General features: G+C 35.8%; 7 protein-coding genes, 1 long non-coding RNA gene and 4 other non-coding genes across 14 annotated transcripts; 4 read left to right on the top strand and 8 right to left on the bottom strand.

Moving 5' to 3' along the window:
- Positions 1-4,308: 4,308 nt before the first annotated feature.
- On the bottom strand, positions 4,309-6,147 carry LOC147283849 (thylakoid lumenal protein (Mog1/PsbP/DUF1795-like photosystem II reaction center PsbP family protein)). Its single transcript, XM_086244579.1, has 5 exons — positions 5,654-6,147; positions 5,231-5,334; positions 4,933-5,044; positions 4,613-4,840; positions 4,309-4,506 (listed from the first exon to the last, which is right to left on the bottom strand). Exons 1-5 carry the CDS (start codon positions 5,976-5,978, stop codon positions 4,442-4,444), a joined length of 834 nt encoding a protein of 277 aa, XP_086100705.1. The 5' UTR covers positions 5,979-6,147; the 3' UTR covers positions 4,309-4,441.
- Positions 6,148-6,624: 477 nt separating this feature from the next.
- Positions 6,625-12,108, bottom strand: LOC147283848 (putative glycosyltransferase At5g25310). The gene is made up of 8 exons (XM_086244578.1): positions 11,555-12,108; positions 10,733-10,879; positions 10,521-10,585; positions 9,721-9,790; positions 8,064-8,282; positions 7,316-7,459; positions 7,061-7,196; positions 6,625-6,943 (listed from the first exon to the last, which is right to left on the bottom strand). Exons 1-8 carry the CDS (start codon positions 11,927-11,929, stop codon positions 6,714-6,716), a joined length of 1,386 nt encoding a protein of 461 aa, XP_086100704.1. The 5' UTR covers positions 11,930-12,108; the 3' UTR covers positions 6,625-6,713.
- Positions 12,109-19,723: 7,615 nt separating this feature from the next.
- LOC147283847 (uncharacterized) lies at positions 19,724-20,542 on the top strand. Its single transcript, XM_086245326.1, has 2 exons — positions 19,724-19,871; positions 19,994-20,542. Exons 1-2 carry the CDS (start codon positions 19,787-19,789, stop codon positions 20,158-20,160), a joined length of 252 nt encoding a protein of 83 aa, XP_086101452.1. The 5' UTR covers positions 19,724-19,786; the 3' UTR covers positions 20,161-20,542.
- A 3,738-nt stretch (positions 20,543-24,280) lies between these two features.
- On the bottom strand, positions 24,281-30,119 carry UBP27 (ubiquitin-specific protease 27). 3 transcript variants are annotated; one of them, XM_086243902.1, is made up of 10 exons: positions 29,978-30,119; positions 29,490-29,820; positions 29,260-29,386; positions 28,831-28,931; positions 28,518-28,748; positions 28,085-28,153; positions 27,802-27,930; positions 26,586-26,723; positions 25,363-25,425; positions 24,281-25,108 (listed from the first exon to the last, which is right to left on the bottom strand). In XM_086243902.1, exons 2-10 carry the CDS (start codon positions 29,772-29,774, stop codon positions 24,599-24,601), a joined length of 1,653 nt encoding a protein of 550 aa, XP_086100028.1. In that variant the 5' UTR covers positions 29,775-29,820; positions 29,978-30,119; the 3' UTR covers positions 24,281-24,598. The 3 variants fall into 3 exon arrangements, with proteins under 3 accessions (XP_086100028.1, XP_086100030.1, XP_086100029.1); XM_086243904.1 differs by lacking the exon at positions 28,831-28,931 and having other exon boundaries at positions 28,518-28,741; positions 29,978-30,117; XM_086243903.1 differs by lacking the exon at positions 29,978-30,119 and having other exon boundaries at positions 29,490-29,859.
- A 13,143-nt stretch (positions 30,120-43,262) lies between these two features.
- Positions 43,263-43,387, bottom strand: LOC147283845 (small nucleolar RNA SNORD14). Its single transcript, XR_015122561.1, has one exon. It is a non-coding gene; the product is annotated as a small nucleolar RNA SNORD14 (small nucleolar RNA).
- Positions 43,388-43,563: 176 nt separating this feature from the next.
- On the bottom strand, positions 43,564-43,687 carry LOC147283844 (small nucleolar RNA SNORD14). The gene has a single exon (XR_015122550.1). It is a non-coding gene; the product is annotated as a small nucleolar RNA SNORD14 (small nucleolar RNA).
- A 141-nt stretch (positions 43,688-43,828) lies between these two features.
- Positions 43,829-43,934, bottom strand: LOC147283843 (small nucleolar RNA snoR99). The gene has a single exon (XR_015122732.1). It is a non-coding gene; the product is annotated as a small nucleolar RNA snoR99 (small nucleolar RNA).
- Positions 43,935-44,204: 270 nt separating this feature from the next.
- On the bottom strand, positions 44,205-44,329 carry LOC147283842 (small nucleolar RNA SNORD14). Its single transcript, XR_015122764.1, has one exon. It is a non-coding gene; the product is annotated as a small nucleolar RNA SNORD14 (small nucleolar RNA).
- A 2,010-nt stretch (positions 44,330-46,339) lies between these two features.
- On the top strand, positions 46,340-48,732 carry LOC147283841 (uncharacterized). The gene is made up of 3 exons (XM_086245154.1): positions 46,340-46,564; positions 46,664-46,752; positions 48,364-48,732. Exons 1-3 carry the CDS (start codon positions 46,399-46,401, stop codon positions 48,493-48,495), a joined length of 387 nt encoding a protein of 128 aa, XP_086101280.1. The 5' UTR covers positions 46,340-46,398; the 3' UTR covers positions 48,496-48,732.
- A 209-nt stretch (positions 48,733-48,941) lies between these two features.
- LOC147283840 (uncharacterized) lies at positions 48,942-49,624 on the top strand. The gene is made up of 2 exons (XR_015122523.1): positions 48,942-49,247; positions 49,392-49,624. It is a non-coding gene; the product is annotated as an uncharacterized LOC147283840 (long non-coding RNA).
- An 8,735-nt stretch (positions 49,625-58,359) lies between these two features.
- On the bottom strand, positions 58,360-60,892 carry LOC147283839 (uncharacterized). Its single transcript, XM_086245602.1, has 3 exons — positions 60,421-60,892; positions 59,004-60,363; positions 58,360-58,708 (listed from the first exon to the last, which is right to left on the bottom strand). Exons 1-3 carry the CDS (start codon positions 60,890-60,892, stop codon positions 58,360-58,362), a joined length of 2,181 nt encoding a protein of 726 aa, XP_086101728.1.
- A 4,461-nt stretch (positions 60,893-65,353) lies between these two features.
- Positions 65,354-67,783, top strand: LOC147283838 (G-type lectin S-receptor-like serine/threonine-protein kinase LECRK3). The gene has a single exon (XM_086244278.1). The coding sequence runs from the start codon at positions 65,380-65,382 to the stop codon at positions 67,723-67,725; it is 2,346 nt and encodes a 781-aa protein (XP_086100404.1). The 5' UTR covers positions 65,354-65,379; the 3' UTR covers positions 67,726-67,783.
- Positions 67,784-70,358: the final 2,575 nt, after the last annotated feature.

Genomic DNA, 70,358 nt, shown 5'->3' with positions numbered 1-70,358 from the left:
AGTCTTAATCTATTTCATTCAACCCAAAACAGATAGCCTTGATCTATTCTATTCAACCCCAGAATATTAACAACCCGAAAACACAAAAACCCCAAAATATTCCATTCAACATTTATGGTCAATTGCTTTTTCCATTCATCCAAGAAAACAAAAAAACCAACCAAGACAATATCAAACAAAACCAGAGCTTCTTCACCCTTGCTTGACCTCGATCAACCTGTGTCTCCAGTAAACTTTGTTTCCTTAGCAACCCAAGTATCACTTGCCTTGACCTTGCACACATGGGAGGATTAACCCATCTGAAAAAATCACATCCTCCCTTGGGTTCTGCAAATAAAAATATAAATTACTTACCTAAAAAACCCATAGTAATCTACATGTGTAACGAAAATCAAACAAAAACAGAGCTTTTATACACCCTACTCTGGAACAACCATCGAACCTTCTGCCAGGGTTTGCATCAGTCCAAGCCGTGATCCTTGCAGCTGGAAAACCACAATAGCAGTACCTCCGACCCATTGGTTCCATCATCACACGCAGGTATGTTATTCAAAACCCAAAGCCTCTATTTTATCCTCAAATGAGCAGGATTTTGTGTTTTTATAGAGACTTAGGGTCAGATTTTAGGGGGAAATCCCAGAAAATTGGAGGGATTCAATATATGTTCTGTGGCGGGAAGACGAACGAGGCAGATGCTTGCAGTTGGATTTGTCTTAAAAGCATAGGGAGTGACAATTTTGTCCTTTAAAATAAGTCACGTGCAAGTAACGTGGTCTGTTTTTAACGGAGGTTATAACAGAGGTGACGGAAAATCTCATACTGATACAAACCCGAAATATATGTCCTAAACTAACACAAATCCAAACTGGTGTCCTAAACTAAGATTGACCCCAAAATACGTGTCATTTTTGAAAATTTTTCCCTTGATATTATCCCTCCAGGACTGGAACTTCTTGTTTCAGAGGGCAAATTCACCTTCTTTTATTGATTTTGTATCTTTTTCATCCAAAAGTTTGATTTAGAGGGAGAAAAAGAGACAAAAATTGGAAAAAAAAAAAAAAAATTTCTTTTCACAAAAACAAATAAAATTATCCTTGTATTGGTAGTTATATTTTAAATTTTTAAGTAATAGAGTCAATGTGTATGGTGGGTTAGGTCATGTTTAAAAAGTATTCCTTAGACATGAAGTTGCACCTCAAATCTTTGTTTGACAGTATCCACACTTTTAATTGGTTTTGCATGTTGGCTACAAATATATATATATATATATATATATATATATATAAGGACATGAAGTTGCACCTCAAATCTTTGCTTGACAGTATCCACACTTTTAATTGGTTTAGCATGTTGGCTACAAATATATATATATATATATATTTCATTTATTTCATTTATCCTTACGGTTTATTTATGTATTTTCTTCAAGACCGAGCCAGAGAACTTGCAGACACAATTGGAGGAGGTGCTTTGTCTCTTGCTGATTTGGATAATTTCCACCCAGAGGATGACATGATTCTTGCAAACACAACATCTATTGGAATGCATCCCAAAGTTGATGAGACACCCATTTCTAAGGTGTGCTGCTCTTCCCCTTCTGTTGCATTATAAATGGTCAGTTGGCATTATATTAAGATATGTGATCACAATTGAACATGTATATAATTGATATGATTGTTATTTTCAAAAAAATGTGGACAGGATAAGAGTGTGTTAAATTCTTATTAGTTCTCCCAACTTCTTATATAAAAGTGTTTCTTTTTTGAGAAAAAATGTTCATATATTGTTGTATAACGCAGTTAATAACTTTATGGAAACCTTTATGGATTTGAACTAAGGAAATCGGTTAGTTTGGTCTTGGGTTTCACCAGAATCAAGTTATTTATTTAGTTTTCCTCTTTGGCAGAAATTACTCCTAGAATCCATGCATTGATAGTCTTGCAATAGTTGAACCTGGGACGTCTACCAAACCAAGTTACACCATCTTCTATTGATGTTTCATGTTTGACAAAGTTCACCAAATGCTATTTTTAGTGATTCATCGTTTCATCAACTTGCAGTCACTTTAAAAGGAAAGAGAATAAAGTGGCTTTCTGTTTTTGCAGCAAGCTCTGAGATCATACTCGTTCTTTTTTGATGCCATTTACACTCCAAAAGTGACAAGATTCTTGAGGGAAGCAGAAGAATCTGGTGCCACAGTTGTTAGTGGGTTGGAGATGTTCATTGGACAGGCATATGAACAATTTGAGAGGTTCACTAGATTTCTTGGTAAGATTTACTCATACTTCTCATTCCATCAACATGGTATCTATTAGAATGTCTCTTAAAGGGTGTATTTGTTTTTTTTTTCTTTAACTGTTGATTGCAGCACTAAAGGAACTCTTTAGGAAAGTTATGGACAATAACTCTTGAGGTTTGTTTGGTTATTTATTTTTTTTTTATATTTGAATTTTTTTTTAGTGTAGATGATTATGTTTCACTTTCACCCATGTGTCCCAATTTGCACTATTCAATTGATGCTGCTTAAGAAATGTTTTATAGATGCTCTTGAGCAGGTTTGTGTATATCTTTCTTGACATTTCAGCACTTTTGTTTTGGGCGTTCAAAGTATTTAATTGCTTCCTTGTAGTGTTCATGACAAGCTTAAATGCTTAATGCAACGGGATTTCATCTCCATCATAATCAGAGCAGGAAATGCAAGGCATCATGTCAGTTCTTCTATGGAACATTCAGTCTAAGGGACAGTATAAAGGCCAGGACCATTGTTACTCTGCAATGATATATTTGTTGAGTTTTGGTTCTGGTTTTGAGTTTGATGTATGTGTACGCATGCATTGTATTTTTTTGGGTTTTTTTTTTATATTTAGTACCTAAACTTTGACCATTGTCTTAATGTGGTACCTAAACTTTTATTTATCCTAATTGAGTACCTAACTTTTATTTTGTGTCTAATAGGTACCAAAATGAATTTCTATTAAAATTGTCAACAAAAGTTAGGGGCAATATAGTCACTTCAAAAAATTTATATTTTAATTATAATTTTTTATTTTTTTAGTTTGTTGTGTTTTTTTTTAATAATTTTAAACATATAAAGAAAAGAATTAAAATATACTTTGACTATATTGCCCCTAACTTTTGTTGACAATTTTAACAGAAATTCATTTTGGTACCTATTAGACACAAAATAAAAGTTTAAGTACTCAATTGGGACAAATAAAAATTTAGGTACCATATTAAGACAATGATCAAAGTTTAGGTACTAAATATGAAATAAACCCTGTTTTTTTGTTATGAGATTATAGATGTACTCTCACAATTTAGTGGTTATGGCTGTTTTCTTTGATTTAATTGGGGTAGCTCTACTTTTTTTAAAAATTTTTCTTTTTATTCAATTTGGGTACTTGAACTTTGATCATTGTCTCAATTATGCACCTAAACTATTATCAGTCACAATTTTGTAACTCAAATTTTTGTTTTGTCCCAATTTTGAGTAAAAAGATAAGATGGTTGTGAGTCTTGTGACAACAATCATTTGCATCAGGAATTGCTAGATATGCTTTTCCAGCTATAAATATTAACCATTATTCCGTTGGCCTTCTGTGATAATAAACTAGTGAAAACTAAAGAGAAGTTTAATAGTACCTGAGATCATTTACTACAAGATTTTGGGTTATGCCTTGGCCTTGGATGATTAGAGGGCAATATCTATGTGCTTCAAGCATTGGGTCCAGTGATAATTCACATTATGTGCTTCTGTCAAATATTTATGCTGCTTCTGATAGATGGGAGAAAGCTGAAAGGAAAAGGATTGTCATGGTAAAAGAAGACATTCAAAACACATGGGATGAGTATCACGCCTCTTCTTGGTAAACCATTGCTCTGTTGTGGAGAATAATCCTCAACCAATAAACAAAATGATTCAAGTCTGAGCAGTGCATGCTATAGCATTAAACCTGCAAAACACTAGTCTGGCATAAGGCAAAGTCTCTTGCATGATGGTAGCTCCTGTCCCAGTTACTGCATGTCAAAGTACAGTTCGATGGGTTTAATTTTGGTGTAAGAAATATGCTTACGTCCAATGAAATTAGAGATCATTTGCCCAAACCACCTTTTAATAGTATGCAAAAGAATTGACTGGCAGCAGAATGTCAGGCACAACTGTTGTTTAATATAGACAAAAATGAACTAGTTAAGTCTTGGATGTTTAGGCATTGAGTAACACTGTAATTGCAGCCTTCTGTCAACTTTTGAACATGGAATAACTGCAAAGGATCTGCAAGGAGACTATGGAAAAATGCATTTTGCACATTCAACAACAAAGAACTCATTTATGGTATACAATTTTCATTGCTTCTCCCTTGTATATTACAGTATGAAAAACAAAATGAACAACTTTATATTTATGCTACCTCAGCTTAAAAAAAAAAAAAAAAAAAAAAATCTAGACAACACGAAAAGAGTGGGCTATTTTTTTCAAATCTTTGTAATGCCTCTTCCATTGAAGACCTACAAAATGCAAAGCAAGTATAATTACTTTGTCTGAAGTTATGGCTATAATTGAGTAATTTCTTTCATAATAAGAAGAATGTCAAAGTAGAGTAAGTATTTATACCACTTCCAGTTACATTAAACAAGTACAGGCGATTCCCAGCTGCAGTTGCTGTGATCAGAGCATGAGGTGGCTCCAACTCATACTGGTAATATGTTCTTCCAGAGTCTTTTACAACATTTATGCTCATAACCTTCCCTTCAACATTCTCGCCGATAGCTTCTGGTCCAAATGCATTGATTACTGTCTCTGGAGGTCCAATTTTTTCAATTGTGGCATCTCCATCAAGATCTGTGCATGAAAACCAGAGTTTAAATATCAATATCTACAGATTTACTTAACTAGTAAAACTGCATATGCATACAGATTATATCAAAACTCACTATCAGCAAATCTCAGAACAGGAGCAACAATGACAGACAGGCGTCCCTCTTTGGAGCTACCGAATCTCAAATCGATCTCTGTGCCACCTAGATCTGCTATTGATACCGGAACCTGTTGCAAGGTAAAATAGACAGGTATGTAAAATAAAGGCAGTTTCAGAGAGAAAGTAAAACATGAAACTTTGGGGTGAATATGCAAAACATGGAAAGCTCATATGTTAGAATGTATCATTTTGTTTAGCAACACAAATATCTTGAACAAATTTAAGCTCCAGACTTTGATGGATTAGATTATTACCTCTTCCCAATCTTGAGGAACTGAAAAGAGATAAGGGATGATAGGGCTCCAACCAACCCCATGCCCTCCAGACTTCTCATCTGGTCTGCGGTACGTCCTCCAACCTGTCTAAGCATATACTTCCCAATGAAGGAGACCATATACTAAAAACAAAAGCAGAGAAAAGAAAATGAAATTTGAAGGGATCCAGTTCCTTCATCCCAGTGAAATTTTAACTTTTAATTTATGCACTAATTAATAGAATTTTTGAAATATGAATATGGAATATATTACAACTATAGAATGTAAAAAGAGGGTTTTCCTTATATCTTTCTAGTTTTCTTTAATAGTTTTTTAGTCTGTGAATTCTGATTATAATAATTGACCTTTTTTCTCAAAAAATGTCTTAACTGTTCTTTGTTGCTATCAGAAGTTTATACCAACCTTGTTCATCTGGTTCAGACAGACCGGGAATCCTTCCTGCTAGAAGACCTTGTTTTACCACTGCCAAACCCTCACTTGGAACACCCAACACTGCAGAAGAAACCAAAGAAACTCCTGCAGACAGTAACACTGATCTTCTGTTCAAAATCCCAGAGAATTTCTCAGCTTCTCCATTAACCAAACCACCTTCTCTTGAACTTGAGTCAGCTTTTGTTCTACAAGTTCCATGTTCCAATGAAGACTGAACAAGCAAATTGTGGGAAGGGATTGCTTGCTGCTGGTAAGTCCAAGAAAAGCTGCAACTAGTAAATATGGCTGTTCTCATTTCCTCTACCACTTTAGAAGTAGAAGAGAAAAGAGATAAGAATTTAGACTTCCTGTAATATTTTAGCTGATTCAAGAACAACAAGTGTTTGTGAGTTTCTGATACCCTGTAGTAAACTTGTCAGGTTATGAGCGAATGTTGTAGAAGTTGAGGTGCTCAAGGCTTCTGCTTTTTGAGCATTTGTGGTGCACAGTCCTTGATTATTCCCTATGACCATGATTCTTAACTTGGCACGTGGCATCTCATATTATCACCTGTGATAAATCTCTTTGGTGCTTCCCTTGGTGGGCAACGGGAGGGTTTTTACTGTTCAATATTTTTCTTTACAAAGTAGGGCCCAGGGGTAAATGCTCTCGGGCACTTGTGTTCTTTCCGTTTCACACCCGTTTTTCACTTCCTGTTTTTTTTTTTTGGCCAAGAGTTTTTCACTTCCTGTTGAGTGAGTGTGACAGAGAGCACCCTAAAATAGTTGTATTTTCTTTTGTTACAACTTACAAGAAAATAGTTGCATTTTGGATTGAATAAGTTTGTGTTCATTTATTTAATTATACTAGAAAAAGCAGGGGAAAGAACACTCAAAAATAAATTCAGTCAAGAACTCGAGATCAAGCTAAAAATATATCACTCAACAATATACAACAAAAAATAAGCAATGAAAGAAAACATGAACATATGAACTTTAGAGATGCACAAAGAAATTATACAAGGAAGCTGTATAGATCAATCCATACATAATCAAGGCAGCGGCATTGGAGGTCTCCAATCAGAAAATTCGACTAAGTTTCTATTTACAATAGATCCATTGTGCAGCCAAAATGTTTCAGTTGACTGGTGAAACAACCTAACTTTCCTCTGAAGTTCCCAAAGAATTGCATGCATTGCAGAACACGATGCTGATTCTGAAGCATAGGCCCATAAACATCTTACTTGTCTACCACGGCTTATCATCCCCTCTATATCTTCATCTGCGGGAGAGGAAAAACGAACCAAAACCAAAAAAAAAAAAATGGACATAAGTTTCGCTAAGATTGCTGAAGTATACATTAACCAACGCAAGATGTGAAAGGAATGCTGTATTTCACCTGGTATTGACTCTAGGTACTGCAAAAGCTCAGTACCTATTTGACTGGATGGCCATTTAATTGATATCTGGCTGTAGTCAACAACATTCTGGAAAGGCAGTTCTGCTTGATCTGATAATATCACTGGGACACACTCCTATGGCAAAAACAAAGTATTATTTCTACACTAATATCTTATATGGGGGGGAGAGAGAGAGAGAGAGAGAGAGAGAGAGAGAGAGAGAGAGAGAGAGAGAGAGAGAGAGAGAGAGAGACCACAAAGAAAGCCTCATAAAATCGAAGAGTCCAAGATGATTCCCCACGGGGAGCAAGGCAGAACTTGGCATTGCGCAGGTGTTCAAAATAATCACTCTTTCCCAATTTGTCAGGGCCACTGAACTTCAACTCTGGACATTCCAACTGTTTATAATATCAATAAGGCATATTTTAAATCTCTCTCCTTAATAAAAGAGCTTAAAGGTATTCCTAATTCATCAATTGAAAGTAATCATGTCCAATGGGGCAAACACAATGCAAGTCTAGCCAATTCAAATACAGCTTAAAGCCAGTACCCAAAGTCAAATGTTATAACCAGAAATTTAAAATCCAAGCACCAACAGGACTTGTGTCTGTGCTGTATCACAATTCCAGCATAACCATTTCAAAATTTATATAGAAAATGTTGGTTTTTATTTTTTTTTTTTTTTTTATTTTGCTAAGGATATAGAAAATGTGTGTGCTTACAAGTTCCAACCATTTATGTGCACTAATCATGCTTATCAAGGAAATGCACCAAATAGACTCTCCTCTGCTTTGGTCCACTGGTCCACAAAGTTTCCAATAAGTGGGTACAAAGTATATTTTCCACAGAAAATATCCAAAGTGCAGATAGACTATAAATATCTAAAACTTCATGTTTAAAATGAACTCCACATTAAAGCTGGAAAGTAGATGAACATATATAAAATTCCACAAATGAGATATTCTCATTCAGTCAATCAAGATGCAACAGAAGACAATGTACCTTATCTGGAAATTTCTTTGAAAGCTCTATCAACTTAAGACGGCCAACCTTTCCTTGTGCACGGCCTAAATAGTTTGCTAGATACTTTCGCTTTGATAGTGGCAAAGGGCGGACAAGGGTGGCCCCATTTGTAGTCATCCCATCATCGATATTCCCAGGAATGATGATATCTTTCCACGTATTAAAGGCACTTGTATCTTTCTTATCAGTCCGATCACCCTGCACTAAAGTATGAATTAACTATCTTTTATGTCTTTTTCCCCTGATAACCAATCTTTTATGCCAAAACAAAATCTTTTATGTCGAACAAATTAGAATCAGCATACCAATGCCATACCAAACTGCTTGAACTGTGGATCCAACACAGACTAACCAAAAACTTTTAGGTCATACATAAAGAGCATATATGATTCAGAATATAAATTAAGGGGGAAAAGAATGCGGTCGCACAAGTCCAAGCTTTTTTTTTTTTTAAGAAGCTTTCTTTTCTATTTGCTATCTTCATTTAGGTACATTCTTCTAAAGTCGTATATGTGTGTAGAATATTCTCTTATCAGAGAGTCTAGATTGTCAATCTGAACCATCGATCATGTGGATTCCTGTTCAAAATATGGTTCAAATTCACAATTTGGCAACATCGCATGCCAAATATCTGGCAAGAAACGATTACCCTATATATACAAATACAATAGTAAAATTAAGTGTGTACAAGTGTTAGCACCCCCATCAATTATCTCTCAAGATTCCTATCGAAAAATTATATCTCGAGACACTTCTAAGTTGTCGTTTTAATTATACCATATTTTTCTATTTATTTTCGTTGGGAACATAAGTCATGTTCCTCAATTGTTTGAAATATGCTATTGTTTTCTATATTTTCCTTCTACTTAATCTTTTTAGGTTGGTTATATAGTTTTTGACATGTGTTAGTAATCTAAAAATAAACACTTCACCCGAAGAAAGAAGTACAAATTTTTCTCCATCCAGACAATTGTTTGAGATGGATATTATATTATTGTCCCTTGACTTGATGTGATTTAGAATAAGTTTTTTGAATTTTTAAAAATTGTAACAATAACTTATATCATTATAGTAAAATAATATCTATCTTCCAAAAAATATAATTTTATTATTTCAGAAGAGAAACTTCATTCTCACAAGACAGTATTTAAATAGACTAATATGTTGAACATGAAAGGCATGCATTTGACAATCCTGTATATATATATAGCGCAATGCTTGGGTACTCAACTTTGAGTACCACCTTGTACTCATCACCAATCACATGATCTCATGATGGGGTCCACAATGAGAGAGAAGATGGTGAACCCCATCATGGGCTCATGTGATTGGTGATGAGTACAAGGTTGGTACTCAAAGTTGAGTACCCAAGTATTTTCCATATGTATATATATATAAGAATATTTGAGACTAATTTCAATACAAACTTTAAATCTAACCCCCACAAGTTCACATAGATTTTTCATGCACAATATCACTCTGAACCTCTGACATGCACATGGGCATTTATTTTAAAGCCCAATTTGACTTGATAATAATGATTGAATCCTTATAAGGGAATATTTAGTCAATCAATAGAACTATTAAATTTGTAGTATAACTGAAGCATTAAAGGTACGTTGGAATAAGTACATACCTCAGGGGTAAGAATGATAGAACGATTTATGTATGTTGCCCAAGATCTAAATAAATGAGCTCCAGCACCGCTGCAGTTGAGTAAAGCAAGAAAGTGAGCATCAATGACAAGAACAACTTAACAAAAGTTAATAAAAAGCATAATTCCCTGAAAACACATGTATAATCTCTTTTTTTCGATTAGTGACTAATTTTGACAAGTCTATCACAGTGCTATGATAGACTTTAAACAATTGTTTCAACTTCAAATATTTTTACATTTACCATACTAATCGATGCAATTGAAAGTTCCTCATTTCCCTTGCAATAAAGAATCCACTCAAAAATAATATTTAATTTACAATCTGATATTCTAATATTTTATTTACAATCAGACATAATTGCATGGCAAATAGGATCTTGGCCAGTCATTTTTGTCAGGATGACAGAGACAAGCCAAACGAATAGGAAGACAACAAACCACTCAATTATTTCATTTTACTGACTGCTCCTGAGCTATGAATCCATATCAGATATTTCTTGTTACCCTCTTTATAAGTTGTGTATTCAACCATTTTGGATTTCTATCTTCAGGATGACAGAGCCAAGCCAAACGAATAGGAAGACAACAAACCACTCAATTATTTCATTTTACTGACTGCTCCTGAGCTATGAATCCATATCAGATATATCTAGTTACCCTCTTTATAAGTTGTGTATTCAACATTGTGTCCCAACCATTTTGGATTTCTATCTTCAGGCAAAAACCAAGAATAAAACAGAGACAAAACAAAACTAATGACCAAAACAAAACAAATATACCTCGGGAAAACAAATATATGGTCACGGCCGCCAGATCGCCTGAAATATGGCATTTGACTTAATACCTGTAAGCAAAAATTGCAAACGAGCACAACATAACAAGAATTTAGACTTAGCCCCATCAACAATAAAGCACATACATCACTGAAGGCAAACAAAGATACAGAAAAACCAAGACTTTAGGCTTCAAAATTCAATGAAAAAGAATTTACCTTCACATATGTCTGGTTAATCTCCTTATCGTTAAGGCCACCCATCATTCGAACGCATTTAACATATGTTGGCACAAAAAATAGGTCTGCTTCCTCTTTCTTCCTTGTCCGGAATCTCGATTGTAGCAGTAGCCTGTGTACTTTTACCTACATTTGATAATTAAGCAAATTCAAGGCCCACATATATAATTTCTAATAAGAATTTCAAGTTTTCTTTTTTCTTTTCCTCCATTTAACAAGTTTTCAGCAACAAAACAAAACCCATTATTCTACACAAATCTAACTGGTGTGGAAATTTAGAACAGCAGTCAGGAGTTCAAGAAAAGCACTAAGTAATAGCCTCCAAGTATTACATTTTGCATAAGCCTAGGCTTAGCTTAATTTCTACTTAAATAAGGTTTATGTTCCTACACTTTTCAGTGACAAAAATAGAGCATGAACTCAAATCTCTACAAATTTAGATAAAAAATAAAAGTTTCAGTTTCATGAATCAACCCTGAAATCCCAAATGCACTTAAATGTCACCAAAACCACTAACATGAGAAGTTAAAGCCATAGAAGTAAAATTGGTTTCAATTTCTGCATATTCTGCAAAACAAGGCAATCCAGAATTTACATCTGCTCTTATTTTCTTACACTTTCTCAAAAACCAAACAGAGTATTACTTCCACCCACAAAAAGTTAATAATAGTAATGTAACCAAACAAATTGACAGTGTAATTGGCATTGGACGATCACATATGTGGATAGAAATGTAGATTAAAAAAAAAAGTACGTAAATTGGCAAACAACAATTGCCTCCCAAGATTGAGAGGAAAATACCTGAGTGCCCCACTGACCTTTCAAACAAGCCATGGAGCCGATGGCACCATCCCTGCCGTACATCAAGGCCTTCAAGCCATCGATCTCGTGCTCATCGTACACGTAGATTTTGAGGTCGATATGGGGGCCGTACCCTCGGTGGGGCCACAAGAGATCTCCGTCGTCGGTGACGTGGACAGAGCTCCGTGAAGTGCGGACGAGATCGGCTGTGGAGAAGGGAGAGGCACAGGTGGGTAAGGAGTGGTCGACGAGCCGGGTGAGAAAGAAGGTGGTGGCTACCAAGAGGAGGGCTCCGATCTGGTGCGTGCGGGTGCATAGTGGCTGGTTGTTGTGCTGCGCACTGAATGGTCGGGCTTTGTTGTTTATGCTTCCCATTTGGGACTGTTTGTTTGAGGACCGAGAAAAAAAGGAGCTGCAGAAGCAAGAAGCAGTTCAGAATAAGATTTTCCGAGGTAAAATTCCTTTTTGATTTCCTCTGTCAATTATGTGAAACGATTCTTTAAAAATTTGATTTTTGCGCAGCTCCCCCCCTCTTCTCAACATACCCAATTTAGAGACAAATACATAATTTGTTGCAAGATGATCTTTTAATCCTATATAAAATGAACTTTATTAAAAATTTGTGTCGAAAATATAATGTCATGGATCCGTCCCTTACTTTTTTTTTTTTTTGGAGAAAACAATAACATTATATTAAAATAGCCAAAAAGGCATAGAAAATATAAAATTTTGACAAGAAGCCTTACAACAATAAAGTCAACAAGCTAAACGCTTACAGCGAAATAAGAACTCAATCTCGTAACGTTGGCATCGAGCATACACTACAACCACCAAACAGAGCCAATGAGACACCGCAAAAATTAGCGAACTAATCGCGTTTGGGTCCACAATCCAACCAACATCTCTAAATCGAGTCTTACAGTAGATTACGGTGGTGGATTGGGCAGTAGTAACCGGATCTGCTCCCTTACTTATATCTTCTTGTAATAGTTGATTGTACATGCATATTTTTAATGCTTATTTTGTAGTTAAGATGAATAACACAAAGTAAAATAAAAGGGAAAAAGTGTATTGTTTTTATTAGTTATTAATAAGGTCAAATGATACTTTTGGTCTATGTACTTTCACAAAATTTTCACTTTTAATTTTAGCGATTTTGGTCATGTATTTTCTATATGATAGCGATCGATGAAATCCAAGTAGTTAGCATTGTTTAAATTATTGGCGGGAAATCCAACGTGGAAGCAGGTGTTTTGCACATAGGTGGCATTTCCAACATTTTAGTCAACTTAAATACCTATCATTATCATATTCAATTTGACGTTGAAACTTTTAATTTTTCCAAACTAATTGCATTCAATGGTGGGTATGGGCTTACATAGGCATCCAATGGAGTAAAATGTCTGAAATGTCACTCACCTATAAAGACGTCGAATTTTCCATCATCAATTTAAATGAAGTTAACAATTTGAACTTAATTGCTATCATATTAGAAGAACATGATTGAAATTGCCAAAATTCAAAGAACAAGGCCAAAGTGAAAATTTTATAAAAGTACAGGGACCAAAATGAAAACAAGAAAAAAATTGTTTGTAAGGGCCTATTTGTTAGTGTTTTCAAAGGTCCGTTTTTATTTTTCCAAAATAAAAATGATAGAACTTGTGTTCAGCCCATTAAGTTGAAAAAAACATAATCCAATTTTTAGAAAACAAACTCAAAATGTAATAATAATATTGAGAATAGCTCTTTAACGTTTTCACTCTTTTCACATAACACATTTTCAACTTATTTCAAAAAAAGGAAAACACGCAAAACGCACTTTCCCCTTTTCTCTCGAGCTTCACCTTGCATTGTTTTCCTCTCCACAATATTACAGTTAGTTTTTTTTTTTTCTCCCTCTGCAGCAATAAGTTCCATTAAAATAATTTTGAATCTCCTATCCATTTTACTGTTAGAAATATGGCCTAAAAACCAATGGTAATTGGTTAACCAAAGGTGTTTGGTTGAAGTGACTTGAGAAATATTTCAATTAATGTGAATTACACATTAATAGGGCATAAACATTATTAACTACACTGGAACTCTAAGATCATCTTGTAAGTGAATGAATGCGTCCATGGAAATCTAAGGAAAGAAACATGATGAGTTTGAAGGCCATTAAGACTCATGTTATCGGATGCTTAGATTCCTAAATGTTCCTAGTCGAGGAAGAGAATGTTAATTGGGCATTAACATTCTAATAAATAGACACTAAAGCGAGTGTGTAGGTGCGTGCTTAGAGACACGTCCACTGAACTGACCGAACAGAAAATTCTACATGAAGTTTTACGACATGTCAAGTAGGAACTTTGAGGTTATGATAGATACTGAGTAGTCCTCATACCTGAGACGCTACCTATGTCTTGTATATGTGTTCAGTGTATTTTGATTGCACAAAATGAACCAACGCAATCAAGTACGGGTTGCATGTGTACGTTGGGTGCATTAACACACATATGGAGGCATGTAAGTGTGTGACATGAAATCTCTCACCTTTCGTAAAGAAAGAGATATCTTGGAAAGTCTCTGACCAAAGCATCAGAGTCACACACAAATGATTATATTTTGTAATGGGGTTTAACATGAGTTTCATACCCCATAATGTAATTTAGACATAGATGAGAGAATGATCGTACTGTATTATAATCATAACTAAATAGGTTCTGAGGCTAATTCTATTTGGTTTGAGGGCCATGAATTATTGTTAAGTGTCAATATGGTCTGTAGAGTCCAAAGAGCAATTAATTAGAAAGAGTTCTAGATTGATTGTGATCCTATTACCAAATCGAAGTAAAACCTAAAGGGTCACACACAAAAAAATTCATGAGAGACCATAAGGAAATAATGATACGTACTGAGAATCAATATGTTCGATTATTGATCGCAACTATCATGATAGTTGTTATTGCCTAAGACTGGGAGTTGACACTTCCCAGTGGGTCACCTATCCTAGTATTGCTTTAGTGTGAACTCACTTAACTGTGGAATACTAATGGGTACCATTAAACTCTAATGACTTGGTTATTAATTAATGAGGACAATTAGTGAGCTCATAAGTCAAGTGATTAATTTGGGGTACTGTGGTTACTTTACATAATCTTTTCTTAAGTAGGTTTAATTAACTAATTAATTTACTTAAAGAATAAAATTGGAAAGTCAAATCTTGTGCTTGTTAGCTAAAGGGTAAATCATTAATTATTAGGAGAATAATTAATGTTATCTTATTAATTAAGATAAATGATTATTTAGTTAATCATTAGTCCTAACCCAAACACTATGTTTATTGATTAAGGCATTAATCTCATGATTAAGTGTTCGGATGACATTATAGTAAAAAAACTTTTGACTTTTTTGTATCACATGGGGACAAGTCATGAAATAAAGAGAGCTTTGGGGAAATAGAGCAAATAATAAGAAGATGATGATTAGTGAAATTAAATGCTGGGTGAATGAGAACCATCCATTTAAGATGGATGAATCTAGTCCATCAAAGAAGGGCTTAAGATACCCTTCTATGTCGCACCCCTCTCACAAGATAAACCCCTGAGGGACGGTTGGTTTACAGAATTGATTTTTTGGGAAATCAATTCCTTTACATTTTCCGGGGGGAAGGGAATGTAAAATTCTCTATCCGGCCTGTGTTTGGTAATCCTGGGAAAGTAAACCAGAAATTACCTTTTTATTTTCATCCCATGTTTGGGTTGTGCATGAATTAGAAAATGAAAAATGTCAATTACCCTTATCTATTACTTATTTAAGGAATGACAATAGAGATAACATTTTAAAATAATAGCAGGGTTAGTTTTGTCAAAAAAAAAAAAACAATAAATGTTTTCACAATAAGGAGGAAAACAAAACCCAAGCTAGAGCAAGAGTTTCATTTTCCCCTCAATAAGGGCATCAGATTCCCTTGGGTCAAGAATTGATTTCCCTTTCCTGTACTTACTAAACGTGGAAATGAAATTGATTTCACATTCCCAAGCCTCCAAAACTTAAACCAAACGGGCCTTTAGAATTTCATGCATCTTGTTCTCTTCTCCATTCTCTCTCTACCTCCATGAAAGCTTGAGAGAAAAAGATGGGTTTTGAAGAACTCATCTCCATCACTATTCCTTTGATGCTATATCTAGAAAAGATGATGATCTAGTAGCCAAGATCACTATTGTCTCTTCATCTTTCATTCTCCAACACTTGGTGTGGACCAACTTTAGAAAGATCACACTTATGATATTTTGCCTCTAGCTTAGATGATAGTTTATGAGAAACAAAGAGAGTTGATTCTCTTGGTGGAGTCAAACCTTGAATATGGATATAGAATGAAGGCATCCCCATGAATGTGTGCAATCTTGCATGAGTTCTTTGTAAGATGATCTACAAGGGTAAAGCTCTCATCTTTGTTAGTGACTTGGCAAGACAGTCCCCACAGAAGTTTTCTCCAAACTATTATACATGTTGATGTTGGAAGAGGGCCTTCACGAGTAAGGCGAGGAAGCTAGGGTTGAGAAGAAGAAACTAAAAGCAGTACGTAAATGTGGGAAATAGTTAAGTTGTATTAGGATGTTGGATTTGGAACTGAATTCCAAAGGGTAAAATAAACCTGAACTGAAAATAAATAAGAGATGTTTAATATTGGTCTATCATACTTTCCATTTATACATTAAAACTTTTATGACTTTTAATTTCTTTTATTTAAATCCGATCAACCCACCATTTTTGTCGCCAACGGCCGCCCCATTTCGCCGACACCTCTTATCTCCTCTTTGCTAACATAGCACTCCCTGCACATTATTTTTCTCTCTTGATGGAAAGAGGAAGAGAAGGGATTGTCAGCGGCAGCGAGGGTGTGGTGGGAAATGGAGAAAAAGAGAAAAAAAAAAAAAAAAAAAAAAGAACAAAAAGAATTTCCAATAATGAGCAATTAAGGGGTACAAATGGAATTTTCCACAATGTTATTATACTTTCCAAATAGTGATAAACTACACGTACGTACACACTAGTTAAATTCAAGTCACTCGAGAGAACAAAAGGACTTTTAAGTCTATTCTCCACATCAAGACCTTGTTGATGAACAATTTGCCACATCAATCCAACTAACAAGTTTTCCACCACCATTTGTAATTTTGCTTCTGTTATTTTCAGCGGTGATATGTCTAGTATCTTAAGCTAGCTTTGATTGGCATAACCGGTCATGTTTGGTGGATGTTCATATATATTGAGGACAAGCAAGGCCCACCAGAAAGACCAAACACCAACCCTTCCCACGTGATTTTCGTACATAACATTGTTGATCTCTTTATCTGAAAACGATATTAGTCCCACCAATGTTGGGGTTTCTCCCTTCATTATTTAATGCATGGTTTCTTTCTTCCATGATTAATCAACTACATGTATATATTATTTGTATCTATAATTAGCTAATCATGAATACCAAGTCTTTTTTTTTTTTTTTTTTTTCTTATGGATATGAATACCAAGTTTTTACTTAAATCACATCAAGTAATAATGTTATCCACTACACCTTTAAGTGGATCCGAATCTGTTTGAGAGATAGTCTATATAGATTGTCCAAATAATTAACATTATTCGTATACCTTTAAGTCTCTTTTGGTTTACAAATTAGAGATTATTTGAGAATGACTATAAGATTCAATTCTCATATTTGATAAGTAAACTTTTGAAAATGTACACTTGTTACGTACATGATCGTATCTCGTAGGCTTATAAATACATATATATTTAAAAATATTATATCTTAAAAAGTATAAACTTGTTGTCCACTTATATTATAACACATATATTGGTAACATCGTGGTGTTACAGTCATACCAAAAGATTTTCTGCCATATAATAATTGAAGTGGGAATCTCAAACTCTTGACCCCTTAATTGGTATATATGCAATTCTCATGTTGCATTTATTATATTTTTTATGACTAAATTATTCCCATTGTAAATTACAAATACCAGTACAAGTATGATATACAATATGAGGGCATTATTGGAAAACTGAAGAAATTTAGCAAAAAACCAAACATTGAAATAAAATATAATGGTATTTTCTGATTACTATTTCGCGAAAAGGTTTATGAAAATTAATTTGTCTTCACTTCTTTGTGTTATGTCCCCGTCACTTTGATCAAAGCTGGTCTGTAGTGAAAAGGGTTATGGAAATTTGTCTTCAACATATAGTAATAATAATGAAGTCTTAAGAAATGTTGTTTCATTGTACAAATTTGCATTAACAAAGTCAAACCCCCAACAGTACTGAAAGCAAGAATTAATACAAGGGTTGCTCAAGAGATTTAATTAGAAACTATATATTTCTAAAGTTTCTGCTTTCTATAGGATTTACAGGAAATAAGAAGATATATATATATATATATATCACCGTTCGAGGAAGAGATAGATCACCAACATTGGAGAGCTCAATATGCATTTTAGGTAATGCAAAAGACCGAATTGCTGCTGTATTGGGTGCTCCCACGTCACCCAATATATACAATTTGTTCAAGTGTAAGGCTCAAAATCTCGCCATATGTGCGGGGGCATATTGGGCGTGTTGGGCGTGTTGAGAGTAATGTGGAGTAATGTCTCACATCGAAAAACTAGAACTTAGCATATATGTTTATAAGTCATGGACCTCTCCACTAATTGGTTTTGGGTTAGATGCTAGTACTAATTAGCTATTGGCATGGTTTGGTGCATGGTATTTCTCTTCACAATGTTAAATATGTTTCAAGTTTGAATCCGCTCCTCCAAATAAAATAAAAAAATACATCCGAATGGAGCTAGACGATCTTCTCTTATCTCAAGTGAAACGTCTTTCAACTAATTTTGTGACTATAGAAACAATATAGCGCCTCAATATATGCATCCCTAACACACTACAAACCCACACCACATAATGAATGTGTGTGCAGATGATGCAAGACACCGGGCGCCCTGCTTGCAAATTGCTCAAGTGTGCAAGGGAATGCATGCAGGCCGGCCATGGGTCATCAATTTTATGTTTCTCTGGTTATTAGCTAGACTGGGAATAGCTGCGAAATATGGCTACAAATCTTGTTTGATATAAGCTGTTCCCTGGTCTATATTTCTCAGAACATTAAGGCAGGCATCCAAACATAACAACAAATTCAAGCAATAGCTAGCTGCAGAAGATTACAAACATGCATTATCGATAACTCTCAACTGTTCACATGTACAACTACTATTTATGTCCATCCATTTGGGTACGTACGTAGATGCTTTATTGGAACCAAAAGAAAATTAAGAGAATTAAAGTCAATGAAAGTTTCATTCAATATATACCTTAGGAGAAAAACTTGTTTGTATACACCATTTTTCTTATGATAAATTTAATGGTCACATAATTAGCACACATGTGAGGAGATGTTGTGAGAGAGTGGATGTATATATACACCCGTTACATGCAAACTTTTTTGGTAAATCGTCATTAGTTCTTTTGATTTGTTAATTATTATACTATTGCTAATATTACTACTTCAAATGTAACAAACTAAAAAGAAAAATGACAATGAAATCAAAGAAAAGTTGCATCTCTCAGGGGTATATATGCAAAGTGATTGTAGAAGTTATCCAACTCAAAATTGGTCGTAATGGGCAGTGGCTTAGAATTCTTGACGTGGGTGACATATAAGTGTCACGTGCATAAATCATGAATTGTCTATTCTGAAGCAATATGTAAAAATTAGAGTATTTAATCCAAAATTAAATATTAATATGTAAGATTAAACACGCAGAACTTTACATCTTGTGATTGAAGCAAGGTTTAGAATTTCCTATGTGAGATTCTATACATACGATCAACCCTCCTTTCTAAGCCACATTAGCCGTTGCAGATGATCGACATAACTAAAATTCTTAAATTTCTGGTCATTAATTAATAGGAGCGTTTTGTCGAAGCAGAATGCTATCTTTTCAAAGGTAGACAGCAGGAGACATTGATGTTGACTCCATGAGACCTCATTGCTCACGTAGAATAATTACTACAAATTTACGTCGCAGTCCATTGCAGAACATGTCTGAGTATCTAGCTAGCAAAACACTGTACTCATCTGTCTATAAATACCCTCATCACATGAAGAGACTCTATATATGCACACAAGACCTAACAAGCTAGAGCTAGCTAGCTAGCCTGATTTGAATTACTTAAGGAGAGCTATAGTCTAAAATGGCTTCACTGTCATGCAAGCACCTTCTTCTTCTGGCTTTCATCTTGCTTTGTGTCATCTCCATCTCTATCACAGGCGCTCAAGGTAATTAATTTAATTTCTTCTTTGAAAATCAATCTATATCTATATATATTTATCAATCTCATCAACTTTGATGAATAGTACAAATTAACTTTTCTATTTTTGGGGTTTGTAATTTGTTGCAGGACGGAGTTTGGGAGTGGTTAGTAATAGAGGCCATGAGAAGAGCCATGATGATGTCTTGTTTAAACAGAAAGAAGACGATGATGCGGTGGTGCCAGATCCTGAGAGTTCGGATTTACTGGATATGGATTACACTCCAGCAACTAAAAAGCCTCCAATCCACAACTAGTCTTGTACTACTAGTCTGGCAATTTTGTTGAACCCCATGTAGCTAGCTAGTACTACTAGTCTTGTATTTTTAGTCCAAAAGAAAGGGAGTATATAATTAGTTTTGGTCTTCAATATCTATGCTCATTCCTATCTCATTAGTTATGAGATGTGGATATATAGGTTTCAATACAAAAAAAAAAAAAAAAAAAAAAAAAAAAAAAAAAGAGAGAGAGAGAGCTAGATCCTGGAAAAAATACATGCTTAAAGAAAATGTAAAGCCACAAATATCGTATATATGGTGTTGTGCTCTATATATACATTAGACCTTGCCTTTAATTTGTAAATAGGGTTGTGGAACTAAGGCTCATGAATGGAAACTGCTAACAGTAATATTAATATCAGCTTTACAATACGCTCTAGATAGATGATCCTGTTTATGTTCAGTTAATATATAGCTATGTACGGTTATTTATCTTATTTTTTTAGTATGTTTGGATTGAGAAATTAAACTCGGTATTTCATTGAAAGTTACAGTTTGATAAATGACAATTTATAATATTTTGATCTGGTATCATTAACAAGGAAATCTTAAAATATTATGTGAAATTTGAAATATCATAATTAAATTTCAACTTTAAATTACACATAAAGGAAATTACAGATTTGGTCCACTTATTTTATACTTAATTCAATTTTGGTTCATTATCTTTTTTAAGTTTTGTTTTGGTCCACTAATTATTCAACTTGTTCAATAAAGGTCCGGTCCGAAAATTTCAGTTTTGGGATTTATGATTTTAAATTCTTTGGGTTGTGTTTTTTTCAATTATAATTGAAGTATAAGTTATATTTCATCATTTTTAGTCATAGGAACCAATTTGGAGTAGGGGGGCTGTTCAGACCACCCTAATCCACTAAGTTGACCACCCCACTTAAATTTTTACCCCTTTTTGCCCATTTTGCCCCTACATTAAAAAAAAAAAAACCATCTCCAATTTTGGCCGGCCACCCTCCCCTCCGCCGACGCAACCCCACCCCCTCCCCACCGCCGGCGCGACCCCACCTCCCCCCTTCGCCGGTCGACCCCACCCCTCCCAGGCGAAGACCCACCCACCCAGGCGAAGACCCGATCAGCCCAGGCGAAGATCCGATCGGCCCAGGCGAAGACCCGACGGCCCCTTCGCCGGCGATCTTCCTTTTCCGGCAGAGTTGAGACGCCGGACCACTTGGGTTTTGTTCCCCAGGTCACGGCGAGTCCAACCCTGGTCTTCCCTTGCTCATCCGACCACTGTGCGCGGCTAATCGACGTCGTGACCCGATCGGCCCCTTCGCCGGCGATCTTCCTTTTCCGGCAGAGTTGAGACGCCGGACCACTTGGGTTTTGTTCCCCAGGTCACGGCGAGTCCAACCCTGGTCTTCCCTTGTTCATCCGACCACCGTGCGCGGCTAATCGACGTCGTGAAGCTCCGCGGTGGAGGGGAGGGTGGCCGGCCAAAATTGGAGATGGTTTATTTTTTTTTTAATGTAGGGGCAAAATGGGGTAAAAATTTAAGTGGGGTGGTCAACTTAGTGGATTAGGGTGGTCTGAACAGCCCCCCCCCCCCCCTCCCTTTGGAGTATTAGAATTAAAGAGAATTGAAGTTAGGTGAAGTTTGAAAAATCTGAAAATTTTCTGGAAAAAATTGGCTATTTTGGGTACCCTAATTTGGGGTTAATTATTTTGAGTTTTAGAACTCCAATTTGAGTGATCTTTATATGATTGTAAAGAAGAGATGCATAGATTCAAAATAAGTATATGTTTGTTGAATTTGGGTGAAATTTAAAAAGGTAAAATGTGGGCTAAATTTGAGAAAACAAATATGAACCTTTATTGATCGAACAAGTAGAACAATTAATAGACCAAAACAGAACTAAAGATCGTGGACCAAAATTGAATTAGCTATAAAATAAGTTGACGAAATCTGTAATTTCCTCTTACACATAAATAGGTATCATTCCTAAAATTATAAGATTATAAGATTTTAAGTAAAGAAAGACATTCACTACTATCATCACCACTGCCATCCAACTACCACTACCATTGTTGCCATGCACTACCATTGCCATTACCTCCACAACTCAATACCTCCGCCACCATTAATATTCTTCCTGTCACCACCACCATATATGTACCCTTGTCTCCACCGTTGTAATTGTCACTATTATTACCATCGACATCACCATCATACCATTGTCGTCATTACCACATTCTCTACTTCCATACGTCGTTGCTACTACCATCATCAACTGACCACGTGCACCCACTACCGCTTTTAATCTTATCATGCTTAATATGATAGCCAAATAATTAAGTTACTTTACGATCTATAACATTAAATTTAATGTTATAGAATTTTGCAATTTTGAAATTGCCTAACCCTTTCAAACTTCATCATCCAAACGTACTATGATAATATCTTCCTATTATATATGGGAATTTATGTGAATGGGTCAGTACCTAAAAACATTATTCTATATAATTATAATACTATCACGTAGTGTAACTAATCCACGTGTTATAATATGGGTGGAGGACGAGTCATAATATAGCATAATTAAAATGATACTTATATATAGATATATATTTTATCTCTTCCTCTTAAATAACATGTCAAAAATTAATAAACCAATATAAAACACAATGGCTTAATTATAGCAATAATCCGCAAACTTTACCCCAAGTCTTGAGTCTGCAAATTTTACCTTTAGATTTTATGGTTTACCAACTTTTTATGTTAGTCACTTTAGTCATGTCCGTCAATTTTATTCTAATTATTGTCAAATCCTATGCACATGACAATCACGTAATTCACTTTTTTTTTGGGGGGGGGGGGGGGGGGAACATCACTAATCAACCAAGCACATGCTTGTCACATGCACATATTTGACAAAAATTGACGGACATGACTGAAGTGAGTAACGTGAAAAGGTGGGTGGACCATAGAATCTAAAATAAAGTTCACGGACTCAAGTAATATTTGGGATAAACTTTGTGGATTGTTGCTATAATATATTTAGCCAAAACATAAAATTCAAGTTTTTAGAATCACATTTATCCTAATTTTTAACTTGCTATTATATATATATGACAATAACAAACATTGTTACTGTTTAACATTGTCAATGTTTTTGACAAAAAAAAAAAAATTAAAGAACACGCTAAGCTTTGTATATTCTTTTTCTTGTGAGCTAAATGCTACAATCTTAATAGATGAAAAGAAAATTATTTTATTTTAGTCACTACTATTAAATTGAAGATCTTTTTTTAAAAAAAAATTAATCAATTGTCGTTCATGAAATTTTAACTCAGAATTTAATCCAACAAATAGAGATTACGTGTCATCTACTTAGACCAAATGATCATTTGACAAGATTTTTACAAAATATGACTTTCCTTTTACTGTAGACGACTGCACTGTTCTCATTTCTCAAAGCACTCCACTAATCAAATATTCATAGAATGAAATTATTCTGAAAGCACAACTGGACCTTGTAGTATGGTGACACTTCTCTTTTGTTAAGATTGAGGTCTTAAATTCCACTTCTAAAATTCTCAAAAAAAAAAAAAAAAAAAAAAATCGACTTAATAAAGTAACAGAATCCAAATTTCAAAGGTGCATTGAGTCCTTAAAACAACTGCAGCATACTCCACAGGTGAGCAAATGTAAAACATCCTTTTAATCAATTTTATTGTTGAGATTCTTTTCTTTTTTTGGCTAAGAATTCCACAGGTGAGCTTTAAGGCGGAGGCTAATCCGATCACCCTCCATTGCTGAATTGACCATCATAACATATTTTGGACAAATTTTTCCTATTTTATCTTTTCTTGCAAAAAATTATGAAATCACCCAAACTCATTCAACAACCACCAAAATATACTAAAGAGTTTGGCAACTTACGACCGAATAATGACAATGTTCGGTAGAATACTGCCGAATGCCTTTTTCATTTCCATTCGGTGGTTACTTACCGAAAACTCCGTCAATGTTTGGCAGTTAGGTGTCGAATAACCGCAAACATTTCGACAGACAAGTGTCGAATAACCCGACAAATAAAATTAAAATTTTTTATTTTAAAAGTAAAATTGGAATTTAAAAATTGGGTGATCAACTTAGCAATTTAGAGTGGTCAAAAAAGCCTTGGCCAAGCTTTAATTAGGTACATTTCTAAGAAGTAACCCCTTCTGACAATTTCAAAATTGAGGTTGTGTATATATAGTCAAATAAACTAGCCTTCCTACTTGGACAGTTCTAGGCCTCTCAAGTTGCCGATGCCTCTTGGCATTACTGATTACCCTTACTATCTTAAAGGGATTTTTCTGAAGCTGCATTTGAAGCATCCACATTTGAGATTTCTGTAGTAAAAATGGACCTTTCAGACCACACACAATCACAGATTTTTGCGGGTGCATTCTTCAGCCTTCAATATTTTTCATAGAAAAGCAAGCTAGCTTCTGCAGCAAGAACATCTCCCTCTGAAACGCTACACACTTCTGAATCTGAAATAGAAAACCAGCAGGCAGCAGTAGCCTCGGATTGACCATCAGCTTCTTCCTCACCCAAATCAGCTCTCACACTTCTGTAAACAGTGTAATGCCCGCTTCCAGCTCTTCCAAAGTGCTCCACAACAGCAACAAGGCGGTACAAACAAGTTTGGGGAAAGCTGGATTCTCCCGGTAAATCTTGTGCCTTTGTAGTGAATTGAGATACATCTAAAGCTAATTCTTCTGGGTAGATGCTTCTCGTTGGTCCATAGACATGATTCAGCATTCTCGGATCATACTGCAAATTGAATTGATTGGAACAAGGGATTGGGTTTTTACTTTTTTGCTGAACTTTCCCTCTTTTCATGCCTTCTTCCCAACTCTTTGTTCCCATCCCACTGGTCATGAAACTTAAAAGGTCCAAAACCAATGGAAAAGAAATATGGCCCTACAATCATAAGTACAGCAGCCCACCACTATGACAAATATTTCAAGCATATGCCCAAGCAAGGAATATATGTGCATTCTCAGATAACATGTGTAAGAAAATTGAAAAAAGAGAGAAAGAAAAGGGCCATAGATTTTAAACTGCACAGAAATTGGCAAATGTATTTGAACTGCTATAACATGGGCTTGGTTACCCTCAAAATATGTTGAGAAACCCATGGATCAAATATAAGTAAAGCAAGAAATTCCAAATACCTGAAGTTTTACAAGTTCTCCAAATACATTGATTGAAACACGTTTTAGATGAATGCATAGAATCTGCAAGTACACAATCAGAGAATGGATATTCTTAAATATTGAAGTGCATAACTAAAGACTTCCAAAGAAAACAAAGATCTCAGGATACCCTCACTTAAAATACAGAAAGTGAGAAAGCAGCTAGAGCAAGTACCCAAATTATATCAGAAAATTACATAAAACTTATAGCTTTGGCTTTTTAAGACAGATTTGCAAACAGGGTTAGGTTAGTGGTGCATGTCATGTATAGGAAAGAAAAAAAACACAGCAACCAATTTAGTTAGGCTTGTCCTGGTCAAATTTTTAGCTTGCAGTTTATCTTCTCATTGGTTGCTTTACATAACCATCCACATCGGCTCAATTCCCAATTCAGGCTTAGTTTAACCAACACAATCAAATCCACCTGAGGCATTGTATCTTTTGAATAATTTTTTGAAGCTTGAATTGATATAAAAATAACTTATTTTCATCAGAAGTTTACACATACCGACCCATGACATCAAATAATTTGATAACTTCAAAGAAGCATATAATTTGATAACTGTATATGAAAATTCCAGTTTTTCTCCTTTGTGTTGGATTACCAAGTAAAATGAGGATTCCTTGGTTTTTTTGTTAATCTTTTTTTTTTTTTTTTTTTCTTTCTGTAGAAGTCAAGTGAAGACAATAAGCAAAAGAAATATAACAGAAAGTTGGATCCTGTGATCAAAGCTCAAGAACCAGAAAAGCCAAGTCAACCTACTTTGGGTATATACATATTTAACAGTTCAGCTTTGGAGTAGCTTCCCCATAACTAACCATGCTTGGTTAGCATGCAAAGATTTTCCAAATTCTGTTAGTTAGATTGGGTTTTCTTGTACATTATGAAAATATAAACACCCTTTGTATAATTGTGCCAACAGCATTTTCCTTCGTTTTTGAAATCCCTATATCATGTCAAAGCAGTTAAGGTATATATACCTTATAGGCATTATGTATTTATTTTTTTGCATGGAACAAGGCTTCCATATAATTGATAAAATAAAACTAAGTCTTCAAGATGCCTACAGATGTCATGCCAAACAATGCCCAACTCCCATTTATCTTTCTTGCCTACAAGAACCATTCAGTCTAATTGACACCTGGAAGGCTGGAAAGTACCTTAGATTTTATGAAAACAATAAATGCATCAGTACACAAACCTTTGGGCAACGAGCAATACTTATTTGCTTTAGAGTACAAGAAAATTTATTTGACCATGGTAGTGTATCTAGATTAAGAACTCTTTGACAGTCACAGGAATCTTGCTCAGTGCATCTCTTAATCTTTTCAATCTCTGCCTGCAAAACAAACACACAGTAGCAACATATATAATATTCATATCACTCAATAGCTCCAGAAAGGGATGAGAACCTCAAGAGCCAGACCAGGCTAGAATAAGAAGGCAGTCAAAAAGAAAATTGTGAATTATTAAAAAATATGAGTAACAAAATCCCTACAAGAACAGCCTGGTGCCACGTCCAAGTCAGGGTGATGTTACTTAAGTTCCCCACTCTCAGTGATGCAAAGCATTTATGGCATGTAATGAACAGTCAAAAGAGTGTTTTAGTTTTTTAAAATTTAATAAGGAAGTTGGATTACCATAAGATTACATCAAATATCCAAAAAGCCATCATGAAACAGTAGAAGCCTGTTATTAATGTATCTGTGGAAGTCCTAAAAGTGTATTTAGGGAGGAGAAAGAGTCATAAAAAGCATATGCTAAAAGGGACAGGCCACTTTGTTTGCAGCAACCAACTTGGTTGGCTATATCGTTGTTGAAAGTAGCGGGTCCTTCTCTTGCTGCTGAGGGACTGCTTGTTGATGAGATTAAGCATTTGTTGGATGGTTTTGCTATGACTGGGTTGAGTTTTTGTCCTAGAGAGTGCAACAATGTAGCACACACTATAGCTCGTTTTATGTTGCGGAATTATGGTGTCTTTTTTTGTTTAGAGGAGGGTTCCCTCTTGACTAATGGATTGTATCGCTAGGGTTTGCCCTGTAATGACTTTGCAAAATTAATAATATTTCATTGACACCTTCTCAAAAAAAAAAAAAAAAAAAAAAAGCCTGGTTCTATATAATTTAAGATGTAGTCAGCTTCTAAACTATCCTATTGGCTTTCCCTTGATTTCCCTTTGGATATCTAGGCTCTAATGGTGATTGGACTATCAGCAATCCTTACTTACTGTGTAAGAGGAGTATCTTTCTTTGTATTTACATCACCCAGCAAAACAAAAGGAGAAAAAAGAAAAAGGAAGACAAAGATAAAAGCGTAATAAGAACCCTAACCCTGCTGCGTTTGTCACATGAGGTAGATAAGGCTATCAGGTTACATATTTCTAAATGGGAATAAAGACTATCACAATAGGGATTTACCTCATTTACTCCTATAGAGAATAAAAACTTGATTGCAGCAATATGCCAACAATGGCTGCAGTGGTAATTCTCAACTTGTTCAGCAACAGTGAACTGCTTCAGGCAATCCTCTAAGGTACATCCAACCATCTAATATAGTAATATAAATTTAAAAAAAAAAAAAAAAAAAAAAATGTAAAAGAGGTGGCATTTAGTTTTAGAAGAAAACAATCATAAGAATGGAAGCCAAGTGATAGGCTCAAACATACACAATATCAAAGTGTGAAATCTTCAGTACACATACAATTGTGGCACCACCACCAAGCACTGGTGAAAGAGGCAAGCTGTGAAAAGATTCAAAATTCAGTGATATCTGCAAAATAAACAAAGATAAAATCATGACAGGAGACTAGAGATGTGGCAAGTGAAAACTGTATATTGTGACAAAATAAACTCATTTTTTAAAATTTCGAACCTAAAAGACCAGAAGACAACCTAGTAGGATGACCAAGACCACAAGATACGAACTTTCCAAGCAATCTAAGAAAAATTAGGCACTGAAATTGGTGGAAGTTCAAAGGAGATGATTTTGGAAAGAGAAACAGTATCACCCCTACCAATCCCCAGATTTTTACTGATTGCACAAATACTAAATGTTCATATACTAACACATGAAGGCAAGTGTAACTCAAATAAGTGTATCATAATGTGAAGTTCCTTCTAAAAGTCATACGAACCTGTGATGAACAACTTCGACATGTTAGGATGCTACCAAGAATTCCATCAAATGGTCCAAGGAAGCATTGTTGCCATCTTTCCAGAACACTTTGGTTCTCGGTTCTCTTTGGAGTAATAAACCTACAATTAGAGGCAAAGACTTCTGCTAAAGAACGTTGATTTGGAAGATAACAATCTGAAAACTCTTCTCTTAAAGATGACAGAAGATGAAGAAATGCTTCTGCTGCATCCTACGTGCATAAAATATTACGTATTAGATATTCAATTGCAATTTGCTCAATTTGTTATAGCATTCACAAGGCAAAGCAGCACCTGCTGGCTTGTTAGATCGAAATTTTGAATGTAATTTGTCATTGCAAGCATCACTCTCTGTGGACTTAGTATGACTCTTCCTCCACCAACTACGCATAGTTCTACAGAAATATTATAAATTAATTTGGTACACCTAATAGAAAAGCTAGAAAGCTATTATTTTTCTAAAAAAAAAAAAAAGATTATCTATCAGGTCATTTATGTCTTATGAAACATAGTAGTACAACACAGCATAAAGAGCATTCCAACATACATTTGCACTCAAACAAAATTCAAGTGATTCCGCCAATGACCATTTGGTCTAGTTGATGGCACTCAGTCTCCCCTTTGTAGAAGGAGGTCCTAGTTCATATCTCATCGACAAAAGTTGTTGATTTATCAAAATAAAAACATAAAAAATCAAGTGATTCCATTGGGTTTGATGCTAACCTTCTAACAAAGCAGACAAAGCTATTGTAAGCGGCAAGCTATCTAGCCGATCCTCAGCTAATGGGAACTCACATTCCTCTAAAAACTTTTGTAGAAAAGGTTGGAAGTATGAACAGCCAGCCAGAGCCTGAGAAATTTTCAAGATTCAAGATTCAAAAATCAAACAATAAAAGCACACAACCATCTTAATAAGCAAAACAAGAGAGCACGCATGCTCAAAGTGTGTATACCTGTAAAATCACATTAAGAAAACAATTATTTCCAAGATTTTGCAATCCTGGAACCAGGCGCAACTTCGGAGCACCACTTTCAGTCTTATTCAGCCACTCTAAGCTGCTTAACTTGCCCAATTTCGAGTCTTTCATAGCCAAAACAAAACCAGCAATACCCAGAAGACCAGCCACAGATATGTGAAACCCAGATGATGAAATCAAGTTTGAGCCAGAAAGAGTCTTATACCCATGTTGGAATTGGCGAATCAAAGACTTCAAAGTTACCTCTCTTTCAACCTTCATTCTTTCTTAATCTTGGTTGCTCGGGAAGAGGTATAGCAAAGAGGACCTACCGAACAGAGCAGAGAGTACAAACAAAGTGAAACAGATAGTAAGAACAACAACAAAGACTGCCAAAATGGTATGAAAATAGAGATTTCTCTGCAGAAACATCATCTAGCAGTGTCTGTGGGTAGATACTAGATAAACAGATGAGATGGGCTTACCGTAAAACCCTGCAACAACAATTGAGATGGGCTTCGAGTAAATTGCTCACTCCTAAGTCCTAAGCTTCAACAAAGGAAGATGATACGTCTCATACAGAAAAGCAAATATATAAATATAAATATAAGTTATTTTATTTTTTGGTCTGAAATATAAGTTGACTCTTGAGCTTTCCCAACTTCTGTTTTTCTTGGAACAAGGAGGACAAAGCAGAAAGTGGGTTCTAAATACTTCGAAATTTCGAATTGACCAAATTTTGTCAAAAAAAAAAACAAAACAACACAATTTAGCAACATCAATTTTTTGTTGAGAGAAATCTCACGTTGAAGATGTGAAGGCCGTACTAGTAGCTTATAAGGGTTTGGGCTACTCCTCTCATTGCCAATTGGTTTTGGGATAGATGCCTAGATTTCTTCATGGTATTAGAGCAGGTTATTTACGTGATGCGTCTAACGGCTACACGTGCTCCCACGTTACCCAATATAAATTGTCCACGTGTTAGGCTTAAATGACGCTACACGTGCGGGGGCGTGTTGAGAGAAATCTCACATTAAATATGTGAGGGTCTTGCTAGTGGCTTATAAGGGTTTGAGCTACTACTCCCATTACCAATTGGTTTTGGGATGAATGTCTAAATTTCTTCATTTTTTACCCAACATAATAACCCAACTTAAAAATTACATAGAATTAACAAGTTAATTTTAGATATAAAGTACATGTCAAGGTTGATATGATTAATAAACAAAATAAAACACTTATTAAGCTCTTAAGATTAGTCAAAGTGGTGAGAGTAGTTGAGGTAAAGATTAGGATTAGGTTATAATGTAACAAAAGAAATAAACAAAAAAAAATATTAAATATTAATATATGTTATAAACTAGAGAGAAATATGGACAATTCAAATGTATATTTCTCAAATAATTTGTATTTAAGGCCTTCTACAATGGTGATTCCCAAATACCCAATAGCCAAATCAATTTTGGGTATTAAAAAGTGTAAAAAATATATATTTTGGGGATCACAAAAACAATGGTGTTAAGGCCCAAATATGAGGATATTAATATTTAACTCATTTACTTAATCTTAAAATTGATTAAGTGCCCGTTAATTAAATATTTAAAATATTTTATGATTAAGAATATTATATCATTATTAATAATTTAATTAGTTCTTCAAAATGACACCAATATTAATATATTAATATTAAAATATTAAAAACGTTAAACACAATACAATTTATTTCATTTCACAATACAAACACATAAACTAAACAACATTGGTCCATCAAGCATGTGGTGCGCCTCCCGTTTGGATCCATATGTGCTCAATCAAATTTTCCTTCAAGTGTGCATTCACACGCCTGTTCCTAATCAAATTGCGAAGGAAATTCTCCTCAAGGAAAGATGATGGAGGCTCACCTTGTATGCTTGGTTCCAGACCGTCATACTCTGCTTCTGCCCTTCTAATCGCCTCTTCCACATTAAACTCATGCCAGGCTGGATCATCTTGCTGTAGCTCATCATCGACAATCATATTGTGCAATATTATACACGCCTTCATGATATAACCTATATCATCCATATCCCAATAATGAGCGGGTTGTTTGATAATCTGTCATCAGGCTTTTAAAAATCTCAAACGCCATTTCCACATCCTTACGGAGGCCCTCTTGTTTCCTCTCAAACAACCTGTGAGGTTCCGAAACCGGATTGCGTATTGATGAAATTAGAGTCGCCCACTTGGGGTAGTTCTCGTCAGCAAGATAGTATGAGATTTTGAATTCCACATCATTCACACTGTATTTCACCTGTAGGCTCTTCCAGATATCTCCCAATCAAAGAGGTGTGACCAATCTAGCACGGTAATGTCATTGTTAGAACCCAGAAATCCGAAGTTTGCATGTCAAATCTACGTGTCGTATGAGGCAACTGCTTCTAAAATAACGGTTGGTGTCTGATAGTGCCCACGATAGTGAGCTTGCTCAGCCATGGGGCAATTTTGCCACACCCAGTGCATGCAGTCTAAGCTTCCAATCATTCCTGGAAATCCTCTATGGCGCTCCTTTCGCATGAGTCTTCTCATATCCTCCAAGTTAGGTTTGCGGAGATACTCCTCCTCATAGACGTTTGTGATGGCTCGACAGTTGTTATATAGTGCATCCTTTATGGTGCCCTAGCTAATGGTTAGTAGCTCTGCAACCCCATCGAGAGGTTGGCCATACGCCATCACTCTCAATATCGCAGTCACCTTCTGATGGGGTGTGTAACCAAGTCTACCTAGGGCATCTGGCCTGGATTGGAACCAATCATCATGGAGGCACACATCGTTCAGAATCTTGTTGAATAGGGGTTGATGCATATGGAAGCGTCTTTGAAATGTCACTGTGTCTTCTATCGGTGCAGGGATGAAGTAATTTTGCATCAGCCTCCGGTGACCGCCTTCTCTATCCCGACGTGTGTAACGCCGACGAGAACACGAACCACCATGACTTGGACGTGGGGCGACTACTGATTGCCCAATGGACATAATTACACGCCCCATCAGCATTATGCCTTCCTCTACCCTCTCGTAACTAGCGTCAGAATCGTCAAACTCGATCTCGGGAGGACTCAAAGATGACGACGAAGACGATGAGTAGTTGAAAGGATTCATCAAAGTGTTGATCGGATGATAAATTATCCTGAATAGATAAAAACTATGTTAAATACAATGGACGAAGTTATCACAATTTATAGAGAGTTCTACATAATAGGGTACGCGAATAGTCACTTCATACACGGTACATGAATAGTCATTTCATGTAGGGTTAGTGAATAGTCACTTCATGCAGGGTTAGTGAATAGTCACTTCATGAAGGGATAGTGAATAGTCATTTCATACAGGGAGCGTGAATAGTCACTTTATGCAGGGTGCGTGAATAGTCACTTCATGCAGGATATAAGAATAGTCATTTCATACAAGGTACATAATTCAAATCCACTACATAATTTAAATCCTAAACATAATAATTCAAATCCTAAGCATAATTTAACTCTCAAACATAATAAAAATATAATTCAACTCTCAAACATAATAAAAACATAATTCAAATCCTAAACATAATAATTCAAATCCCAAACATAATTCAAATCTCAAACATAGTAAAAACATAATTCAAATCCACTAATTGTTTGGAGGGTACCCTGGGTATGACTGGTTAAGGTCGGTTATATCCGGGTAATATCCGGATAAGGTAGTACGTGCACATCTTCTTGCAATTATTTCAGCTTGCTTTGATCCCCAATACTCTTTTTGCATGTCATTCATGTTTGTCAAGTCTTTATCCATAATCTGACCTTCCTCCCACTCTATAGCCCTCTCAAGCTTCACTTGTTCTCTTGCTTCCCTCGCCCTTGCTCTTGCTTTCTTTGCTCTTTCTCTTGCTTCCATGTCATGTCTCTTGCCACTTCTCTTTCTTGCCTTGTTTTTTCTCTGTCATGTCTCATTTCCTCAGCTACACGTGACCTATCATTATATTCGTCAATTGCATCCAACATATGAATTTGGTGGGGTTTAGCTGCCTTGGCCCGCTTTGCTTTATTTCTTCGTAGTGGCCTTGGGTGTGACGGGCCTACCGGTTGCCATGATGGTGGGTCATCCTCAAAGCAAATCTCATCTTGATCATCCGGTGTGTCATCGGTCGGTGCTTCCTGATCTCTGACTCGCATGGTTGAATTTGCAACTGAGTACTTGACGCATTCTTTTAAATCTTTCCAAACGTGGAGCAAGCTAAACTTTTTTTCATTGTTCTTGTCTTTATATATCTCAAGTGCGTCCGCAAACTACAAAAATTATGACATATGAACAAATTATCAAGTATTAACAATTGAATAAACATACAACATTCAATTAAATATATACATTCATAAAATAAAACTTACCACATCGTCTGAATTCACACCGCTTTGATGTTTTCTTTCGGCATCCAAAAACGAGGCATAAAATTTGTTGCAAAACGTGGCAATGTCCTTCCACCATGATCTAATTGTGCCTATCGTTCTGCCCGTTGGTGTGCCCAAATTACACTGAAAAGCAATGTAAACTTCGGCCCAAAATACGTCATTTTTTTGTTGTGCACCAAGTTCCGAATTTGGAGACTTTTCTAGCCAAGCTTGAACTAGAGTAATATCTTCATCTTTTGACCAACCAAGACCTCTAACCATATTGAATTCACTAAATTTGATGAAAGGGTGGTGTAAAATAGAGAAGGATATGAAGAAAAAACTAAGAAGAATGAGGTTTATATAGAATTTTTGGTGTACTAGCCGTTATAAAATTAAAGGGAATTTTTTTAAAAAAATTCTGAATCTTTTTGAATTTTTTTCAATTTTTTCTATATATTTTTTTTTCAAAAATTATATTTAACTGATCTGGGCCATTGATTTTCAACGGCATGCAGATCTGGGCCATGAATTGCAAATCAAAACAAAGCCAAAACTTCATGCACGAGCCGTTGTTTTTCAATCACCCATCATGTCACCATCCATTCCTTTATTCTAATTGTGGGGCTCGCGTGCAGCCTTGACATCATGAGCTTTTCTATAAGCTTTTATTTGTTGGTGGGCCAGCCATTTAATTTGGTTTTTGGTATAGTCTATACCTAAAACTGGGGATAGCTTTTGGGTCTCAAAAAATTATGGGGATCACATTTCGGCTCATTGTGGTTGGATTATACCCATTTTATACCCAAAAAATGGGTTTGGGGATCATATTCAGGCTACATTGTGGAAGACCTAAGAGTTGTAGAATTTCTGCTTGAATCCATGGACAACTTATAACTCAGACATGGATATGCAATCTTAGTTGCAGATATAGCATGCATAGAGCAACTTCAACACCTAGGCAATATTAGGCTTTCTTCATATATTTACTCAAGTTGCAGTTTACTCAAGTGCTTCACTTTATTGACTAAAGTAACCAGTCAGAACTATTGGGGAGACAACATGGTAGCTTAGGCCTTCCACAGTAGTAAGTGAGTGTCATAACCATAAATGGGTTTAAAGTGGTCTAAATGGTGCTGAAAGTGAGTGTCATATGTGCTGAAGCTATAGTAGTGTTGAGTGCCATAACTGAGTGTCATATTTTGTGTCTAACTGAGATTAATTGATGATTAATTTATAATTCATAACTTATATATTTATGAATATTATATCATTGGTTTTATTTTAATGAGATTTTTAATATAAGGTCAATATTGAAATATATTTGAACATTTTATTTTATTAGCCATATTATAATTTCTCTATTTTCTCTTCACCAAAATGTCTTTCAAGTTGTTTAGTATTTTTTAATGTTTGAAATGCATAAAAATGGTAAACACAACACACTTCAATAACTTCAACTTGACGTGCCTTTAACCAAGCCCTTTGTTTCGGGTCCATAATTGAAAGGTCTGTCTTCATGAGATCTGTGTCTTGTTTCCTTTGCTTCATTTTTTTGCGCTTCTTAGCACTCTGTTCATGATGATTTGACAGCTTCTGTGTCTCCAAATATACTTTATCCATATGATTGACAATTTGGCTGACTTGGGAATTGTCCTGCCTCACCTTCTTTGAATTATTTCTTCCTGGTGGCCTCGGATGAGCGTCACCTAGTGGTTGGAAAGCCGAGGCGTCCTCTTCATCTGCGCTATGTCGAATCCTTTCACCGTTCATCTCATTAGTGGGTGTTTCGTCGACATCGGTAGGGGTGTCGGATGTACCTTTCTCCACAGAACGTTGTCATTTCACATGGTGTTGCATCTTAACCTAAACATGGTGCCATTTGAAAGAGTGTTCGTCATTTTCTGCTTGGTATCGTCGGTTGGTTTGCCTCGCTCAACTATGAACATGAAAACAAACTAATTAATGAAAAATAATATAAACATGATTGGATAGAATTAAAGTCTAACATGAAAACTTACAATATCCGCTTCATTTTGGCCGATCATCCGTGATATATCGCGTTCATCATACAGGTCCAATAATTCGTGGTGGCAGCCGCCATCTTCCTAAAATGAGCTTGGACCACTCCAACTCGACGATTATTGGACACCGCTCTCAGACAATTCCTCATGAATTCTTCAAACACTTTGTTCCAGAAAACCATATCTTTTTGTTGTGAGCCAATGATGAAATCCTCCTAGTTTTGTATCCACACCTCGACTAGAGCTACTTCTTCCTCGTTGAACCACTTCTTGCCTTTCGGATTGCCCATGGATGATGAAAACAAACTGAAAACTTCAATTTAACAATTTAGTGTGAAAAAGAAAGATGGGTAGTGAATATATGAGTTGTGGGTGGGCTATTTATAGAAAAAAATGTTGATATAGCCGTTAGAAAATATTCTAGATTTTTAAAGATTTTTTTAAGATTTTTTATGTATAAAAAAAAATTAATTGCAATGGTAGAATAATGTACGCCGTTGATCTCCAAAGGTCACATTATTCCAGTCATTAGATCAGCCTATTTTATAAGAAAAAAAAAAGTTGATGGAGGTTCAATAGAGTAGTTTTGAGTAGTATTTTAGATCAACATCAACAACCCATGCATATTGCTAGCTAATGTTATAGTCAATCTGAATATCACCATAAAGGTTTATTACAAAGTAGCCATTGGCCCATTGTTGGGTTGATAGTTGATACCTTAAGCAGAGAAACCCAATGTCATTGGCTCATTGCCTCAATAATCATCTGGGTGCCTTGCTTTTCATTTCTCACTTGCCCGCAAATAACCACCGTCTTTAAAAAAAAAAAATGTTAAATTTTAAAATCCATAAAAATCTCTAGGGAGAAGATTGGAGAATTGATGGACTTTGTTATTTGTATTTTACATTGTAAAGTCCATGAAACTCCATAATTTAATAAAGTCTTTAAAAGTCGATGACTTTTTGAATATCATGTGACTTTTGTAGACTTTATAAAAGTCTACATTGAATACCACTAAACTTTTATAAACTCTTTAAAAGTCTAGATTTAATACTACCAAACTTTTATAGACTTTTCAAAAGTCTAGATTTAATACACCTAAATTTTTAATTTCCATTAAAATCCATCAAACTCCATATTGAATACACCCCACTTAATCCCCGATTATTAAAATGAGTGGCACTTTTGTGTTAGGTCGATGAAACTTCTTCTCTCGACTAATTCGAGTAGCGAGCAAGTGGGGGAATCGTGAGTTGGAAACTATCCCGAATAGGATTGGAAATGGCTTGGTCAATAATGAGTGAACCTTATTTTATAAACGTTTTTTATAAATTCCTGAATTTATTTATATTTAATATTTTGAGCTTTGATTAAGTAATACTAATTGTGAGTTAAACTTTTGTTTTGGAAATGCTTTTATGATTTAATTCTTATTTGTTATCTTGAGTTTTATTAAGAATAATGAATTGTGAGTTGGACTTTGTTTTCAAATGATTTACAGAATTTAATTGATTTATTTTATGATTGTTTCATCTTTGGAAATATTACTTGTCTCATGTTTCTGAGTTTTTATGGCATAAAGCGCACTTGATTTATAGCAACATTGATTACATAAATTCCTTTCTTATAAATTGTGTCAATGAACTAAGATTTTAGCTCATGATTGCATGCATAATTTTATATGATGATTGCATGAGTTTAATTTAACTAAAATGAATTTTTTTGGGGAATTTCATTCGAGGATTTGGTTGAAAATTAAATGATCTACATGGTTTGTTTTTTTGCATTATTCTGAGAAGTTTTATAATTAAATTTCATGTCCCTTGGAAATGATTTCAATCGAGCAATTTTTTATGATTTGAGAGCGATTTTAATTAAAAGGATTTATGAAAGAGTTGTATTTTCAGTTATTATATGGATAAGTATTTTCTGAGCTGTGGTTTATTGAGTTATGGAAAGCAGATTCAAACCGCCACATGAGTACCATCCCCCTGTTGTTGTTTTCTTAGAGCAAATTAATTAACACAAATACTTACCAAAGCTCTAAGTTTACTCGTAAGTGCACGAATCGAATGGTAGCAAAGGGTGCAAAGTACGAGGTCGATACCACATAGAATGAGTTTAGTATCAATAAACCAGCTCAACTTGACATATTAGAAATACTACTGATAGGGGGATTTGTAGAGATGAGACACACACACACACAAAACACGACATTGTTAAGAATTCAGAATCCACCACATATTATAAGATTACAACTATTATGGTGACATGCAATTGAAAGTGAACACATACAATAAAGTTTGCCAGCCGAGAGGCCTTGATTATCGGACACTCGTTTAACTATTGTTTTCCTTATTCATAGATTAAGAGCTTGATTATCGCAACTTAACCTAGTTAACTCACATGTTCCTAGGAAGCTTGATTATCGTCTACCTAAGTTGTTAACCATGCAAGAGTCATTAAGATTATATGAAAACGACAAACACATAGAGCATGATAGTATCTTGATTATCGATCTAGATGACATCTATGAAACCTATTTATCAAAGATAAGTTCTTAGGATATCTCCTTGTTACCTACTGAATTGATTAGCTTGATTATCACCTCTCAATTTCATAACAATTACTAGATGCAAACAACTCTATGGTAGCTAGTCAAAGAGTGCAAACAAATAGAATCAATTAAAACAGACAATAGGAACTTATCGCATGCAAACATCACATTAAATCACATGGCTTTATTTCATTAACCATAAATCAACATTGATCGAATAATAAGAGCTTCATCATCATCTTAACAATGCAAAACTAAAATAAAAATATAATAAAGAAAATAAAAGAACCAACTTTCATTAAATAATCAAATAGTGAATCCATGATGAAAGAAGAATAGACTAATTAACTAAAGAAAACAAAAAAAATCAAAAGAAGAAAACAAGAAGAAACAAGGAAAAGCCCAAAGAAGATGCAGCTAAGGCAGCAAGAAGGCTCGCTACCCCCTCCTCCTCCTTGCCAACTTCTCTCTCTCTCTCTCTCTAACTTTTAGAAAATAAAAAGCTGTAAGGTGTAGAAGATATATGATCTATGAAGGAGTGAGGGTCTTATATAGTAGTGAGGAGGTGGAGAGGTTTTGCTGATTTTTCAATGTGGGATAAGTGCATTCTTTGCTCTTTAAGGCTTCTAATTTTCGGCCAAAAGTGGGCCTTGGGCTGATTTGGGATCTTTTTGGGCGTAACTTTCTTTTCAGCTCGCGGAACTGCTGCGCTATCTCCACTAAAACGGCCATATCTTGAGCTAGAAAACTCGGAATTGAAATCTATAAAATTCCCTACGAAGCTAACATCCGTAGCTTTCCAACCATATATGGTATTCTATCAGATTCGATTTGTAGAGGTACATAATCACTGTCGAAATTCATGTTTAATTTTACAGGGTTTTGACTTCTTCTTCAACTAGGATTCCTTGTAATCTTTGACTAAATCTTGTGAGATTTTCCTTGAGCATGAAGGATTCCTTGCTTGGGCCTTGGATCAGCTATAGGTGTGGTATAGGCTTGGGCTCTTGGACCTTAGAATGGCACAACTTGGGCTTCCTACAATTGGGCTTGCAATAGGCGCATGGCCTTGGTCCTTTGGGCTAGGGTTGTGTGCATGGCCCATAGTGTATGGGCTGCATGTGTGGTCCATGTCATGTGATGATGGCACGGTTGACCATTGACTTTGACCTTTGACCAAAAGTTAACCTTGACAAAAAAGATTCCTCAAAAGATTCTATCTAAGATTCTCCAAAGATTCCTTCCAGATTCCAAATGCTTCTAGAAGATTTCCTCAGGATTCTTTTTCCCATTTTTTTCATTTTTAGCTCAAAATAGCCTAATTTAGCTCCTTTCTTCATCAAAGCTTCATTAAACCTGCAAAACACAAAACTAAACTAAAATACACAAAAATGTCGAGTTCTTGCACTCTAGGTTCGGAAGTTAATATCATAAAATGTTGCAAAATGAACACTCAACATCCCCTGACAGTGATATCAGCTCTGCGTGCACGTATAACCAGGCTTGTCTGCTCGTCCGTGCATTGAGATCACTCTGTACGGAAAGTGACGAGCATATATGTCCACTCGTGCATCGAGATCACTCTGCACATGAAGTGACAAGCTTATCTGCCTGCTCGTGCATATGCATGGGATGTGGCGAGATTATTTGCCTAAGTGTATGGCCCATTTCTCTGAGTACAAGTATGACATGTTTTTAGTTCTTTTCCGAGATATTCTACAACATGAGTTAAATGGAGAAATTTACTTTCGTAATTTATCAGTTTTTCAAGCATGATATTATTTGAAACTTTTTAATTAGCATTCTTTGTTGAAGAATTTGCTGAGTATTTCATGCATACTTGATTTGTTTGAATTATCGTTTTGATGGCATTACGATGTTCTTAGAAAAAGGATTGTGAAATGGTTAATGCAAATGGTTTTTAAAACTGGGACTTTCAAAGAAAATGAGGTTAAGGAAAATGAGTAGTTAATTGTGGGATCCCTTATGAGACCCACTCCACATTGTATTTCGATAATCGGAACCGTCCACTTTCTTAGTTTCCATTGAAGGTTCGTTCTTGCAAAAAATTAGGTTTAATCGAAAACCATTTGACCGTTGATTAAATAATCACCATTTCAAGTGATCAAAAATATTTTATTCGTTTATTTATTTTATCAAAGTTTAATAGCTTAATAGTTCTGATTTGCTTAATTTTTTGTAAAGGCGATTTTTGAATATAGACTTAAAAGATAGACGATTCGGATCATTAAAATACAATATAAAATAGAGCCTATATTGAAATCTCACACTTGAGGCTTCCTGTATGTATGTATCAATATTGTAAGAAACTGTAAAATTAAATACCAAAAGAAAATCATGAAATTCGAACACAACAAACAACTAACAAGGCACATAGGACAACAATGACATTCGAACAAAATGTCACAATTTCATAGCAACACCAGTACTCAATAGATGAGTAGCTTGACCTCATACCAAAACCAATAAATAAATACACCAAAAATTTTAAAAACCCAATTAGAAAACTAAGGGTGTACTCAATCCAGGCTTTTAAAGATTTTTGTTAAATTAAAAAGTTAAGGAATGCTCAATCAAGACTTTCATAGACTTTTAAAAAGTTTATGAAAGTCAGAAGTACCCGATTAAGACTTTTTAAAAGATTTATGAAAGTTATATAATACTCAAAATGTCAATGACTTTCATAAATTTCTCATTAATAGACTTTAAAAGACTTTTGGCATTGAAATGTAGGGATTAATACCAATTTGCTCCACAAATTATTACACTTGTATCAGTTTGCTCCCCAGACTTCTAATTTAGAAAATTAAGGACTCTTACTTTTTCAATTTTGCCAATTGAGGTTCTTCCGTCAATTTACACATTTTTTATCCAAATCTTTGAGGGCAAAATGGTCCATTCCATTTAGATCTTATCATTTTTTCCTAATGCATCATTTTTCATCTTTTATTTCTCGCTAAATTTTGATTGATTATCTCGATATTTTTTAGATAAAAAATGTACAAATTGACAGAATAACCTTAATTGGCAAAATTGAAAAAGTCAGGGCACTTAATTTTTCAAATTAGAAGTCTGAGAAGTAAACTGATACATGTGTAATAGTCTGGGGAGCAAAATGACATTAATCCCTGAAATGTACATACTTTGTATTTAACCCTAAACCTTTTTATTTCTCTCCCATCTTCACCCTCAGACTTTGAAAGAGTTTTGGCATTGAGGTATAAATAAACCTCCTTATGTTCTTCCCAGCACCGCTTCCCCGCCACCGCCGTGCTTCTCTGCATCATCGCATGTCGTACCATTTTCTCTTTCCTCTCTCTCTATCTCTCTCTTTTCTCTACTGTCTCTCTCTCTAAATCGTTGCTCCGTCTCCCTCATCCTCTCCCTGTCTCTTTGATCTGCCATATGAATTTGTTGAGTTTTCTACAGATGGGTAGGAGAAGAAGTTCCATGACCGACATCAGTGAGCTATGGGCATTTGACTTCTCATCACCTCACCAAGAAAACAATTGGGATTCTTAAAAGCACCCTTCCATGTGTAGACTATCATACATTGTTGTATTTAAGTTTTGGTTAATATATATAAATATATATATATATGTACAAGAATGCTCTAAAACTAATTGGATAGTAAGTTAATACAAAGCTAACTACCCTATTGGGCCCACTGCATAATGTAAACTCAAAATCTGAACCGTCTATTTTTTAGGTCATACTTCAAAAATTAGTAAAAAATCTCTAAAATCAGAAGCCATTTAGTCATTTGATTATAACAAGAACTATTTATATGCTTTTATCGAAAATACTGATTGTCTATTTATTTGATCTTAATAAGATGACTAAATGATTTATGATTTAGTTGATTTTTTGTAATAATAATCTTTGAAGTATGACCTAAATAATTGATGTTCAAATTATAAAATTAGTTATGTAATGAGCCTTTAGCTTCGTATTAATTTATTAACTGGTTAGCTTTAGAGCTCTATATATGTATGTACTTAAAGGTGTAAAATATTTTTAAAAACAACAAATTACAAGAACTTGTGTGAATGAGCTTCACAAGTAATGGCTAAATCCCGTTGGTTATTTATTTTTTGCTTTTTCCCTTGTGTTCATCAGTGACTTTATTTAAATGCTTTATTTATAAGTAATCGACTGTTTCAAATTTGAATATATACCAGGATGTATGTAGTAGACACAGTTGCTTTTTGCTACAAGCTTATATCTGCCAATTTTTATCTTAAAAAAATTCTGGCTTTTATTTATGCGTTTGCATGTTAAGTTTCGATATATAAAAATTAGTTGCAAAACTTGTTACTAAAAAGCTTCTGATCGAACATTGTGCCATGGGTTAGGTCGGCTAATGAGTTAGTCATAAACATTGTAGGTCTTTACAATTTATAGTTTTATGTTCTTAAAATGCAAGTAGAATGAATGTGTACTTGATAGTGTTTGCATAAAAAGCATTAATATCAAATGATCTAGTTTTGGAGTAATTCTTATAGCTGCATGTTGAATCAAATTTGGTTAGGCATAAAACGATAACAGAGTACTCTATGGAAGTAATTCTTTATTGTTTATTAAAAGACATTGAAATTATTAGAAGTTATTGAAAGTAAAATTTTTTTAATAAAACTCTATGAAAGTTTAAAAGTTTGTCATAATTCTAAAAATGTGTCACTTAAAAAAAGAAAAGTCTTTTAAAAGTGATTAAAATTCCGAATTGAGTACACTTCAACATTCCAAATACAAATGTATGAAATTCAGCCTCAGACATCCAAGGAAGGATAGAAGCAGCACAAGCTCTCAAGCCTGGCGAAGGCGAAAGCTCTTAGGCGGCCACTGCGAATGTTCTTGAGAAACAAGCCTTAGGATTTGTCATCATTGGTGATTTAAACTGCTCATTTAAAAGTTCAAAATACTGATTTATTAGCTTAATAAAACCCAGATAAATTTCATGAAACATGCTCATTGTGGCAAACATGATCTGGTTCAAAACATTTTCTAAAGTTCAATCAAGCAAATCACAGAAAATCAGAAAAACTTTATTGCTAAAGTGTAAACAGAATCTCAGACATCCAAGGAAGGATCAAGCAGCATTAGCTCTCAAGCCCCGCAAAAGGCGAAAGCTCTTAGGCGGCCACTGCGAATGTTTTGAGAAACAAGCCTTAGAGTTTGTCATCATTGATAATTATACAACCAATTTGATTCAATAAAAAACATAAGAAGATTATTAATCACTGCAGCAATTGCAAAACCCAAGTAACAAATTTCAGGAATAATAAAATACACCATCAATAAGTACCAACATTGCTAAAATATGCTACATTAACCTATTCCATCCAACAATGATCAGCAAGACAGAGAGACAAATAGCTGACAAAGTGAAAAGGATGGAGGAAGATTAATTTGAGGGACCTGTTCATCCCTAAAGCACTCAAACAACTGCTAAAGGGGCAGACGTAAAGTCCCAATAGAGAACAAAATGATCAAAATGTTGAGCATTGACCAATTAACATATAAGACCAAATGGGCATCGATCAAATATGTTCTACTAAAAAAACCCAACAAGAAAAATGTAATACATGTACAATACAGAACCCAGATACGAAATCAGAGAAGCAGGCAAAGAAAACATGTAAATAGCGTAAAAAATGGGTGAAATTTCAATTGCAACTAGAAAAAAACAGAGAGAATATGAAGAGAGAGTCTCAGACATCCAAGGAAGGATAAAAGCAGCATAAGCTCTCAAGCCTGGCGAAGGCGAAAGCTCTTAGGCGGCCACTGCGAATGTTCTTGAGAAACAAGCCTTTGGATCTATCATCATCGACTATACATGATCCATATTGCACACATTCAATCACAACACAAAATATACACACTAAAGAATGTAGCTGCAAATCTATATCATACACAGCATGAAAGCAGAGGCAAGCACGTTAAACCCATAAAGAGGAATAGAAGGGGAGAAGAGAGCTACGAGATGAAGAGTGAGGAGACTGGAGAGGGTCAATTTATACAGGAGAGAAGAGGTGGGGATTTTAGGGTTTCGTGGGATTAGACGGCTACGATTTGTTCATGGAACAGTCTAGACAATTTGAGAACTTGTGCTCCGCGAAGGGCCATTTTCGAATTGGGCTTTGGAATCGTTTGGTTTGGGTTAACCCGACTATGGCTCTTAACCCATCTTTCAATGAGGGTGGCTTAATTTGTCAAAAAAAAAAAAAAAAAATGTAAGAGCCATTTACATGCCACTCCAATTTTTCCTCCTCTCAAAAAATAAAGTACATTTGCTTGGCAGTCTTGGCCCCTCCTCAAACCAAACTATAGTCTCATCACAACTAAACCAAATTGTGCCAACTCATTGGTGATGAACAAGAAAAATAGAAGGGAGAGAACACATCAATCTCTAAGCTTCCGCAACCAATCTACCCTATACACTCAAACTTTCAACAAATGATTTAAAACCTTTTTTTATATATAAAAGGCTTATTTGCATATTTACCCCATAAAATTATAGTTTTGTCTCACTTTATTCCTTTAAAGTATTATCTTAATTTAGCCTTTGCAAGTTTCTCATGTGTCTCACATAACTCAAAAACTATCAAGTCCGTCAATTTCACCGCTAATTTATCCCCTGCCATGTAGACACCACGTCAGCAATTCCAAACAGAAAAATAGACAGACTTGACAATTTCAGATTTATTCAATAACCCTTTTAAATACCCTTTAAATTTTTTAACTCTTTAGCCCAAAATCTTATTTTAATGACCATTTTGCCTGTAAAATATTCATAATACTCTCCATATAAAACCCTTTTCTTTTTACTGTAGTTTTTTTTCCATTTTCTTTCAGCCAACCACTACCCCTCCCTCCCTCCTTCCCTCCCTCCCTAGCTAACCATTACCCCCCTCGCCGCCTCAGCCGCTGCTACAAACCCAGCAAAATCTTATGAAAAAAAACTCACGTCGCTCAACAAAACCCACAAAAAAAAACCCATCACCTCCCCCCTCGTCACCCAGCAAAAAAAAAAAAAAACTCATAAAATGGTTGATTCTTTGAGAGATCAGACCTATCAAAACTCAACAATGGAGAAGAATATGCAAAATTTTCATATATGGGTTTTTGGTCGACACATGGTCAAATTTTTGGTTGACACATGGTGGTGCTTTGGCACTTACCACAAATTACTTTTGTGGAATTTTTGTGGTGACCACAAATTCGACCATCTTTTCTTCTTTTATGGTTATAGCACATTCAACCAGATCTGAGTTTTTGAATTTTTTTATATTTGTTTTTTTAGATTTGGGTTGGGAGAGAAAATGAGAGAGATAGAGAGAGAAGATGATGGGTCACTGGCCGGTGCCCATCACCATCTTCCACCCCCTCTATCGACCTTTCATCTCTATCTGTCTCTTCCCCTTCCCTTCCAACCCATTTAGAGAAAAACTCATATCTAAGTTTTTGAATTTTTTTTTTTTGTTTCTTTTTTCATATTTGGGTTGGAAGAGAAGGGGAGAGAGATATAGAGTGGAGATGATGAGTCATTGGTCAATGAGGGAGGTCGCTCTTCATGGCTACTGTAGGAAGAAGATGGAGGAGGATTTGGCTGCTGCAGCAATTTGTCGAATTTTTAGTCGACATATGGTGGACTGTGGCAACATTTTTATTTATAAAGGAGTATTTTGGTTTGAAAAATATAATTATTATTGTTAATTTTGAGGGTAGAAGGTTAGAAAAGTTTAAGCCCTATTTAAAAAGGTTATTGAGTAAAATTTCTCAAAAAAGTTAGTAAGTCGGTACAAAGTCCTAAAACTCTCAAAAGCCTTCAGTGTCGCTCCCATGAGCCAAGTCTTCCTTCAGAAGCGGGAAGAGAGAGAGAGATAAGTAAAACAGAGAAAATGGCACCAGGCAAGAAGGGTAAGGCAAAGGGCAAGGCCAACCCTGCCGAGTCAACTCAACCCATCAACCAAAACAACTTCCCAGCCTGTATTCGGTCCGTACCTCCTTCCTCAGTCGCCATCACCATCCACGCCAAGCCCGGCTCCAAAATCGCATCCATCACTGGTTCCTCTCTCTCTCTCTCTCTCTCTATATATATATATGTGTGCGTGTGTGAAAATTGTAAATGTAATTTCCTTTTGTCTTTGTTTTTTTGGAATGAAGATTTCAGTGATGAGGCTTTGGGCGTGCAAATAGACGCGCCTCCAAAAGATGGGGAAGCTAATGCGGCGCTACTCGACTACATCAGCTCGGTCGGTCTTTCTTTTTCCTCTATTTTTTTTTAACTTTATTTTTAAATTAGAATTTTGTACATGCAATGCGGTTTAAAATTTGATGCGAGAATCCTTTGCTTCATTGGTACATCCTATAATAAGTGGGTTGGAGTGGATTTAATTCTTTCCGTTGTTTGTGCTTCGTCTGTTGAGAATTTTGTGGTTCCTGGTTCCTGAAGGGTCCTCACATTCATTGTGATTGCTTATGTTAATGCTATACAACTGCAATTTGTGTGTGGTTTCGAAATTCCGAGATAGATAACTCCTTTGTTAGACTATATTTTTGTACTTTATGCAAGTCAAGAAGGAAATGTAATTGAGAGGAAACTAACTTCAAGTGATTAATAGGATGAAACACCCCCATAAATGATGACCATTTATCGCACACTGCTGCTAAACTTTGGGCGACAGTCCAGTCAAGGTCCAAGTTGAAAGGAAATTTTTCCTACAAAGAAAAATACGATTGAATTGTTTGCTAGGAGGAGCAAAATTGTTTCCTGGGATTTTTGTAGTTTGGGTGAGTTGGTGATGCAGGAAATACTAGAAATGAAGAAATTCTGGTTTTTATTGGTGATATTAAGGAAGTAAAAGAGACTCTCTAGGGATTAATACGCATAGCGAGAATGCTGGTTTTTGGGGTGACAGCCTAAGTGAAGAGTGTGAGTTTACTGTTACATATTTACAGAGAGAATAATTAACATGAAGATTGCTTATAAATTGTTGCCATGTGAGAGGTGCATTAAGATGAACTTGTGGGTTAGTTCAAGGGTATGGTTTTATAAGTGAAGATACATAGGTTAAAGTGATGGTGGCAACTAGCAAGATAAGGCCGTTGGGTAACTTTGTGGCATCGTTCTGAAAGATTTGTTTATAAACAGGTTACTTGCTCTCCTATTCATAAAAGTGGGTTTTAGTCCGAGAACTTAGTACCTTTAACCAAGCTTTGTTGGGGAAGTGATATGGTGTTTGCAAAGGAGAGGAATATCGAGCTAACATAGAGGGGAATGGGGCAAGTGGGTCTTCTGAAGTGGTGAACAAGACTCATGGGATGGGCTTGTAAATAGGCACAAGGGGTGAATGGGAGCTCTTCTCAGGATTCCTTATGCTTAAAAATGGTGACTGTAGTTGATTCCTCTTAGAATCATGTGTGGTAATGTATTTGGATTTTTCATAGATTAAACTTTATCTGTTAATATGTCTAGATCTTTTTTTTTTTTTTTTTTTTTTTACAATTATTTTTTGTTTACTTGTGTACGATTATATGTTTTGATTCTACATGAAAACACAGACTAAATACACGCAGAAACACATACATAAATGAATATTTTTCAACCATAAAGACAGAACAGATCACTAAGAAAGTTTGATATCTGGACTTTGTTCTGATGAAAGATCAATTTTTACTTTAATTTTAGGGTACACGATGAGGCCTAAAATTTCAAGGGTCTGAGTTTTATTATCATGAATGTAATTTAGCATAGTTTTCTAATAAATTTTCTTTTGAAGTTGTAATTCCTTAGTTATTTGGTCTAGTCAGCTGTTAATGTTTATACAGGGAAGTTTTGCATTCATATTCTTCTCAAATTACAGGTTTTAGGCGTAAAAAGGAGGCAGGTTTCTATTGGTTCTGGCTCTAAATCAAGAGACAAGGTTGTTATCGTGGAGGAGATGACCCTACAAAGTGTTTTTGACATTCTGGAAAAAGTTTCCAAGAGCACCTGATAGAGTGAGAGATGTGAATTTGATCCTTGAATGTAACATGAAGCTTGATTTGCTGGTTGTACCTGACCAAGTGAAACTTGATTCAGCGAATTTTATTTGCTTTCGTTGAAATTCTTCCTAATGATGTTTTAGGTACTTCAAAACTGGTATTCGTTGTCCTATTTTACCCTCAAATAACTACTTGTTTATAAATGTAAATTATGACCACACTTAATATTACATCATTTAAATTACATGTTACCATTGTGTGAATAATGAATTGTTTCATACTATATTGCTTGCTCTTTCATCAGATATTCTAGTTTTCCTTCATCTTTAGACAAGTCTATGTTGGATTTTATAAAAATCTATCATATATATGTAATTTAGTCACTTCATGATTAGAATATTTACAAATTCTATTTTTTTTTTGGTCAGAAAACATCTTAACTTCATTGAAAGGATAATCCCTGGGGATACAAATTTGGCACGAGTCCCACAAATAAACATGACAGGACATAGAAAACTAGATTACTTGAAGAAGAGATAAACCTAAGTTCATCTCATGGGCATCAGTTCCCTATCTGGTAGGCAGAGAAGGGGGCAGGAAGACCATCGTACTCTGGGATCTCAACCAAGAAGGATGAGATTAAATTTCCCAATCCTGCTGTCAACAGCTTGATTTGCTTTTCAGTTGACCCAGGATCACTACACTTTCTGAAGATCCGAAGTTATGGCAGAATTACCTTGCAGAAGACAATAGATATCCAAAGGTGGGTCACTGATTGGATCTTGTTATTCAAGCTTTTATTAGGCTATAGGAGTCCGGTTCTGACTTAGATTTCTGATATAGCAGATTCTGATCTGAAGGGCTTTATTTTTCTCAACTCCTTGGCCTTTGTTTCTCTTGAATATAGGAACTCTCTTGTAGCAGCCATTGCCCCAGATATGGTGAGTGAAGAAGGGTCAGGAGTCCCTCTGAAGACAGTTTCACATCTGAACTTCCCTTAATTTGCTTAGATTCAATATAGACCATTACAGGCAATGATCTGACCTTGTTGTTGGGGTGTGAATAACTTAGGCCACAAAACAATTCATAGGCCCACTACCTTATCAAGTGTTTCTCGGATGAGATCACCATTTTTTCTTATTTTCCCAGGTGTATCTTTGCCCCTTGTAATCCAGCTCTATAATCTCTGTTACATATAGGAAATTTTGTGTATATCTCAGTCACACTTCTGGCATCCACTGGATTTCAAAGTAATTCTCTGAATTTCACTGACCTCTTTCCTCTTTTTTACCCAAGTATCAATCAAGTTCTTGGGAGAAGGTCACCTCATCTGTCCACCAAAGAGAGATGCCCCTGCTAGGCCATTTGAATCCATAACTTGACTGTATGTCCATTGTGTCAGTACCTCGAAGGAGCTTGAATTATCAAACAACACTTTCTTTCACCACTTGAAAATATTATACATATTCAGTACAAGCTAATCATTTATTTTTCAAAATATTTTTTGGGTGGCTGCAACTTCTACATAAACCCTGTGCAGGTCTGCTTTTAAGGGAATATGGACTTCAAGGCATTATTGTCGTAGAAGTTGGACCATTCTGTTTTGTGACAAAAGCATCGTAAAATAAGTTATTTAACATGAAAATCCAACAGTTTAAAATGTTTTTAATCTTGCCATTGTATTTCACCCAAGACCATATTATAAGTTGGTTTCGTGTTTTGCTTCGTCGACCACTTTTCATGTTGGATGTAGATTGAATAGGATACGAGTCATGCACAGAGGCATGTCTTCAAAAGGTTTCTTTTGGAATGATGATGTTAGGCTTGGATCCCCCCTAGTCGTAAGGTACCCTCTGGAGGTGGATTTCGGGAGCTTCGGGTTTGTTTGGTTCGAACCATTGTCATGACTTGTTGTGTTTCCCAAAGGTAGGCGCCTAACTGTTGGCTCAAATTTTTGTCAGTCCCTGTAGTGAAATATGTAGTATGATATGAACTTGCCCACACGTTGGGTTTGGTTGTTGAACTAAGGACTTCAATTCACTCTAAGAGCTGTGTTTTCTTGTTGGGACCGGAGGAGTTTCAGGTACCTTTAAAAGACACTTCAACATTCAAGTCGGTATTTGGAGCAAGTATTGAAGTAATTCAACAAGAAAAGTTGGGTGTATCTGGGTTTGCAGCTTCTATTTTCTTATAGTCAATCATTCTTGCTTGAGGAATTTTTTGCTATCTGATGATGATGATCCCATTCTTAGAGTTTATGGCAATTGACTTAGTCATAATGTTTATGACTTAGTCATAATGTGGATATATTGGACAAGTAAATATTATATAGGTTCGGTTCTGCCTTCTCCCTTCCAAACTATTTTGATCACTCAAATGAATTCTATACGATTTGTTCTCAGTTCAGTTATTGGATAATTTTTATCTCACAAATGAAAATTGGGAAAAATTTACAAACATGACACATATTTTGATGGTTGTTTTATTTCAAGACATTAATTTTATTTTGTGTTAATGAAGAACACATATTTTCATTTTGTGTCAATTAAAGACTATGTTTTTTTTTTTTTTTTTTTTTTTAAGTTTTTATCTCAACTTTGGTTTGACGTTGAACCCATCAAAACTCTACAAAAATCAGAAAAATTATACTGGGTTTAAAGATATGCATATCCTCTTTATAACCATATAAAGATCACCCAAATCGGATTTCTAAAACTCCAAATAATCGGCTCCTAGTACCCGAAACTGTCCGATTTTTCAAATTTTTTTCCAGAAGTCCGATTGGACAGTTTTGGGTATCATAATTTTGGGCCAATTATCTAGAGTTATAGATGTTCGATTTGAGTGATCTTTATATGGTTGTAAAGAGGAGATGCATAGCTTTAAACCAAGTATAAGTTTGCTAAATTTGGTGGAGTTTTGATCGGTCCAATGTCGGGCTAAAGTTGAGATAAAACATGGTTCTTAATTGACACAAAATAAAAATATGTGACATTTATTAACACGAATTAAAATTAATGTCCTGAAATGAAACAACCATCAAAATATGTGTCATGTTTGTAAATTTTTCCCATGAAAATTTTACCATGCAATTACTAAATGTCATGTGGACGATTTTTTACAATGTTGATGATTTTTTTACCCTTCCCTATTAGGGTATAGATTTTTCACCATTAAATTTGTTTGCATCATATGAAGTGTATGTATTGTCGATATTCTCTCACACTTTATTTATGGATTAGGTTTTTGGTCCAAATTGCCATAAATTGCAATGATGAATAAAATTGCAACTTTTATAATGAAATTGCTTTTGCTTTGTTTGAATATTGAATTTTTTGTCTATGCATATTTTTTATATGTAAAAAGGGTTCCAATTTTTATTTATTTTTGTATGGGACCTCTTAAATTTTAGGACCGACTCTAATAATTAAGCATGTCCTTTTAATATTAATGGAAACAATAACCTTTTGCAATGTGCTGCTTATATAAAGAACAATCTTCAGTATTAGTAGACACTTATTACGCTTAGTCGGTTGAATTTAGTACAATGAGTCAAGTAACTATACATCCTTTCCCACAATTGTTCAAAATTTATCTCTCGTTTAAGCAATTTTGATCTATTGCATAACTTATATGCACAAAGGGTGATATTAGTTTAATTAATTCCGATAATGTTAGAAGCTAGTCCTGTCCATTCAAAATCATATTTCAAACTTTTATTAATGTAGGAAGAAGAAGGCAGTCAAGATATTAGAGTCAAGAGTCTTCGTCAACGCATGAGAAAGTGATGGAACCATCACTATCGAGTGCACTTCCATTTTCAGTCTTTGGCAAAAAAAAAAAAAAAATTTGTTCAATGTTGACTTGTCTTTTTGGCCAAGTTCATCCCTCCTATGAAAACTTGGATTGGAAAGAGCTAGGAAATGTTCATGCAATTAAAGTGCAATGTTGTGAGAACATTAAGTAACACACCAAAAGAGTCACATAGATCATCAAGTGAATTTTTTTGTGAGAAATTTCGAATAGTACAATATTGACTTGACTCCAATTTTGAACGACTTCACTTGGTTACTAATTCCACACAGAGAGAAAGAACATGCACCTGAATTCATATTTTTCTACCATTGATCTTATATTAATGTAGTTCAGAATGCAAATTTCATCATCATCTCATTCTTCAATGGCTTTTACGGTATGCTTTCTTGCCAAACCCAAAGCCATTCATACCTTGTTTTTTTTTTCTTTTTCTTTTTTACATATTCATGTATCTTACTACATTAAACTTTTGTAGAAAATTTGGTGAAAATAAAATTAATAGAATGAAAGAAAAATGGAGAGCTCTGAAATCCTAATGTCCTAATGTAGGTATTAAAATAAAACAATTTAAATATATTCTATATTGAACTTATATTAAAGACCTCGTAAAGATATTTACAATAGAATAATTTTCCTAAATATTGAAGTCATAAATTATAAATTAGTGGTCACCTAATCAAAATTAGGCCTAATATAATTTGGTACAACAATATGACTCTGAGCTATCACTTTTTGCACCATTGCAGCTATAATACATATGACACTCACTCTCAACATTACTCGGGCTACTTTGAAGCCTATATATGATCGACCTTGTACTCTTACCCAACCACTGTGTAAGGCATGATGAGGCTCTTTGAGTATAAAGACATTATTGCCATTACACTGTTAGAAAAAGGGTGTGCATATATGTAATTTTCACAACCTAATGGAGTTTTGTGTAATTTTATCAAACATGAGGGGTGTAAGTGAAACTCTCCCTTAATTATTAAAACCCATTAGATGTATATATGTAAACTAGAGGAGTGCTCTAAATTAAACTAATTGGTTAGTAACTTAATACGAAGCTAACCATGCTTTTGGGCCTACTATATAACTAATCTTATAATCAAAACGGTCTAATTTTTAGGCTCTACTTCAAAGATCATTATTACAAAAAATCAACTAAATTAGAAATCATTTAGTCATTTAATTGTAATCAAATAAATATACGATCACTATTTTCGATAAAAGCATATAAATAGTTGTTATTATTATAAAATGGCTAAATGACTTCCGATTTTAGAGATTTTTTTAAAAAAGATGATCTTTGAAGTATGACCTAAAAAATGGACGGTTCGAATTTTGATATTACATTGTGCGGTTGGCCCAACATGGTAGTTAGTTTTGTATTAACTTGCTAACCAGTTAGTGTTAAAGTATTCTTGTATAAACTATCCCTTATTAAAATCCATTATGCATAATGAGGATTCTTATATATATAAACTTATTTAAGTGGTTCCTACAAAAAAAAAAAAAAAAAAGTTTAAGGGATTCCTTGTTTGGTCCACTCTAAATTGTAATTCGACAATTGAAACTGTTTATTTTTTAAGTCTTCATTAAGCATTAGCCTTGCAAAAAAATAAACAAAACAAAGTACATTTAATTATTTGATTAAACGATGATTATCGAAAATACTGTGTTGGTTTATTTTTTGTCACAATTAAATGTCTTAATAGTTTCTGACTAGTAAAGATAATATTTGAATAAAGACATAAAAAGTGTCTGATCTACTCATAGAACTACAATATAAAGTTGACCCCACAAATAATCCATTAATGAAAGCTTCCTCTCTCTCTCTCTCTCTCTCTCTCTCTCTCTCTCTCTCTCTCTCTCTCTATATATATATATATATACAGGCTCTTTGGCTCATTCCATTGAGGGATCCTCAAATAATTTTATTTAAGGGATCCTTCATGGAGCCCACTCCATATAGTATTTCAACGATTTAAATCGTCTATTTTTTTAGGTCTATATTCAAACATCATCCTTGCAAAAATTTAGAAAAATCGGAAATCATTAAACTATCTAACTTTGATCAAATAAATAGACAAATAAAATTTTCGATAAACACTGGAAATGACGACCATTTAATCAAATGGATGAATGATTTCTGATTTAGAAAATTTTTGCAAGGATGATACTTAAATGAAGACCTAAAATATAGACGGTTCCGATCATTGAAATATAATGTGGAATAGACCCCACAAAAGATCCCTTATTTAACTTTATAAGAGGGATATTCCCTCAATGAAAGGGGCCTATATATATTATCTATATTAGCTAAATTATTTTAGCAATGTCACTATCTATGTCTAATTAATGTCAATATCATTCTAGCGGCTTGAGCATACATTATCATATGTCTAATTAATGTCAATATCTGATATTCAGTCATCCCATCAATAATCCATTCTACAATAGACCTTTCATCAATTAACATAATTCCCAACTTTATTGAAACTGAAGATCAACTTGGGATCATCTATGAGAGGCTAGCTCCTATGAGAGACTAAATATGAGGGAACATGCAACCTTCACGAGTTTCACTCAACATCTTATGAGGGTATGAAGTGAACCTGTTGACAAATGAGTTAAAAAATAGGACGAGAAATCACTACAAGAAAAAAAGGTTTAGGAGAGGAACGAAATTCGTCGCCCAAAGTAGAGTTTCGTCGCCCAAACGTTTGGGCGACGAACTGCGTTCGTCGAGAGTTTGGCCGCCCAAGACTTTGGGCGACGAACCAGTAAATTTCGTCGCCCAAAGACACCTGGGGCAACGGATTTTTTTCGTCTCCTAAAGCATATGATTCCTTGCCCAAAGCATGTATGGGCGACGCAATTATTCGTCGCCCAAAGCACGTTTTGGGCGAGGAATAAGGAATTTCGTCGCCCAAAGCATGTTTGGGCAACGAAATTGTCCGTCGCCTAAACACGATTCGGGAGAGAAATAATTAATTTCCTCGCTAGAACGTTCTTTGGGCGACGAACAATTTCGTCGCCTAAACATGCTTTAGGCGACGAAATTGTTCGTCGCCTAAACATATTTTGGGCGAGGAATAAGGAGGTTCGTCGCCTAAACATATTTTATTTTTTTTAAAATATTTTTATTTAAATTATATATTTGAATTTAATATTTAAAAGAAAAATCTTTATTCAAAAACTATATAAAACAAAATTAATAAATTTATATATCCAAATATCCATACAAAGTAGAAACAATTTAATACTGTATGCAAATATAATTAGTACATACAATCACTAATGGCCCCCTAGGTCAGTAGCATCATCGGCACCAGTGGAGGAGTCTAGCATCCACTGGTCAATTTTCGGCGGCAGCACAAACCCAAGTACAATCCTGGCCAACTGGCCAAACATCTGCTGCATCTGATGCACCTTACTCGTCTGCTCCGCATATGCCGCTCTCGATTCTTCTAGCTGACCCTTCAACAGCTACACTTCAGTGGACAGGTTGACCAATTCTGCAGATGGCTGAGACGAAGACCCGACACTGAGATCACAAACCCGACTCGCTCCCATTCCGAGTATCTCCCTACCACGCCTAACATCCAGTGTCTCCGTCATAATACGAAGACCAGTATCGCGATTGGGGACTGAGATCAACTCCAACGGAGTGTCTGGAGGGTACTGGCTGGCCACCTCCTCCAAATAACTCGGCTTCTTGGCGAGCATCTCAGCCTTCAAAATGTTATACACAAGTTAGGAATTAGGAAATCAAATACAAATATTAAAAATTGTGAAATAAAACTAAAATACAAAAAACTAACGTGCTTCGCCTTGCTTTTGTCGTTACCGGGTCGGGCATAAACATCCCCGTAGTTGTCGAGCTCCGAAAATTGTGAACTAGCCTGAAAAAAAATGTAATGTTGACAAAAACTCAAACAATACTAAGGAATATATATATTAAATTAAATAATGGCGCACCTGACGATACGACTCCACCCGGTATGAGAAGGGCATGGAACCACCATGATGATCAATCCTTGCGAGCGCTTTCCGGTTCTTAAGATTGGCATTCGACTTCCTCTGTTAAATATTAAGCAAATTGTAAATGCATTAGTGCATACACAATAAAGGAATAACATAAGAAAAAAGAATTTTGAAGTCTTAAAATGATATAACATACCAAAAATTCCGGACTCTGAAAATCAGTGCACAACCACTGCCACTGATCAAGCCGAGATGCCATCTCCGGAGGAGGGCTGGCCAATGCCTCAGCTGCCGATCCAAACATGTTATATTCCCGGTGCAACTCGTGCTTTCATTGTGTGTAAACTTTTCTCAATAACTTCTCCATATACCTAGCTACATCCGGATCCTCCATCCAAATGTCATAGTTTACCTGAAAAAAAAATAATTATTAAATTATTAGGAATGATAAAATTAATCAAAATATACTCACAGAAATGGAGCCCATAATGCTCCTCTTGATAGCGTCATCAACCTTTTCCCAACTGGGGAAAAGCATGGGGCAGTTGGCACGGATAATCGCCCCGACAAAGGAAGCGAAAGTACTATGGACCTCCTTGCTCAGTCGTAGGTGATCTTTCTGAAGAACGATTCGAATCCTCTCGTTCGTCGTGCGCATGATTCGGGACGCCTTCAACCCTCTACTTATCCCCCTCGTGGTTTTGGTACCTAGAAAAACAAATATAACATATTAATTTCACAGTAATCTTATAACATCTAAATAAAATTAAACATAAACACAAGTGCTGTGAAAACATTTTTCTTACTCTCTGATGATGAGGCAGTACGAGTGGATGACACAACATTCTCATATACACCATAACGATGACCACGTCAGGCCCTCCGTGTCGACTGAATCGCAGACCCCGTACTGGATTAGAGATCTGGGGCTATCGCCGGGGTCGATTCGCCCTGGGTTATGAGGTCGGGCTGTACTGCAGGGGCGGGCTGTACTGCAGGGGCGGGCTGGGCTGCAGGGGCGGACATGGATGCTGAACTGGACCTCCGAGATCCATCCCTGTTCGAGATCAAACTCATCTGCACAATTCAATAAATATTTATGTTAGTCAAAAAGAAAACTAAAGTAATGACTTACTAATCTGAATCACCATTATCACTTACTAATCTGAATCACCACTAGAAATACTCATTTCATCATCGATACCATCAACAGCAACATCATCATCTTCATCTTCATCTTCATCATCATCATCATCATCATCATCATCGATGAAATCATTAACATCAATTCGAGGAAGTGGTCCAAGATCAATTGATAAAGCATCGATCTCAATTGGAGGAACTTTATGTATCTCGACTTGTTGTATGATAACATCATTGTTGTATGAATTGGGTATGGTCGAAGATAAATCCTCTTGATAGGCCACGTCATCCTGATTTTCTTTTTCTGGAATATCCCATATATTTCGATTATGAATCATCTGAGCTACTTTCCAACCCACACCCGCCTTAGGGATATCCAGATAACATACTGGATTTGCCATTGTGGCAAGAATAAATGGATCATTCTCATACCATCGAGTGTTTGTGTTCACAGATATTAAGTCGTAATCGAGTTTAATACTGTTGTTCCTATTCGGGTCTGTATTAAACCAATGACACTTAAATAACACAACTTGAAAGCGATGCGAGTACAACACTTGATGTACACTCGTCAGCTTGCCGTAGAAATCTACCGTGCCAGTCTCCAAGTTCTCTACACAAACCCGCTATTGTGAGTGTTCAAGATGACATCTCGTTCTACAGTTAAAAACTTAACTCCATTCACATTACATCCGGAAAACGTTTCAACCCATTAAATGCCACTCGCCAAACTCATTAACTCCTTATATAATGGCGAATTATCATCAGTCAGCTTTTCCATCTGTTAAAAGACAATGTAATTAATATATTACAAAAAACATACAAACACATGAACGAACTGATCATTATTGTCAGTAATCACTTACATGTTCCTTAAACCATTTAGGAAACAATTCCCGATGCTTTTTTTGTACACGTTCCCTGTCTCATCTTGGATAGTCGCGATTCATTAGTTCCTCATGCTTAATGCGTAAAGAGTCAACTTCTTCACAATTGTTGAGTATGAACCAATGAGCCACCTTCATATTGTGTTTCGAGAATTCAACAGCTGGTTTAGAGGCTTCGCCAAATGGTCGTGTAATTTGAGAAAAGACAGAAAGTGTCTCATTTTTTTCACCACCGTCGTCGTTGCGTTGGGACCGATTGAATGACATCTCAACACTGCTGAGATACATTGCACAGTACGTGTTAGATTCATTTGCAATGTATGTCTCTGCTATGGAGCCTTCGGGGCGTGCCCTGTTTCGGACGTACCTTTTGTAATTACCCAACATTCTGCAAATGTAAGTATATAGTGAGAAAACTTTTATGAGTAACATAGAACTAAACTTGGAGAATAGTAATGAAAAAGTTTAGGAATTGTTACCTTTCTATTGGGTACATCCACCGATAACTGACCGGCTCAGCAAGAATTGCCTCTTGCGGTAAATGTATCATCAAATGAATCATTATATCAAAAAAGGCCAGTGAAAATATTTGTTCAAATTTGCATAGAATGTACACAATCTCATCTTTCAATTTTGACATGTCCGACACACGCAACGTTTTAGAGCATATATGCTGAAAGAACCTCGACAACCCAACAATCGGTTCAACCACATCTTCGGGCCAAAATTTTTGAATACCCACCTGAAGCAGACGTTGCAATAAAACATGACAATCATGACTTTTCAAGCCCAAAATTTTTTCAGAGTCGATTTTCACATTTCGTGAGATATTGGCCGCGTATCCATCTAGAAATTTGACCGATGCAAGAAACTTTAAGAATTTTTTCTTATCCCCAGGCTTCACGGTATAAAATGAATGTTTCTTTATCATTTTATCACCCTTCTTCGTTAACAACAAATGTTTGATGATGCCCATTTCTTGCAAATTTTGTCGAGCCTTAATTGTGTCCTTTGATTTTCCCTCAATGCCCAAAATTGTCCCCACCAAACTTTCGCACACGTTCTTCTCAATATGCATTACATCGAGATTGTGCTTGATTTTCAACTTGGACCAATACTCAAACTCGAAGAATATCGACTTGTTCGTCCAATTTAGATGTGCATATGACCTTGACATATTTCGTTCTTTGTTAGAGGGATGTTTACCAATCCGGCCAAATTCTAAGTTATTCAACTGCCTCAAGATGTCATCACTAGATAATTTTTTAGGTTTCATGCCCATCTCCTTTTTTCCGTCAAAGGCCTCCTTACTGTGACGCCATTTATGATCCCCCGGCAACCATCTTCTGTGGCCCATATAACATACTTTACCACTGTGCCAAGCGGAAGTTATATCCTTATTACAAGTAGGACATGCCATATACCCCTTGGTGGTCCAGCCTGATAGATTCTCATAAGCTGGGAAATCATTTATTGTCCACATGACTGCCGCACGCAAGGAAAACATTGTTCCGGTGGACTTATCATATGTCGGCACACCATTTTGCCACAATTTTTTCAGCTCATCAATCAACGGCCGCAAATATACATCGATCTCCTTGTCAGGGGATTGTGGTCCTGGAATTAATAGCGTCATAATTGTGAATTCTTTTTTCATGCATTTCCAAGAAGGCAAATTATAAGGAACCACGACCACTGGCCAAGTGCTGTGAGATGTGCTCATATTTCCGAATGGATTAAATCCATCAGTAGCAAGTCCTAATCTGGCATTTCGTGGATCTGCTGCAAAATCCGGATATATCTTGTCAAATTCTTTCCATGTGCTTCCGTCTGCAGGATGTCTCATCACATCATCCTCAACCCGCTTATCTTTGTGCCACCTCATGTCACTTGTAGTATGTGTCGACATGTACAATCGTTGCAATCTTGGCTTAAGTGGGAAATAACGCAACACCTTTTGCGGAATCTGTTTCTTTCTCTCTACAGACTTGTTCTTATATCTCGGCTCATTGCACACATGGCATTTATCCTTCCCTTGGTGTTCTTTGTAAAACAATACACATTCATTCTTGCATGCATGAATCTTTTTATATCCCAAACCGAGATCTTTCAACACCTTATTCCCAAGATAATGGGTTTCAGGTATATGATTGTTCTTTGGAAGCATTCGTTTTAAAATCCCCATCAACTGATCATAACTTCGATTCGAATGTTGATTAAGTACTTTCCAATGCATTAACTCCACAACATCAGTTAGCACTGAGAACTCTTCACAACCAGAGTACAATTTCCGCTGAGCTTGTTTCAACAATCTCTCGTACTTATCAAACTTTTCTCTTTGGACTTCGGGCAACCCATCATCTTCATCCATATTATCGCTATCTGTATCATCCTGACTGACTTCGTGATTAAGCGATGCATATTGATAAGCATCGTTTATTATGCCCATCACTTGGTCATTATCATCACCAACAGATTCAGTAGACTGCAGAATTGTTCGAGTATCCGAGGAAGTCGAAGCATAAACTCTCGGTTCACCATGATAATACCATGTTGTATAGTTGTGTGACATCCCATATTTCACCAAATGAATTCTGACTTCACGCACTGTCTTCCATAAAGTGTTGTTATAATTCTGGCACAGACACTTTATATTATTCTGAGCATTGACATGTTCATGTGCAACTTGGATAAATGACTCGATCCCATACAAATATTCATCACTAACACAATTCGTATTACGTATCCACTGTCAGTCCATGATGTCTATTTCCATATTACACGACAATTAGAAAACGATTCATCACCCTTCTTCGTCTCCTTATGCCTCCGGTAAGGGCCCTATCCCATTTGAGAATGCATATATGTGTCGTGGTCGTTGGCTCGCACGACGTAGTTTCGATCTGGGAAAATTTCGGCAGCATTTCCCTATGGTTCTCCAAGTGCACGACGTAGATATTTAAAACAAATATCTAGTATGCACTCGAAGAACACATAGGGAGATGTTGCTGAAATTTTCTCAGACCAAAACCACGTCACATGAACCGCAAATCACAACACATAATTGTGCACTCCCAAACTGTCCATGGGTAATTTGGACAATTCAAGAATCATATTAGAGCGCAGTCACGCACAGCGTCCATGCGCGCGTCCAACAGACTCTCGAACGGGTCTAAGGTGAATTTAAATTTAGTGTACAAAGTTATCCACTGATAACTTCGCACGACTAGTTGAATGTACAAAGTTATCGACTGATAACTTCGCACAAGCGCTTCGTGCCACATGACCTAACCCAGTACTCGAGGAGTGCTGGACTACGTCATCGGGAATTTTGCAATTACAACTAAATTAAATGTAACATACAAACTAAACTATAATTAATCTAACAATATACATATAAGCATACAAACAAACTATTAAATTTTAGCATTTAAGAACATACAAACTAACTAATCAATTTTATAATTAATTTTAACATACAAACTAATTCACTAAAAAATTTAATACAATTATATATGAAACATTAAATACTAAATCATATAAAAACTTAACTAAAAGATAGATTAAACATATACCTCATCAAAAATGTAATTATCCTTCACAACAAATGCAACACTATTCTTCCTTCACCAAAAAAAATAAATCATTGTCAAATATGAGCCCAACATCAATCTAAATTTAGATTTCACAACCAAACTACTAAATTAAAAAAACCCACAACATTAACTAATTATCACTAAAATCAGAAATTTCACAACCAATTTATGCAAAATCCACAACAAGTGCAAAATCCACAATATTAGAAAACGTAAAAAACAGAAAATAACAAAACTTAATTAAAATAACAAAAATTGAATAAAAAAAAATTACCTGTGTGGGGGGGGGGGGGGGTTTCGGTGAGCTGGGTTTCGGTGGGGGTGGGTTTTCGGGGGAGGGTGGGTTTCGGGGGGGTGGGTTATGGGTTTCAGGGGTGGGTTTCGGGGGGGTGGGTTTTCGGGAGGAGGGAGGAGGAGGGGGTGGGTTGCCGATGGGGGGGTGGGTTTTCGGGGGGGGGGGGGGGTGGGTTGCCGATGGGGAGGGTTTGAGTTTCGGGGGAAGGAGGAGGGAGAAGGAGGGAAGGAAGAGGGAGCAGGAGCCGGCGCTGAGAGGGAGGACCGAGATCGAGCTGCGAGGGAGTGAGAGGGAGTGAAAAAGAGTGGAGTGTGAAGTGAACCAGAACTGGGTTAAGCAAATTGAAAGACTTTGGGCGACAAACATGATTTCGTCGCCCAAAGCACCTTTAGGCGACGAACAAGATTTCGTCGCCCAAAGCACCTTTGAGGCGAGGAATTCATTATTTCGTCGCCCAAAGGGTGGGGGTGGGTTTTCGGGGGGGTGGGTTTCGGTGGGGGAATGGATTTTCGGGAGGAGGGAAGAGGAGGGGGTGGGTTTCGGGGGGTGGGTTGCCGATGAGAGGGGTGGGTTTTCGGGGGGGTGGGTTTTGGGTTTCGGGGGAAGGAGGAGGGAGGAGGAGGGAAGGCCGAGGGAGGAGGAGGGAGCAGGAGGGAGCAGGAGCCGGCGCTGAGAGGGAGGAGCGAGATCGAGCTGCGAGGGAGTGAGAGGGAGTGAAGAAGAGTGGAGTGTGAAGTGAACCAGAACTGGGTTAAGCAAATTGAAAGACTTTGGGCGACGAACATGATTTCGTCGCCCAAAGCACCTTTAAGCGAGGAATTCATTATTTCGTCGCCCAAAGGATCTTTGGGCGACGGAATCATGTTCGTCGCCCAAAAGTCGTTGACTTTAGGGCACCGTTTCATCCCGCCATAATTTGAGTATAAACGAATAAAATGAACGGCTCTGATCGTTGAAATTACATTGTAGTCTTCACAATTGTTGAATCGACAAAGTTTGAACGAAAAAACTATAGAATTATACCCTTCAAGTGTATTTGTATGTAGAAGATTACTTTTGTATTGTGTTTTTAATGATCCAAACCGATCATTTTTTAGTACCCCACTCAAAGATCATCCATGCAAAAAATTATCTTAATTGGAGATGTAGAAGTTAGGTTTGGCATTTAGGGTGTATAGACGATCTTGATTCTTATAATAATAATCGAACGGGTAGATGAACTCTGATTAAGCCGATTTTTTGCAGGGTTGATTTTTGAGTATGAACGTATATGATGAATGGCTCTGATCGTGATAATCACGTTGTGGTCTTCACAATTATTGAAGTTACAAGGTTTTAACGAAAGAGTTAATAGAATTTTATTCAAGTGTAAAAATCGTTCATTTATATGTACAACCTCATATGTCGATCATGTTTTCAATAATCCGAACCGTTCATTTATTAGTTTCTCACTCAAAGATTATTCTTGCAGAAAATTAGGTCAATTGGAGATGTAGAAGTTTGGTATCGGTGGTTGAACTTATGAACGATCGTGAATTTTCTAATACTAATCGAAGGAGGAGATGAATTCCGATTTAGCCGATTTTTTGCAGGGATGATCTTCCAGTATAAACGAATAAAATGGACGGTTCCGATCGTTGAAATCACATTGTAGTCTTCACAAACTGTTGAATCGCCAAAATTTCTACTAAAAGTTAATATAATTATACTCTTCAAGTGTATTTATATGTAGAAGCTCAAATTTCTATTATGTTTTTAACGATCCGAACCGATCATTGGCTAATCCCTCACTCAAAGATCATCCATACAAAAAATTATCTCAATCGGAGAAGTAGAAGTTAGGTTTAGCATTTAGTGTGTATGAAAGATCATAATTTTTATAATTATAATCGAACGGCTAGATGAACTCTGATTGAGCCGATTTTTTGCAGGGATGATCTTTGCGTATGAACATAGATGATGAACAACTGTGATTGTTGTAATGACGTTATTATCTTCATAATTATTGAATCGATAAGGTTTGAACGAAATAGTTAATAGAATTTTATTATTTAAGTGTAAAATTCACTGATTTATATGTAGAACCTTATATGTCGATTGTGTTTTTAACGATCGGAACCGTTCATTTATTAGTTTCTCACTCAAAGATCATTCCTCTAAAAAATTAAGTCAATTGGAGATCTAAATTCTTGATCGTTCATACATTCGAGCACCGTTACATAACTTTTATATCTCCAATAATCCTAATTTTTTGCAACACTGATCTTTCAATGAGGAATTAAAAATTGAACGGTTCGGATCGTTGGAAACACGATCGCATTGTATGAATAACATACATATAATTGTACCAAAAAAAAAAAAAAAAAGGGAATGACCCTTTGGGCGACAAACATTTTCCTCGCCCAAAGTTCTTTAGGCGACGAAATACATTTCCTCACCCTAAGTACTTTGGGCGACGTAATTTCTTGTCTCCCCAAAGTAGGTTTGGGCGACGAATTTACGTTTTCCTCGCCTAATGCATTGGTCAATTAATATTTTGGCGCGTGAGTTGAGCCGACGAAATCATTTCGTCGCCCAAAGTGGTTTTAGGTGAGGAACATGGATTTCGTCGCCCAAATCTGTATAACATTGAGCAACAAATGTCCTTGTTCGTCGCCCAAAGTTTCATCGCCCAAATATGTTTTTTTTTGTAGTGAATAAACTAAGTTTTTTCTTTTTTAAGGGTTAATAATTTAAAACGGGTTATTGGATAATAAAATTGGTATATGTGAGGTTTTAAGTTCATAAAAATATGTATCATATTGGTTTTAAGTTCAATTTAGTACAATGAGTTAAATAACTATACATCGTCCCCAGATTTGTTCAAAATTTATCCCTTATTTAAGCAACTTTGATCTTTTGATAGCATATATTTGCATAGATGCTATTAGTTTAACTAATTCTGATAATGTTAGAAGCTAGTTCTGTCCATTCAGAATCATATTTTAAACTTTCATTAATGTAGGAAGAAGAAGGCAGTCAAGATATTTAGAGTCAAGAGTCTTCGTCAACGCATGAGAAAGTGATGGACTTTGGTGGCAGCTGGAGCACTCCAATTTTGAACGACCATTGATCTTATATATATTAATGCAATTCCGAATGCCAATTTCATCATCATCTCATTCTTCAATGGCTTTTATGGTTTGCTTTCTTGTTCATGCTGCCTTTGCATTTGTTAATATTATTGCTGAAGCACAACAAATACAGTCTAATATAAGCCGTGGCTCTTCTTTAACACCCACCACCAACTCCTCATGGTTGTCACATTCTGGTCTTTACGCCTTTGGATTCTACAATCAAGGCAATGGCTATGGTGTGGGCATAATGCTTGCTGGAATTCCCCAGAAGACTCTTGTTTGGACTGCAAATCGAGACAAGCCGTTACTAGTCTCCAACAATGCTACCTTGCTCTTCACAAATGATGGGCTTGCCTTGCAATCCACGGAAGGCCAAACTCCAGTGGTAACTTCTGCTGATGTTGCTTCAGCTTCCATGCTTGATTCGGGTAATTTCGTGCTATACAATTCGAATGGGAAGATAGTATGGCAAAGTTTTAAGAACCCAACTGACACCCTTTTGCCCAAACAAAGCCTGTCTGCCGGGCAAGAGCTTTTCTCCAGTAAATCCGAAACGGATCACTCAACGGGTATTTTCCGTCTCATCATGCAGCGTGATGGGAACCTTGTTCAGTACCCGGTAGATGCTGTAACAGCTCCAAATGCTTACTATGCATCTGATACTGCTGAGACCGGAGACAATGTGACACTATATTTAAATGTTGATGGCCATCTCTACTTACTCAACAGTACTGGTTCGAACATCAAGAACATTACGGAGGGAGGTCTTCCTACTGCTGAATCAGGAAAATTGATCTATCTTATGAGAATTGATGCGGATGGGATTTTTCGTTTGTATTCACATAATTTGAAACAGAATGGGAACTGGTCAATTGAATGGTCATCTTCAGACGATAAGTGTGCCGCTCCAGGTCTATGCGGATTAAATAGTTACTGTTCCACAAATGATCTGGAAGCTGAGTGTAAATGCCTTCCAGGATTCCAACCTGTCAAGCTGGGAAATCGGACTTCAGGTTGTGAGAGGAATTTCGTTGCAGATGTTTGCAAATACAAGATTGAAAATTTCACAATGGAGGAAGTGGACAACACAAGGTTTGAAAATGATCAGTATATGGCTTCGACATCAACGGACAAAGAAGGTTGCAAACAAGCCTGCTTGGAGGACTGCAACTGTGAAGCCGCGCTTTTCAACGATGGGAACTGCAGAAAGCAGAGGCTTCCTTTGAGATTTGGAAAGAGACAAGCGTCTATTTCAAGCACAGCTCTCTTCAAGGTAGGTACATCTACAAATTCGGTAATTGAAATTGATAGAGGTAGCAAGAAAAAAGGTCGAAGTGACATCCTGATTATTGGAGTTTCATTTACAGCTTTTGGGTCCATTTTATTGGTGATTTCTGTAATTGTGTTATGGAAACATAATGTGTGGGCATACACAAAGATGAGTGCTCTAAGGAATGGTGATGTTGAATGGAATGAGGATGTGGCTCTGCGGCCGTACACTTATGAAGAGATAGAGAAGATGACTAATGATTTCAAGGAAGAGATTGGTAGAGGTGCCTCAGGAACAGTTTATAAAGGGGTGATCTTGAATAATAGCCAAAAGCTAGTTGCTGTGAAAAGGCTAGACAAAGTTGCAGCTGAAGGCGAAAAGGAATTTAAGACTGAGATGAAAGTGATTGGGAGAACCCATCACCGGAATTTAGTCCGATTACTCGGGTATTGCCTTGATGGACCAAATAAGGTTTTGGTGTATGAGTACATGAGCAATGGGTCACTTGCTGATATACTCTTCACACCTCAAAGCCAACCTTGTTGGGAAGAAAGAATGGGAATTGCTCGCAACATAGCAAGAGGGTTTCTATATCTTCACGAAGAGTGTGATACGCAGATCATTCACTGTGACGTAAAGCCCCAAAACATACTAATGGATGAGTACATGTGTCCCAAAATTGCTGACTTTGGATTGGCAAAGCTGCTGAAGCCAGACCAAACCAGAACCTGTACTGGGATAAGAGGGACCAAGGGGTATGTTGCACCAGAGTGGCATAGGAAAATGGCCATAACAGTTAAAGCAGATGTTTTCAGCTTTGGAATTGTGCTGCTGGAGATCATATGTTGTAGAAGGAGTGTGGACTGGAGTCTTGCTGAGGAGGAAGCTATCTTGGAAGAATGGGCCTACCATTGCTTTGAGAGTGGTGAGCTTGGGAAATTAGTGGGTACAGATCAGGAAGAGACGACAGACAAAAGGCAATTGGAAAGGATGATAAAAGTGGGACTTTGGTGCATTCAGGATGATCCATCTCTGCGCCCTTCTATGAAGAAGGTTCTACTTATGCTGGAAGGGACTGTGGACATCCCAATCCCTCCCAGTCCAAATTCTTTTCTCAGTGCAATCTAAATTAGTTGTGTTTGTAGTCTGCAGAACCTTGCATTATATTTGGTGTAATAAAACTTAGTTATTGATTATTTTATATATGAAGAATTTCATGCATGCGTCAGTGTCTGTATAATTCATATTTTCTTTTAGGTAATCTTTCTTACATCCTATTGCTACTTGTATTCAGATAATTTTATGCATTGCTATTGCATATTGGTTGAAACATAAAAGTCAAAAGTCAAACAACTTATAAAATGTTGATGAGATTCCCTCTGTATTTTCTGTCACGAATTGAAACAAGTAAGCAAAAGTTATAGGCAGGTGTGGTTGAATATTTATGCTTCTTATGATATCACTGTGGCGGTTCACGGTGATATCATGCATAATGCATAAGAAGCAAGTAAAAGTTATTAGACCGGAAGAATTTCACTTATATCCTCAGGTTTGATGAAATTACAAACAAGCCTCTCTAATTTTTTAAAATTCTACGCACACCCCATGCCGTTAGTGACTTTTGATAGAAGTTGCGTTATGACCATCTTTGGGAATTAGAGGTCTGCTGCGTTGATGACCCATTGGGACATGTGCGAGACATTCTGAGGTCTTCACAATTGGCCTGAAAATTGAGTGTCAAACCCATATATGATATCACTCTCCCTACAGAGGGTCATGTGAGTGCCCAACCAACCTATACATGTGTTTGGCACTTTGGCTGAAAGTTATATGTGTTGAGAGCAACACAAGTGGGGACCGCCACGTGATTAAGAGAGAGGAGAGAGAAAGCAGGGCAAGTGGCTAACAATGACAACAATACATTGGTCCCATCTCTATGCATCTAGATCTAGGGCCCAGATTACGTGCTCACTGGATTTTAATCAACGACCAAAATTTAATTTAATTTGAAAAAATTATTAGCAAATGTAACTCCAAAAAAAATTCGAAATTTCTCAAAAAATTGTGAAACATTCTTAACGGCTAGTTCATGAAATTTGCTATATATAGCTCATTCATACCTTGGTTTTTTTTTACATAGTCATGTATCTTATTACACAAAAATTTGGTGAAAATAAAATTAATCGAATGAAAGAAAAATAAAGAACGCCTAATTTAGGAATTAAAATAAAACTATTTAAATATATTCAATATTGGACTCATAATAAAAATCTCATTAAGATATTTACAATAGCATAATTTTTTTTAAATATTGAAGTTATAAATTATAAATTAGCGGTCACAAAATCAAAATTAGACCTAATATAATTTGGTATAACAATATGACTCTCAACTATCAGTTTTTGGACCACTGCAGCTGCTATAGTATATATGATACTCATTCTCAACACTATTCAAGCCACTTTGAACCCTATATATGACCATCACTCTTACCCAACCACTGAGGAAGCTTTTTTAGTATAAAGACATTATTGCCCTTTAATTGTTAGAAAAAAGGTGTGCATATATATAATTTTCAGAACCTAAGGGAGTTTCTTATAATCTCATCAAACATGAGGGTGTGTAAGTGAAGCTATCCCTTATTAAAACCCATTAGATGTATGTAAACTATCCCTTATTAAAACCCAGTATATGTGATGAGGATTCTTATATATAAAATTATTTAAGTGGTTCCAACAAAAAAAAAAAACGTGTTTAAGGGATTCTTTGTATGGCCCACTCTAAATTGTAATTTGACAATTGGAGCTGTCTATTAGTCTTCATTAAGCATTATCCTTGCAAAAAATTAAACAAAACAAAGTACTTTTAATTATTTGATTAGATGATTATCGAAAATACTATGTTGGTTATTTATTTTGTCACAATTAAATGCCTTAATGGTTTTCGACAAGTAAAGATGACGCTTGAATAGAGACATAAAAAGTGACAGTTATACTCATCGAACTACAATATAAAGTTGACCCCAAAAATAATCCCTTAATGAAAGCTTCCTCTCTCCCTCTCTCTCTCTCTCCACTCTTTATACATGCCCTTTTTTTTGTGGGGCCCACTTTACATAGACGATCCAAGTTGTCTATCGTTTTTGTCTCTATTTAAAGAGTTTTTTTTTTTTTTTGCCACGTCTCTATTCAAAGATTATTCTTACAAAAAATAAGATCAATCAAAAATCATTTAACCATTTGATTAAATGGTCATTATTTCAAGTGTTTGTCGAAACATTATGTTCACCTATTTATTTGATGAAAATTAGATAACTTAATAGTTTCCGATTTGTTTAATGTTTTGCAGAGATGATCTTTGAATAGAGACCTAAAAGATAGACGGCTTGGATCATCGAATTACAATATGAGATATGCCTTACAAGAGATTTCTTATTCATCGTTAAATGATCGATCCCTTAACATAATGGTGAGCAAGCCTAATTAGGGAAATGGTTTTGTGCCCTATTAGGGCATAAGATCTATGTGCTCCTAATATGATGTGGCAAATTAGATTGAGCAATGCTTGGATCCTCATGTTTGAGGACCAACCTTGTCCTCATGGTCAAATGAGTCCATGATGAGGTACACCATCCCAACTCTCTTTTCTCTCTCATGGTGGTGCTCATTTGATTGGCTATGAGGACAAGGTTGGTCCTTAAACATGAGGACTCAAGCATTGCTCAATCTAATTTATACACATCATTAATTATTTGCCACATA

Source organism: Dryas octopetala, chromosome 5, assembly GCF_963921425.1.
Source record: "Dryas octopetala chromosome 5, drDryOcto1.1, whole genome shotgun sequence".
In the NCBI taxonomy this organism is placed as follows: Eukaryota; Viridiplantae; Streptophyta; class Magnoliopsida; order Rosales; family Rosaceae; genus Dryas; species Dryas octopetala.
This window is presented reverse-complemented; position numbering and strand designations above follow the sequence as displayed.

Excerpts from the sequence above, each read along its gene's own strand:
- LOC147283849 (XM_086244579.1), bottom strand. The coding sequence starts at position 5,978 with ATGAGAACAGCCATATTTACTAGTTGCAGCTTTTCTTGGACTTACCAG. Across the intron at positions 4,841-4,932 it reads TGTTCTGAGATTTGCTGATA|ATCTTGATGGAGATGCCACA; the intron begins GTGAGTTTTGAT and ends TTTCATGCACAG. Across the intron at positions 4,507-4,612 it reads GTTTAATGTAACTGGAAGTG|GTCTTCAATGGAAGAGGCAT; the intron begins GTATAAATACTT and ends TGCATTTTGTAG.
- LOC147283848 (XM_086244578.1), bottom strand. The coding sequence starts at position 11,929 with ATGGGAAGCATAAACAACAAAGCCCGACCATTCAGTGCGCAGCACAAC. Across the intron at positions 10,586-10,732 it reads TTAACCAGACATATGTGAAG|GTATTAAGTCAAATGCCATA; the intron begins GTAAATTCTTTT and ends TTTTGCTTACAG. Across the intron at positions 9,791-10,520 it reads CATATATTTGTTTTCCCGAG|CGGTGCTGGAGCTCATTTAT; the intron begins GTATATTTGTTT and ends ACTCAACTGCAG.
- LOC147283847 (XM_086245326.1), top strand. The coding sequence starts at position 19,787 with ATGGCTTCACTGTCATGCAAGCACCTTCTTCTTCTGGCTTTCATCTTG. Across the intron at positions 19,872-19,993 it reads CTCTATCACAGGCGCTCAAG|GACGGAGTTTGGGAGTGGTT; the intron begins GTAATTAATTTA and ends AATTTGTTGCAG.
- UBP27 (XM_086243902.1), bottom strand. The coding sequence starts at position 29,774 with ATGAAGGTTGAAAGAGAGGTAACTTTGAAGTCTTTGATTCGCCAATTC. Across the intron at positions 28,749-28,830 it reads TCGATCTAACAAGCCAGCAG|GATGCAGCAGAAGCATTTCT; the intron begins GTGCTGCTTTGC and ends TTATGCACGTAG. Across the intron at positions 27,931-28,084 it reads TTGGTGGTGGTGCCACAATT|ATGGTTGGATGTACCTTAGA; the intron begins GTATGTGTACTG and ends TTACTATATTAG.
- LOC147283841 (XM_086245154.1), top strand. The coding sequence starts at position 46,399 with ATGGCACCAGGCAAGAAGGGTAAGGCAAAGGGCAAGGCCAACCCTGCC. Across the intron at positions 46,565-46,663 it reads CAAAATCGCATCCATCACTG|ATTTCAGTGATGAGGCTTTG; the intron begins GTTCCTCTCTCT and ends TTTGGAATGAAG. Across the intron at positions 46,753-48,363 it reads TACTCGACTACATCAGCTCG|GTTTTAGGCGTAAAAAGGAG; the intron begins GTCGGTCTTTCT and ends CTCAAATTACAG.
- LOC147283839 (XM_086245602.1), bottom strand. The coding sequence starts at position 60,892 with ATGTCACACAACTATACAACATGGTATTATCATGGTGAACCGAGAGTT. Across the intron at positions 60,364-60,420 it reads TAAGGTGTTGAAAGATCTCG|AACACCAAGGGAAGGATAAA; the intron begins GTTTGGGATATA and ends TGTTTTACAAAG. Across the intron at positions 58,709-59,003 it reads CCGATTGTTGGGTTGTCGAG|AATGTTGGGTAATTACAAAA; the intron begins GTTCTTTCAGCA and ends TTACATTTGCAG.
- LOC147283838 (XM_086244278.1), top strand. The coding sequence starts at position 65,380 with ATGGCTTTTATGGTTTGCTTTCTTGTTCATGCTGCCTTTGCATTTGTT.